This window comes from Chelonia mydas, chromosome 5, assembly GCF_015237465.2.
Source record: "Chelonia mydas isolate rCheMyd1 chromosome 5, rCheMyd1.pri.v2, whole genome shotgun sequence".
Lineage (NCBI taxonomy): Eukaryota > Metazoa > Chordata > Testudines > Cheloniidae > Chelonia > Chelonia mydas.
Window position 1 is genome coordinate 29,558,961 of NC_051245.2, and position 53,983 is coordinate 29,612,943.

A 53,983-nucleotide genomic window follows, 5' to 3' on the forward strand; every position below is an offset into this window, starting at 1 on the left:
GTTGTTATTTAGTGCCCCCACTAAACACAGCAGTTTTTATTTTGTTTTGGGGAGACTTGCTTGCTTCTTGTATCTACCATCCTACATGCTTTATCATGTGTTTGCTGTTATTATTTATACAAACAACTAAAACTACTTTGTACTTTACACAGTCCCTACCCTCAAAGAACTAACAGTCTAATTTTAGATGTGCTGCAGTGAGAACAGAAACAACTGGAGAAGAGAGAAAAGAGTTACAACACATTATGGTACTTTAGGCTTCTTGTAGGTATATCTTGATCAACATTGCACTCTTATGTGATTTTAAATCTCTACCTTCCTTCATTCATTACTTCTTCTCTCACATTTTGTTGGGGCAGAAAGTGTGTGTGACTGACATAGCTTAGTATTTGTAGGTTGTAAGTAGTAGTAAGTCTTCATGAGGGTTTTGAATGAGGAGGGAGAGGACCTGGTGATCTGAGTCTGGAAGGCTGCTCCACGCATCAGGAGGCAGCATGGAAGATGGCAGTGGGAGGAAGGACATGTAGCGTGTAGCAAGGCTGGTATCGCTGGCAATACTAAAATGATGAGGTGGGACAAAAGGAACAAGATCAAAGGTGTAGGCTGGGGCAAAGAGGTGCAGGCCTGTGATGGCAAGGATGAGAAGTTTGGTACAGTAGGTAGGAAGGGGCTGAGGGAAGCATTTAAAGAGGGGAGTAACATGATCCAAACAAAGAGTAATGAGACTGGACGTGATCTTTGCAGCAGAATCTTGGACCCCATAATTTTGAGCCTGAGAAGCAGGGAGGAAAATGGTTTTACCAGCAATAATGAAGAAAGTTTAGAAGCAAAGAGAGCTTGAAATGGGGGGAGAGAGGTCATTTTTGGTCATCTTGAACTTGAAGTGGTGGCAGGCCATCCTGAATATGTCATGTCAGAAAAACTGTCAGATAGAATCATAGAATATCAGGGTTAGAAGGGACCTCAGAAGGTCATCTAGTCCAACCCCCCTGCTCAAAGCAGCACCAATCCCCAATTTTTGCCCCAGATCCCTAAATGGCCCCCTCAAGGATTGAACTCCCAACCCTGGGTTTAGCAGACCAATGCTCAAACCACTGAGCTATCCCTCCCCCAACTGGGAAGGAGAAGGCAGGTCACATGAGAAGAAGTCAATTTGTGAGCCAGCAGCACAAAGATGGAGCTGAATCTGTGCAAGCAGAGGAGAATAAGGTGTAGAGAAGAGGAGAGTACCAAAGACAGGACCCTGAGATAAGCAGAGGAGGGGGAGAAACTGCCTAAGGAGATGTTGAAGCAGCAGTCAGAGATTGAGAAGGATGACTGTGAAAGCCAAGGCAGGAGAGGGGGTCGGAAATTAGAAGTATTGAAGAATACAGAGATATCAGAGGATGAAGTGGAGTGGAAAGCACAAGATGTGGCCAGGAAGATATTATCATTCCTAATGCATCAACTTTTGCCTTTATCGGGCCAGGATGATTCCCAAAGTACAAGATCTTTTCATTATGCATATTAAAGGTGGTAAAGGATATGTATAACTGACATCTGTCACTGCTTGCTCTGGGAATTTAGACATTTGAAAAGCTATTTTTAAGCTGTAATTGCAAAATGTTGAGCAGTCGTATGTGAATTCCTAACCAAACATTTGTCTATTGCAGAGAACACAATGCAGCATTCACAGGTAACTCCATCCTGGGTGTTGTTTCAGCAGACTACTGCTTCACCACAATTTGATTTTTCCTTGTGGTGTTCCTTTTCTTCCCAGAATGAAGATTTCCATTTCTTCTACGATTTTTGATTCTGTTCCTTTTCATCCATTTCTTAATGGTTTTATTATGTGAGCTTACGCATAACTTCTTGTGCTTTACATGAAGGCTGCCAGAAGAAAAAGAAGTTACTTTGTCTATTGCAAAACTCAATTTTTAAAAAAAAAGAAGTAACTCTTAAAAGGTAACTAGCCATATTTGAAAGCAACAAAACTACTCTGATCTCAGGTTTTGGGAGACCAACTTTTGATCACCATGATTTCTTACTTCTAAACAGAGCTACGCAAATATCTGATTTTTTTTTTTTCTGTTGGTTTGTTTGCTGTCAGTTCTGCAAAAATAAAAAATGTTCAGTTTGGTTTGAACCATACTCAGACATTTTTGGCTAATAGAAGTACTCCATTTCGGGTCAAATGCAACACTCCATTAGAGCTGAAATATTTTCTTTCTGGGCATTTGTAAAGGACTACATTTCAGGAGAATAAAGTGGTGGTGATGCCACCCTCCCATTCTAGCCCAGTAGTTAGGGTCCTCATCTGGGATGTGAGAGGCTGAGGTTCAAATCTTTGCTCTAAAACTGCTATTTGAACCAGGTCTCCCCCATCCCAGGTGATTGACCTAACTACCAGCCTACAGAGCCATTCTCACTTCTCTCTGGTCCAATACTATTCAAGTATTTTATCACAAGTAGGACATCTTCAATGGAGAGATTGAAAGACATCCATGCTGGAATACCCTGTATCCGGTGGGTAGGGCACTCAGCTGGGAGAGGGAGACCCAAATTCAAGTCCTTGCTTCAATGACTAGTAAATTCTTTATAAGAGGTAGAACAGCTTCAACAGCACAGATTGACATCTACCCCAAAATAACCTGGTGGTTAGGGCAGTCACCTGGGAGAGGGGAGTCCTGGGTTCAAATCCCTGTTCCAGAGCACAGATTCAAAGCTGGGTCTCCCACATCCCAGGTGAGCGGACTAAAGGGATGGCGGGGGGTGCAAACACCCCATTTTGTGAACTGTGCCTAAGTCCCCTTGTGAATCTAGCCCCTCCCTACCTTTTCTGGCCAAAACTATTCAATGAATTCATATCAAATTAACTAGTTTTGGGTCAACCAAAACTGCATTTTTCAGTGAACAAACCATTCATCCAAAAAGTTTTGCCCAGCTTTACCTTCCAGTAATTGCATAATTACTCAGTAACTCCTGACCTGAAAAAGTACAGAACAGGAGGGAAGTATCTTTGCTGTGGCTGAAGATAAACACAGTGCAAATTAGTGCATTGGGAATGAAGTGACGCAGTCAGGTCTGTTCAAGTGTTATAAAAACAAAAGACTTACAAAGCCTAAGATGAACAGGAATGTTTCCACGATTTTTAACTTAATTTATTTGGATTTTAAGCACTCCCTTGGGATATTACTAACCAAACATTGTTATTTTGCTAGTACATGACAGCAAAAAGTGAAACTGAGTAGGAATGACTATAAAAAAGAAGAAAATCTGATTTGATAAGTTTATGCTCATTTTCCATGCTGAGTGAAGTGCAAAAGCAACAAAACATTAATGGTGAAATATAAATTAGATTTTAAAAAAATAATCCAGTTTTGACAATCAAAGTTGTAATGCAGGGAAGGAAAGTTTTTAAAATATACAGGGTCTGTTTCTCCACAGTTACATCAGTTTTTATGCCAAAGTAATCAATGGAGTGATATTGGTATAAAATTGGAATACTCACTAGAAAACCAGGCCCAATAATTTTTAACTTTTGACAAGGTCTCTTTAATATATCATCACGCAGAACATCACTTACATCACAGCTGGTATGTTGCACACTCCATCATCTTTCTGGATTTCAAATTTTAGAACTTTTCTTAGAAGTCTTCTGGGCACAAGGTGCGATACTTCCGTGCAACAGTTAAAGGATACCGGAAAGAGAGTTGCTGAAAGAATCAAAGGGAAAAAAGGTCTTCAATATTGAAATGAATGGGACATTGTGCTGCCTATCTTGTCAAAGATTAGTGAAAGATTGCAGTCTTTGTGATCAGTCAGTATTTCTTCCTCCTGGGTCTCATCACCACCTCCACCACCACTCCTGCAGCTATAGTGTTTCTTCCAACTATCCCTGTGGATTTGTATTTAAATACTATCATCGGGAGATTTAATAAATAGCTTACTTCTGGAGGGAGAACTCTGAAAGCAATTGTGATGCTGGTAAACCAAGTGTCAGTTCTGGCCAAGGCTATAGGTGTTAGCTAAGAACTGACAAATTCATTACTGGAAACCAAACCAGCTCACCTATATGTTAGTTTTGTTCAAAATAGGTATTAATCTTATAAGAATGTATTTAGTGTTTAGATTCTATGAAATGCTTGTAAATTGCTTGCATGCACTAATCTCACTTGTTATGTCTGTATTCCATGCTACAAGGAAATACGTACATTTTGCTTTGTAACTTTGAAAATATTTGCTCTGGACTTGTGAACCCAGTCACAGGAATCATCCCCCTGCCCATAGAGAAGGAAGAACAAAATCAGATGGGCCATAAAGGAACATCACAATGCAAATGATTGGTTAATGGCCCTGTCACACTTTAGAAACGCTATGTGCCAGGGTGGCAAGAGCCTGAGGACGGTCCAGGAGTTCATTTTTGTTACTGGGTAGGTGAAATCTAATTATAGACCATACCACCTGTTTGGATGTCCGCCCTGCTCTAGACAGTCTGACCTGAGGTAGGCACTGACTGTTGTGAGCCACTCCAGACAGTGTGACAGCAATCACTAATGACCGTTTGGGTCTGATTTTAAAACTGGTCTTGCAGAGGCAAATCAGGATCAATACTTTCAGTCTTTGAGGCTGCCCACTGCTAGTACAACTTCTTTCGAGGGCTTGAAGCCCCAGGAATGAAGCTTGGCTCTCAGCTCTGGAGCCACCTTCTGCAGCTACTCTCCTTATCTCTCTGCCAACAGCTTCCCTTGCTGACAAACCATCTAAAGAGTCAGAAGAGGCTTGTTGATGGGAAGGTGAAGCATGCGTTCTTCCCCCAAGAAGATATATCCTGGAGTTATGACTGAGAGGGTGCAGTACTGGGGTAAGCCTGTATGCCCCCCCCCCCCACATCCTCCCCAGTATTTCCCTCTAATGCGGAGATTGAAGGGAGAAGGGGCACTGAAAAGTGTTCAGGGGAATAAGAGGAGATTGGGAAACATAGAGAGGACATGTAAAACGCCCCATTATGGCCTGCTTGGACTTGGGGAATATACTTCCCTTCCCTTCTCCTGGGGTCCCGTTTATTCAATATCATTCAGCTCCCCTCAAGATTTCTTTCTGCTCACTCACAAGGTTTAGGGTCCCACAGTCCTCCTTGGAACCATGGCTTTGAATTCTGGCCTCCCTGGCTCATAATTCACCCTTCCAGTTTAGAGGTTGCACAGCCCTCCTTCCTGGGCTGCATTGGTTGACTTCTTTCCTCCAGCCACTGTCTCTGACTGGGCTTGGAGCTTCCTTTTGATTCCCCTGCACAGTCATCTAGTCAGTCTCTTAATCCTTCCCAGGAGGGTCTACTATCTCCAAACAGCAGTCTGTGCTGGCTGGCAGAGTGGAGCCTTGCCCTACCAGGCCTTTAAGGAACACCGATCAGGGATGGCTTTATATCTTCTATCTCCCACACATTGTCTGCTCCCCAGGGCCATCTACTTCTCTCCCAATTACTGCTTCAGTTATTTTCTGGCCTGCATCTGCCTCCCTGGACACATGGAACGGGGTATCTGGCTTCTCACATGACTGCCTCTTACCTTAAAGGGACTATACCCATTACACGGGAACATAGATGGCCTTCTAGCCTCCTTCACTCCATTCTCTCCACTAGATGATCACATATCTCCCCATACCTCTACCTGCCTACCACTCCACAACATCATCACTTACCTGGTCTGCCATAACATCCACCCCTGTATTGCACTTCCCTATACTATGCAGCCCCTATTTAAAATCCAATAAATTCTTCTGTGAAAAGAACTTTATTATGCACCAGTTACAGTTGTTGAGGGCAAAACACACCCACATAAAAATAAGGCGATAACAAGCTGAGGGAAACTTCATCACCACTTTTGCAAGGAACTTCCACCTCCAATAGGTAAAAACACGTTAAAAACAACATACGTCTAATTTATGTTACAATGCCAAACCTTAACTCTGCCCCTGTGCTTTTCCCATGAGCACACAAGAGATCAAACATGAACTAGTACAGTATGTAAATATGTTAATGTTGCTGAGGTCAGAGTTAAGGTTTTACATTAGAATGTGATTCAGTTGAAAGTGTTGTATATTTATCTGTTGGGGATATAATGGGAATTTCTTATGGACGTGTAGAATCTGTCAGTAAAAGTGCTCATTGAATCTTTGTTAAAATACAATAAAAAATGTCCTCAATCATTTTCTTGCTCTTTGGATGTGTTGGTGTATTTTGCCCTAAAGCAAGGATAATGATAATATAGGTCAGATTATACCATACACTTGTATTGAGCATGCTACTGCACTGAGCAGAGACTTGGCCAATGACAATGGCTAACAAAAAGACAGTGGAGGCTGCCCATCACAGATGGCTGAGGAAGATATTACACAGTTCATGAAAAGACAAAAACAACAAATATAAAAATAAGGGAGCTGACAGCAGCGGCACTATTTCAGGGTTTTCGGGGGAGGAAGCCACGGGGGGGAGGAGGGCCAACTTTAACCATGATTCCAGAAGTTACTTAGACACCTGAAAACTCTATCGTGTTTTTGTTTGTTTGGTTGGTTGGTTTTTTTGAGTATAACAACTTAGAAGTTAGCTGACAGGTGCACTGTATCTAATTCCTCTAGTAAGAGAGCAAAATATATACAAACACCAAATAAAGCCGCATTTTAAGTTTATATGTAAGTCTGGAAAAATCAGGAGATAATACAGCAAAACATTCCCAATTCCAAGCCTTGAGGTATCCGTTTTGGAGCCTTAACACAGAATCAGAAACACAAGTTTGGTACTTTGTACACTATCTTTAGTAGAGATAAATAAATAAAATCTGCTTCCCCCGGCAATTACTGTTGTGTATTAAATGTCTTATGTTCCAAATTGTGAAGAGGAGAATGAGACAGCTGTCCTTGAAGCTGCAACCATTAGTGGACATGATGGCTCTGGACCAGAAGGGTCTGTCTAAGACCCACTTAGCTGCACCTAGCTCCCCACCCTTCTTCAGCTCCCCCGCCCTCAGGATCCTTGCCCCAGGGACTGTTCCCCCTCAGCTGCTCCTCTCTTATGCACTGCCCCTTCCCTCAGGGGACAACCCTATGCCCTTACCTCTCCCTTCTCCTGGTGATTAGCTTCCCCTTCCCAACCCACTGCCCCTCCCCCAGGCTCCAACACACACCTCCGCTAGTGCTCCCCCTCTCCTTCCCACCGTCACCACGGGGAACCCTGTCCTCCTTCTGCTTCTCCTACCACCTGTGGGGACCCTCTGCTTCTTCCCCCAACTACCACCACTGGGGACCCTGTACTCTCCCCCATTCACTCCCACCACAGGGTATCATATGTTCCTCCCACCACCACTGGGGACCCTGTGTTCCCCCCTCCCACCCTGACTGACCCCTTTCTTGTCTGCCCCACCCTCAGAGGCCCTGCTCACTACCCCTCCCAGGGGCTGACCCCCTTTTCTTTGCCCCAGACTGGTTAAGTCATCTCAGCTGCTGATTGGTAGAGCCAGACAAGGGGGCGGGATGGTTGAGCTAGCACAGCAGAGGAAGCTGACCGTGGGAGCCATAGCTGGAGAACCCAGCTCCTGGAGGAGGGGAGCTGGCTGCACGGCGCTGCAGGTAGGAGCGCCATCTGGGGCTGGGGTGTGTGCCGTGAGCAGACCTCTGGTACGAAACTCAGAGGGGGCAGATACTCACCCTCCACCCACCCTAAATAGCACCCTAGGCTAGCAGAACAGGACATGTTAGAAAATATCAAAGAAAGAAGGCTCAAGTGGTTGGGCCATGTACACTGTATAGAAGATGGAAGACATGCTAAGCAAGCATTGCATTGGGTGCTCGAGGGAGGAAAGAGAAAGTGAGGAAGGCCAAGGAAGAACTTGCAGAAGACAGTGACAGAGGAGATTGAATGCACTGGCGTCACCTGGGAAGGAATACCACAATTAGTAAGTACCACAATAATCAAAGGAGGAACTGGACCAATGTGACAGTGGTACAGGAAGAACTAAGGTCTAAAGTAAGGTAATGGTAATTAGTGCTTACATTGGGGGGGCGGGGGAGTGGGGGGCAGAAATTGAAAGTAATCTGTCACTTTCACACAAAACTTTATTTTGTTCCATACAAAGATGATGTTATTCCCATAACAGTTTGAAACTGATCACAAATAAAGAACAGAATTGGGATTCCCTCTACTTCAGAAAATGAGGCTATGACTTTCACAATCTGAATTGGCAAAGGCAAATTTGGTAACTAGTATCTTCCAATGTGCAACTGAGTGCTGAAAGAAAAGGAGTGCTTGTGGCACCTTAGAGACTAACAAATTTATTTGAGCATAAGCTTTCGTGAGCTACAGCTCACTTCATCGGATGCATGAATGATGCATCCGATGAAGTGAGCTGTAGCTCACAAAAGCTTATGCTCAAATAAATTTGTTAGCCTCTAAGGTGCCACGAGTACTCCTTTTCTTTTTGCGAATACAGACTAACACGGCTGCTACTCTGAAACCTGAGTGCTGAAACTGTTTTTCCTAAACGGGGTCAGTAAATTCTCATATTTTCCCATGTTCCTTGTCCTACTCAAGTCATTTGTTTTCCAAGCTGAGTTTCCGTTGCTATTTCCATTCAAATGCTGCATTTGTTTTCAGGACAATACTAGATCTTCTTGAAGAGGGATCCACTTGCAGCATTCATTCAGAACTCCTCCGAGTCCTTCAGGATTAAAGAGGATCATCTTCTGCAGTTAATCTGAGTGGGAATGCTGAATTGAAGATTTAGGGTTAGATCCTCTGCTTCATCAGTGGAGCTATACTGACTTACACCAGCTAAGGATCTGGCCCTTGAACTATTGGGGTCACACTGTGCTTTCTGCACCCCATGGTCCACACTGGTTCAGAAGAAGCCCTAGGAGGAATTCTGATGGATTCCTCCTGATGTGGTGGGGAGGAGCATAGTGGTGCAGTAGCAACACCCCCTTGAAAGGATGCAATGCACACTTCTTCCCTTCCAAGGTTTGTTGGACTGCGAGAGTAAGGAGTAAGGCCAAGACGTTGTCCTCATCCCACCCCTATAGGATGGCTAGTGCCCGTGGCTGCACTAGCAGAGAGACTTGTACCCTCTTCTTCATGCACCCAGGCAGGACCTGCCACAGACTTGACCTTAAGTGTGATTTTTGGCTCAGTCTAGTCCAATTGTTGCTAAAAGAAAACTGCAGTTTGGCCTGGCCTTTTTCATTCCGACAGGCATTTCTCCCTCCTCCCCCTACCATGTTTTGCCTGCCTTGGTTGCTGTCAGCAGCACAGACAGCAATCCATTCCATTACTGCTTCATCCAGGCCAGGATTTAGACTCAGTGTGGTAACACTGCCACACGCTGCATTCCTCAGCCAGCAAGCTAGAGCTAGTGGATGTGTGGGACTAGCAGCTGCAGTGGCAAATCCCCAGCTTCTTGCCTCCTCTCTGTCACAAGAGACATCGCCCTGTTGGTGTCATTATTTCTACAGATATTATCTATGTTGATCCTTCCTTCTGCCTGGGGACTTTCACCAAGGAGACCTCAGTTGTTTGTTAGAGGCTTTGTTCCCTTTATTTATAAAGAGCTGAATCATCCAGTCATGCAGAAGACTCCACCAGAGGGCTATATGAGAAATTCTATGCAGTTCCCCACCATACAGAGCTCCTGACTTAGGATGCCAGCCCCATGGAGGAGCAAGGAGCCCTTCAACCACATCTACATCCCAAAATTTGCTGGAAAATCACAGGGATTTTGCACCATCCGGTTCCAAAGCAATATTTCCTGGCCTTTCCCATGGCAGCAAAACCCACTGAGATGCTGGGCCATTGGCTTCAAGCCCATCAGTACCTGTGGTCAATCTTCACCCATCTCTGACAGACGCTGAAAGCCACTGAGGGAGGATTTCTTGTTCTGAAGTCTTGCTGGAATTACCAACTGGAATTCAGCACATTTTCCAGGGGATAACAACAAAGGAAGAAGCAATAGCTTCCCAGCTCTGGCCACCCTCCAGCTGCTGTCAAGAAGCCACGTTTCTGGGTGGGTCATGTGATGAAGGAGGAGAAAGATAAGTACCACCGAAGGGGTGAGGGTAAAGAAGGAGGAAGAGAAAAGCATGGAGGAAACTAAACAGTAGGTCAAAATATAGAAGCAAAAGAGGAGAAAAAAACCCACATCTCCTTCAAAACTCTGGTTGGACCGTGGCAGATCTCCCTGTGCGACCCCAGTAAAGCCATAGCAGTGGGAACCAACCCGCCCCCCAATTTTATCTTTAAATACATAACCCCTGATCTACCTCTTTTTGCAGATCCCACTTCTTTATGTGATTGAGCTACTTTTTGCCCGGGCAAGCATTTTCACATGTGATATGTTTTTGTTCAGAGGTTGCTTCTAAATTTTTGCTTTAGAAAAGTGATTTAATTTTTGCGGTGCCCCAAATGTGCTAAAGTTCTTGCAAACACATATGGAGACCCATCCCTACCCTGGGGAGGTTACAATCTGATCCTGCAAACACTGACTACTGAATATGACTTACTATGGGACAATGAGACTATAAACAGCACATTTGGTACAAGTAGGTGTTTGCGTGATCTACTTGCATTACAATTAACTCAGTTGATTAAGTGTTTTCAGGATCTGGCCCTAATTAAAAACATACAGGGTCCCTTAAGTAATTTCTAGTTTGAAATATAATTCTCCTCCCTTGCCCTTTTTTATACTGCCCATTCATGTTTATTACCATTTGCTTAACTTTACTTGCTTAACTCACTCACATTGCTTTATGACTGGCAGTTTGGTAGTAAACCCTTACCACTTATTTTTAACCCTTTCCTATTTTCAATATATTTGAGGGGGTGGAGAGGTAGTTCTCATTTACACGATTTTTTAAACTTTTTTCTTTTTTGTATCTTAATTAAAAATTAGTTATTGTTCCAAGCCTTTACCATTCATCATGCATTTCCTAATCCTTAGCAAGTAATAGTCCCCCAAATGTCTCTTCCTTTGGCTGGGGCAATACAACCAGTGTCCTAAATTGCACCCCAGAATACCCAAAAGACACAACGAGCACTTCTTCAACCTGAAATTAAATAAACCAAATCTTAATCCACTACCTTTGAAATACTTTGGAGATTCCTTATCCATTAGGCTACCTTGGTTCATGAGAATTCACAGGTATAATTTTGGCCACCAGAGGGCTCTCGTATATGCCATTAAACAGAGGTCAAATATACAGAAAACCACAACGAAAAGAAACCCACATAAAATTGAATATTAAGAACCAGGTCTTATTCTTACATTTCTGCCACACCTCTAAAGTAAATGGGGTGTAGCAGAGGCAGAATTTGGCCAAAGCCCATAAAACTCCTACTGTATTCTCTAGTTCCAAAATGGGCTAGTATGTTTGCTAGACTTCATGACAATCTGCCTTTAATTATTGTTTTGCTGTTAAATGCAGTGTGTTTGTCTTAGTCACCTAATTATTTGTCTCATACATACTGATCCATCTGGTATACAGAATAAAAGAATAAATTTAAGAAAACTCTCTCGATGCCTTATTTGAACACCCTACCCCCTAGCGTGCAAGCACATGCATGCCCAGCAAGTACACCCAGATTACAGCTCACACAAGCCTGTACCGTCCAACAGGTGCAGAGGCCATTTTGGTAGGGTAGAATTTAAGGCACATTTTACCCACTTGTGGCATGATCCTGCAAGGTGCTGAGGGCTTGTCTATACACAGTTAGTGCACAGCAAACCAGGGTATAAATCTGCAATGCCCTAGCTTGCTGGGCACTAACTGGCTGTGTGAGCCTGCTACCACACACTAAAAGTTCTGTAGTGTGATTTGATGGACTGCTGTTTGAAACTCTACTCTCGCTGAAGTCAATGGGAGTTGAAAACACTCAGTATTTCACAGGATCAGGTTCTTGGATCTCCTCCTGAATTTGGTAAAGATTTTAACATCACAGTTTAACAAGATTATTTTGTAATATAAAATTACAAGGAAAACAATAAAATATTGACTATAAGGACGAGAAATTCAAACAAAGTATGTGGACCCAACTCATGTATGCACCTAGCACAGCTGTCAGTAAGCATGATGCAAAAATGGGAGATTTAATCTGTTGTGCAATTTGCTACAGTTAAAATGTGAGAAGGTGTAAATAAGTTTTTCTACATTTTAGCTATAAAATCCTACATAAACATGGCACCAACCATGCACAGTATACATGACTTTAGAGAGTGCTAGTGAAGTCTGCAGGTAAAGTGTCCTAGAGACCCTCCTGCATGTGAGTAACTTCATTCAGATGAATTGTCCCAATTGCTCCAAAGTGCAGTTAAAATGGTAACATTTATTGTGGCAAATACCTTGTTGTACTGATCCTTTCTAAAGACCTGGCATTTCCTTGTTTAAACCATTTTACAAAAAGTTTCCCAGTCTAAATATCCAACTGCCCTTGATTTGACAAATAGTAATTAGCTAAAACATTTAGAGTGAAATCCTACCCCCAATGAAGTCAAGGGGAGTTTTGTATCAGGGGGTAGCCGTGTTAGTCTGTATCCACAAAAAAAACAAGGAGTCCGGTGGCACCTTAAAGACTAACAGATTTATTTGAGCATAAGCTTTCGTGGGTAAAAACCTCACTTCTTCAGATGCATGAAGGGGAGTTTTGCCACTGATGGCAGTGGAGTCAGGATGTCACACTTAAAGTTCTCCCAGTTTTCTGTACAGAAATAAAAACCAAAAGTGATAATCTCCAATTACTCACAGTGTTATGGATCTAAAACAGCTCAAATTCCACACAGAGACGCTTTGCCTTATGGTTGATTTTTTTTTGTTTTTTTTTTTTAAGAGAAACCTATTATAAATGTAGCAAATAAATAATGTACAGGACGACTTACCCTCAGATGTTTGGACAACCACAAATGCAAGAGCAGCAAAGAGAGTGACTAGCTTCAAATCCATTCCTTCTGACTGCTGCAGCACTTACTGTAACAGACCAGGTTGTAAATTACAGGAAACAAAGGTGATCCTACCTCCTGGACTGCAGTAAAAGAAACTAACTTTAAAGCCCCACCCTTCACAGATGCTGTAAGTGGGCTTGAGCCTGCAAGGTACTAAGCACTCTGGCCCGATCTAGCAAAACACTTCAACACATGCTCAATGTTTTATTGACTTTAATAGGACTACACACATACTTAACTTCAAGCATAGGCTTAAATACTTTACTGGATCAGGCCAGAGTATTCAGAATTTTGCAGGATCAAAGCCACTTCTGTGTTCTTACTTCTCTGTCTCTGCGATGGACCTGGCAGCTGCCAGTGCTTTGGCATTAAAGGTGCTAAATAGATGTGCTAAATGTGGGTTAAGAAGAACCAAACAATTAGAGTTTATCATTGCTTTATATAATTCACATATGAGAGCCAAATTTTGTTATCAGTAACAAACATGCAACTCCATTAAAGTAAATGGGCCAAATTCAGCTATGACATAAACAGGCACAACTCCAGAGAAGTCAGTGGAGTTGCACCTGTGCTGAATTTGGCCCACTGACTTCCAAGAGGTTGTATGGCCATGTTAGGTGAGAAAAATTAAATATGAAGCAGTTATGCCAACCGAACCAAAGTCAGGCCAATAAAGGTTGCTGGGAAAGTCCCTGAATGAGATAAATAGAATGAAAGAATACTTGTTTAAGTTGCAGGGAGTAAGAAAAAAGGGGAGGCCTGCATTCCTGCATTTTTGTACCAAATGTTCTGGGAACAGTTTGTTGAGATACGGAGGCACTGTTTTCCACTCCCTGTTCTTGTGTTATGTCTGTTCTTAACTCCTCATCTCCTGGTTGACACCCATACCGATAAGAAAGTTAGTGAAGCATTACAATTTGCTAAAAGTTATCTACAATAAGGGGGTAGAAGTGCATGCATAATAGAGAAAGAGGATTTTAACTAATATAGGGGAGCGGTGGGCTGCTTTATGAATAAATCTGTGACGCGATGGGACTGTCTATAAAAACCTATTAGTTTTACTTAGAGGCTGCTGGTTCTCTTTGGAGACGGGCTGCTCTCTATTGTTGTGTGCACTCTTCAGTAAAGAGCTTTGTGTTCGGTCCTTGCTGGTGTTGCTGGTCTCTCTCCAGTCAGACAACGAACCATGCCATCTGGGGTTCGAGTCCTCGACAGCCATAAGTGAGAGCAGAATTGGACCGCCCCATTTCACCCTACCTCTTGCTGCCTTTCTGAACTGTTAATAACAGCAGTAACTGAACTGGAGACCAAAGTTATACTGTAGGAGCACGTCTTTTCTGCCACCATAGAACCAGAGTATCCTGGGGGAAATTATACCTCTGACATCACTCTGTTCACATTCCCTGCATTCATAGAATCATAGAATATCAGGGTTGGAAGGGACCTCAGGAGGTCATCTAGTCCAACCCCCTGCTCAAAGCAGGACCAATCCCCAAGTAAATCATCCCAGCCAGGGCTTTGTCAAGCCTGACCTTAAAAATATCTAAGGAAGGAGATTCCACCACCTCCCTAGGTAACGCATTCCAGTGTTTCACCACCCTCCTAGTGAAAAAGTTTTTTCTAATATCCAACCTAAACCTCCCACACTGCAACTTGAGACCATTACTGCTTGTTCTGTCATCCGCTACCACTGAGAACAGTCTAGATCCATCCTCTTTGGAACCCCCTTTCAGGTAGCTGAAAGCAGCTATCAAATCCCCCCTCATTCTTCTCTTCCGCAGACTAAACAATCCCAGTTCCCTCAGCCTCTCCTCATAAGTCATGTATTCCAGTCCCCTAATCATTTTTGTTGCCCTCCGCTGGACGTTTTCCAATTTTTCCACATCCTTCTTGTAGTGTGGGGCCCAAAACTGGACACAGTACTCCAGATGAGGCCTCACCAATGTCGAATAGAGGGGAACGATCACGTCCCTCGATCTGCTGGCAATGCCCCTACTTATACATCCCAAAATGCCATTGGCCTTCTTGGCAACAAGGGCACACTGTTGATTCATATCCAGCGTCTCGTCCACTGTAACCCCTTGGTCCTTTACTGCAGAACTGCTGCCGAGCCATTCGGTCCCTAGTCTGTAGCGGTGCATGGGGTTCTTCCGTCTTAAGTGCAGACTCTGCACTTGTCCTTGATGAACCTCATCAGATTTCTTTTGGCCCAATCCTCCAATTTGTTTAGGTCCCTCTGTATCCTATCCCTACCCTCCAGCGTATCTACCTCTCTTCCCCGTTTAGTGTCATCTGCAAACTTGCTGAGGGTGCAATCCACACCATCCTCCAGATCATTTATGAAGATATTGAACAAAACCGGCCCGAGGACCAACCGTTGGGGCACTCCACTTGATACCGGCTGCCAACTAGACATGGAGCCATTGATCACTACCCGTTGAGCCCAACAATCTAGCCAACTGTCTATCCACCTTATAGTCCATTCATCCAGCCCATACTTCTTTAACTTGCTGGCAAGAATACTGTGGGAGACCATGTCAAAAGCTTTGCTAAAGTCAAGGAACAACATGTCCACCACTCTCCCCTTGTCCACAGAGCCAGTTATCTCATCATAGAAGGCAATTAGATTAGTCAGGCACGACTTGCCCTTGGTGAATCCATGTTGACTGTTCCTGATCCCTTTCCTCTCCTCTAAGTGCTTCAGAATTAATTCCTTGAGGACCTGCTCCATGATTTTTCCGGGGACCGAGGTGAGGCTGACTGGCCTGTAGTTCCCAGGATCCTCCTTCTTCCCTTTTTTAAAGATGGGCACTACATTAGCCTTTTTCCAGTCGTCTGGGACTTCCCCGGATCGCCATCAGTTTTCAAAGATAATGGCCAATGGCTCTGCAGTCACATATTCATATATTTCTGAACCAAATATAGAATTTCCATTTGGTGAGGCAACTAGGGCGGCGGAGGAGAATATTTTGTGGCAGCAATAGAACATTCAATCTGAATAGAACAAAAAGTGGGGTTTGTTTGTTTGTTTGTTTTTTGGTGAATCACTTCAAGCTAAATTGGGAGGCTAGTTGCATTCCATATTTCTGTGGGTTGCATGAAAGAAGGCCCTTTCCTGATGCTTGCACATAGAGAAAGTATTTGCCTCAGCAAACGTGTCCTGATCTAACCTTCTAGTATTTCTGGTGCACAAAATGTTCGGAAAATAATTTGAAACAGTTCATGCTTAATCACCACTTGGGCAGAATGATATTACTGCACAAGGAGAGCAGTGCTGCACCTGCTCAAGAAAAATGCTTCCTTTCCCCCTTGCAATTAGAAGTTGCCTACTTACCCTTCCCTCTCAGGTCTTTCCTGAAACTTAAATTGAACAAGAACAACTAAATTTAACAAGATTCTTATATGGTGCCTGTCACTGGTCTACAAAAACAGGCAATCTGTGAAAAAACTGAAGAGGAAGTCTTTCCTACCTCCCTGTTAGTGCCTCTCCTCTGCTAAAATGTACCCACTTGCCAGTCTCTGTCCAGTCTTGTAATACCACCATTCTCACCTCCCTGTGCCTCTACACCCTTGTTACAATAAACACATCTAGCTTCTTAGGCTCTTCCTCTCATCAAAGTGCTGCCATCTGCTTCCCAGCATCTCTTCTCCCCCCTGTGTTCCCACAGACTTCTTTCTTCCTCCTACACTCCCCAATCCCTTGCACTACAGTGGCTCCAGGTTTACTTCTTCCTTCAAATTAAAAGACTGAGGTCACGAGAGCTGGTTGGAAGTTTCCCAAAAGAACGTTACTCCTGTCAGAAACGGACAATTAATTGAAAGCAAAAAGTTTCAGGTATAAGGGGACTCTTGCCCCCTTACTAACATTCAGTGGGGGTTTTTTAGTTCTAACTCCCAGTACTAACAGGGGGAAGGGTCGATGGGAAACCAGGACCCTGAGACTGACAGTCTCCAAGAACAATTGGGAGAGGCCAATTTTCCAGGTCAGCCTGAATGACAGGGCAGGCAGGCTAATCAGGGAGTCAGGAGGCCAGGGAGGTCCCGTCCTCCTCTGTGTGAGCTGGATTTGCTTGGGTCAGACAGAGTGGGGCCGAGCTAAGGGAAAGCAGGGGCCCAAGCTGAGCTGGGGAGCAGAGCTGTGCCAGATCAAGAGGGACCAGAAAAGCAGCCCAGAAAGAGCAGACCCTGTGCTGGGAGCAGAGCTGCAGCCCCAAAGCCAGAGGCACAGCCCAGAGAGAGCAGACTTGCCCTGGGAGGCAAGCTGGGAGCAGAGTCAAAGAAGCAGCCTGCAGAGCAAACCGGTCCTGGGAGGAGAGCTGTGTTATACCAATAAAATAAAAACTAGTAGGATCTTATTAAAGGGACAAGGCAAAATGCCACATTTATTATAAATATAATAATAAAAAGAAATATATATAAAACTCACACTGTTGTATTGTTACTTATTCCTTACTTAACTATATATATATATATATATATATATATATATATATATATATATATATATATATATATATATATATATATATATATTCATTCATTCATTCATTCCAGTTCTGCATAGGGGTTATAGTTACCAGCCTAGAAGTTGCTCGTGACAGAGTACTGGCCAGGTAGCCTGTACACGAGAGTGGAGCCAAGTCCGTGTCAGATGCACATCTGATGCTCCTGGAAGTTGGTTTGCAGAATCAGACCCCTAAGCTCTCACTTCCTAGAGTCCATTTTTATAGGAATTTCTTCCTATGCCAGTCTATGGGAATTGCTTCATCATGCTGTTGCTGAATCAATCAGCAGATGGCACATTCCTGACAGCTCCGTGCTGCCAGATGTTATCTTGTTCTTTGGTTCTCCCATTCTTGAGGCTGTTGGGTGGATTCCAGTCTGCCCTTCGGGGGTCCTCTGGTTATTTCCACTTGACGCCTTCTTCAGCCGATGGACACTGGATTCTTAGGCTGGCACCTCCCTGATCATTCAGTTATTATCCACACCAAGCATCCATCCACATACATCCTCTATCTCTATTTTAATCACAATTGTTAACAAATAATAAGAAAAAATTGTTAACAAAGCGAGATGAATACAACAAAAGGGCAGGGAGTCTCTGGGCACTGTTTCCATTGTTACAGAGTATTGCTTTGAGTCTCTCTCTGTGTAAGTAGTTGTTGTTACAAAGAATTGCTTTGAGAGCAGACTCTGTCTTAGAATGTACTAACACAATTAGCAGCTTGCAAGTTTCACACATAGAGGGAGAGAAACAGTACCAAAATCCAAGAGACCTCTTAATTAGTGGAATTTAAACTATGGGGAATCAAACTCATTTGTGATTTTAATACAGAACTTCTTTAATATGATCCAACATAATCCCCCTTTTGACACTAATATTTATAATCGTCAGTGTCACTTTCTATGTAGCCTCTTCAAGAGAAGGTACTGTGAGGCAATTTGAGTTTGTGATTCCAATTCATCCCACATACATGGTCCTAGTGATGTATCTTTACTGCAGGGTTCTGGGGCAACAGGCAAGGTGAGGCACACCCACTTTTGAGGAGTCCATTCGGTAGAACCTCTAGTGTCCAATAGCTTCCCTCCCTCCCCAGCCCACTGGCTTTAGGTCCAGGGTAGCCAGAAGGATCCCATGTGTATTATGGGGAGTGGGCTAACCTTCAATACCTTTGCCTCCAGGGACTGTTGGTGTGCAATTTTGACAACAATTTCTCCCATTAACAAGTCTGGTTTTACAATACTGGAAACGTATTGCATCCATTCATATTGATAAGTGTCAAACAATGATCTCTTTCTTTGTTTTAACAAATGCCTCAAACCCTTAATATTTCCCAATATGACCCAAAACATTTTGTGTTCCAAAGTAGCTAGTGCAAGTATCTGCATTTCAGTGCATCCCATAGCTATGGCTGTGTAGTTTCCTATTTCTAAATTTTTTCTTATGCATAAGCTATGTGGTAGTATTAAGCCATTTCCAAAGATTCCATCGGGCTTTTAGGTTACCCAGACCAATTTGAACCAAGTCTACATTGGCATGTACTTGTTTTTGTATCAGGCTGTCCTGTACCTGGGACAGAGAGCTTAATTTATTTTTAAGTACCTGCAGGTCTTCAGTATTTTTTTTTTTAAACACACAACAGTGCTAGCAACAAGACAAGACAAAACAGAACACAAAACACAATTTCTATTGTGACAGTAGATTCATGGTATTGGGTTGCTCTTCAGCTGGCATCAGCTTTTCCTGATTTTCTGAAAGACAAAAAGAACATGTTTCTACCCCTTTTGGGGTGGCAGATTATTGCTTAAAATATTTCTTTTACAAATACCCTTGCTGATTGCAGGCAAAACAGAGGAATTTCCCCCACATTTTCCTGTTTTGTTCTATAGGCAGGCCAGGTTCCAATGGCTTGTCTTTTAAGGGTTATGGGGAAATTATCCCACCGTTTAGTCATTAAATTCATGAGGGGGGGAAGTACCTCAGTTTTCCTTCTTATACAGCAGACCAAGTTTATAACGTTTTTCCTGCTGTGTTAAGCTTTAAGTTTATTTACAGGTAATAGATGAGAAGCATCATTACCATATGACCTTAAAGGATTTTTCCAAAAATCATACACACTATACGTTGTTACAGGGGTACTTATTATCATTAAATTTATTAAAATTATCTTGTTATACTGTGCCTTTTATTTAGACAATTTGTTTGCTGACCAGGTATGTCCTTTAGCTGCAGCTCCTTTGTGCTGCTAATTCTTTCCTTCCTTTATCATTTAGGTAATTTGCATTTTCACAGACACTTCCTGCTTTTGGATTTAAAGCCATCAGCAGCTCAGAGACTCTATCTTAAAAGGGACACAATCAACTTTCACCAGAGTTTTGATTACTTTTAACTTCTGCTTCCAAAACACACAGCAATCTGAAAAAGAAAACCCAACCTATTGTGGCTCCCTTTGGAGCCCTAATAGCATTTTAATTAAGTAGCATGGTATGTTTGCATTTCTTTTGCCCCTTCTACAATATACCCTGCACATGTTCTGGGGCAAATGCACATTCCTTCCATAGTTTAACTTCTATAACATTATCCATATCAATTTTTACATAAGGTGTAACTATTTTTTTTTTTTTTTTTTGCTTACAGAGTTTTCATGTACCTTTATCAAAGTGACAGTCTGATTACTCAGAGCCATTTTAAGACTCGGTGTTTCTGACATTGCTTCTTTTTGTTTTGTGCACCTCACCCCTGCTGTTGCTTCAGAGGGGCACTGTCTTTTTTTAAAATTTCTTATTTATTTATTTTTTTACTACAGCTCCCATCTGCTATTTTGTTACAAAAACAAACAAACAAAAACCAACCAAACAAACAAAAAGAATCCAAATTTTTTTTTTCTATTCTCCTGACTTTGACTGCCCTGCTGCAGCCACAACTTAAAAACATTTTAAATTTTGTAAAGCTTTAATCTTTTAAAGGTTAAATGCCAAATCCCAAAGCCAGACAACACTAATTACCTGTGTCTAGCAAAAATTACCTCTGTCAGTTTTGCAACTTTGAATTAAAAAGTCAAATGAATTTTTAGTGGCATTATTTAAAACAAAAACAAAACCAATTGGTCCTTAGAACTTTACATATTTACACACACACAGATAGATACATACACATTTTCTTTTCCTTAACATCCCTTCCACACTGCTCTGTTTTTTACATCTTATATTCCCTTTATACATTTGAGGCAGTTAAGTTCCAATAGAACCCCCTTATGTTCTTTTAGCAAATTTGACTAAATTGTCCAGTCAAATGATTTTAATCAGATAATTTATTTTTGCCTGGCTAATTTACAGACATTCCTTTGGAAAAGGGCCCATTTTTCCTTCAGAATGGCTGCAAAGAAACCAAGAATGCTCTTTCTCTAACACTTTTCCTTTTTAACATTTTCACAAACTTTAGCTGCTTAATTCCCTCCAGCCTCTGCAGAGTTAACTTTTTTACTCTCTTTTCTCTTTGTAATTATGCCTGGGGGTGCCTTACATAGGACCTTCTCCCCCTTCACTTGCATCCCTCCAGCCTCTGCAGAGCTAACTTTTTCACTCTTTTTGTATTCCTGGAGGGCCTCTTTCACTATTTTCAGCTGGCTTTGGGTATTTGTAGCCAGCACCTTCCAATTGTCTGCTCCCTTTTCCGTTTGTGCCTTTTCCTCTTTACATGAGGACAAGCAGAGGTAAGCATCCTTACATGCCTCCCACAACAACCAAATTGCTGCTGCATCTCTTTTGGCAGCACTAGAAGGTTTGTACATGAGGATGTATTGAGCCAATCTATCCTCTAGGTCTGATATAGTACAGACATCTACAAGGGCTTGTTCAGTCCATGGATTATGCCCATATCTTTGGAGAACTTGTTTGAAAGGTGTAATTTCTCTAATGAAAGGCGAGGCTGGAGCTCCTTTTGGCTTCATGCCTCCCTCTACACCTGCTTTACCCTGTTTTTTCTTTAACATTCTAACAAATTTTTAACTTTTCGGTCACTCCTGATTTTATTCAGCGGGGGCTTCTTTGTCTCCCCTGGTTTTACTCAGTGGGTGACACAGCCTAGATTCCCTGAACCTGCTATTCCTTATTTCACTGAGTAGCCTAGCCTGGTCCGTGGACCTTCTTGCTGTCCCTGATACCTTAGTGAGCAATAGGGCTTAGGTTTAGTAATCGTAGCTTAATCTATGCGTTTCTCCCCTGCTACCTTCCCAGAGGCCAGCAGGTCTGGTTAACTTGTTTTTCCCTGCTACCTTCTCGGAGGCCAGCAGGTCTGGTTAACCTAATAGAAATGCCTAGCTCAATAGAGTTGGCGATGTGCACACCAATATTTACAATAACTGAGGTTTTTTACCAATATTCCCCCTTTCGCAATTCTCCACCAAAATGTTATACCAATAAAATAAAAACCAGCAGGATCTTATTAAAGGGGAAAAGGTAAAATGCCACATTTATTGTGAATACAGAAAGAATCATAGTAAGCAGTTAGTTATAGCTATAACATTCCATTCAATCTCATATTTATTCACACATTCATTCATACAAACACACACACACACACACAGGTTCTGCAAGGTTGTTATCATAGTTAGCAGCCTTAGAGTTGCTTGTGCCAAGCCACTGGCCAGGTGGCCTGGACACGAGGCAGGAGCAGGGCCTTGTCAGATGCTCATCTGATGCTCCTGGAAATTGGTTTGCAGAATCAGACCCCAAAGTTCTCAGTTTCTAGAATCCATTTTTATAGGAATTTCTTCCTATGCCAGTCTATGGGAATTGCTTCATCATGCTGTTGCTGAATCAATCAGCAGATGTCACATTCCTGACAGCTCCGTGCTGCCAGATGTTATCTTGTTCTTTGGTTCTCCCATCCTTGAGGCTGTTGGGTGGATTCCAGTCTGCCCTCCGGGGGTCCTCTGGTTATTTCCACTTGACGCCTTCTTCGGCCGATGGACACTGCATTCTTAGGCTGGCACCTCCCTGATCATTCAGTTATTATCCACACCAAGCATCCATCCACATACATCCTCTATTTCTATTTTAATCACAATTGTTAACAAAGCGAGATGAATACAACAAAAGGGCGGGGAGTCTCTGGGTGCTGTTTCTATTGTTACAGAGTATTGCTTTGAGCCTCTCTCTGTGTGAGTAGTTGTTGTTACAAAGAATTGCTTTGAAAACAGACTCTTAGAATGTACTAACACAATTAGCAGCTTGCAAGTTTCACACATAGAGGGAGAGAAACAGTACCAAAAACCAAGAGACCTCTTAATTAGTAATACCCTGGAATTTAAACTATGGGGAATCAAACTCATTTGTGATTTTAATACAGAACTTCTTTAATGTGATCCAACAGCTGCAGCAACCAGAACCAGAGGGGCCAGAGAAGCAGCCCAGGGAGCTGGAGGCAGAGCAGCAGCCGTGCTGAGGCAGAGTGGGGCGGGAACTGGGGCTGGAGCAGTCTGGAGCCGGGTGTGGTGAGCATCTTGGGGATAGCGAGGGGAACCCTGGGCAGCAGGCCCAGCACAGGGAGACGCCTCAGCCAGGAGGCTCTGCAGGCCAGACTTGGGGGGAGGGGCGCGGGATTGGTAACCCTGACAGGGCAGGGGCAATGCTGGGAAGAAGGGCCCTGTCACCTAGAGCCTGAAAGCATGTGGCCACCACCGGAGCGAGTGTCCAACCCACAGCATCCCTGCAGCACAGCCAGGGCCTGAGAAGAAGTCCTGGGACTTACAAGGAACAGACTGAACTGCCTGGACATTCCAGAGACACTGTTTGTGATGTTCCCTGCCACAGAGCGGGTTGATGTGTTTCCTTTAACCTTTCCCATTTTTCCGTATTCTTTTTAAAGTTACTTGTTGACTAAATAACTTGCATTTGCTTTAAATTGTATGTAATGGTCAGTGGGTAAGAGAAGTGCCCAGTGCAGAGAGAGTACCCCAGAGTGGGGACACCCTAGCCCCTGTCCTAGGTGACCACAGCAGGGTTGGGGGTCGAGCCCCCCAGGAATCCTGGGCCAGCCTTGTTGGGGTTACGAGGACTCCGCCAGACAGGAGAGTGGAAGGGGAGTCTTCAAGGGCAGGGAGGCCTCTGGGTAAAGGAAGTGGGAGCGAGGACTCAGATCCTTTTGCTAGCCCACTTCACCGGGGTAGTGCAGAAGCCAGGAAAATTCCCCACAATAGCGGGACTATTCCCCCGCTTACACATGGGAACTGATCAATTTGATGACATTTCATTTTGGAAAGAGAACACATTTGATTTTTCATTTTGAAATGACATTTTATATTATGAAAAAAATGTAAAATGTCAAAATTGGAAAAATATTTTGATTTTTTATTAAAACAATTTGATCTGAATTTTTTTTTCCTTTAGAATTTAATTTTTCAGGACATTAAAGAATTGTTATTGTTCTGTTTCAGAACAAAGAACAGTCATATTCAGAGAATTTCTTATAGAACGGAAAATCCGGTTCCTGCCCAGTTCCAGGTGCTGATTTAGTAGGCAACCCCTATTGAGCAAGGCACTTAAGCACGTGCTGAAGTCCTACTGATCTAGTGGGACCGTCACCATATTTTACGTCTATAATATTAGGAGTGTCTTTCTAAAAGTTCTACTCTAGCTCAACCAGAAATTATTAATTTGATGCAGGAATCACTTGATGAATTTCTATGGCCTGTGTTATGCAGGGGGTCAAGGAGTGGCTCCCAGTCTTTTCAGACTACTGTACCCCTTCCAGGAGTCTGATTTGTCTTGTATACCCCCAAGTTTCACCTTACTTAAAAACTACTTGCTTACAAAATCAGACATAAAAATACAAAAGTGTCACAGCACACTATTCCTGAAAAATTGCTTATTTTCTCATTTTCACCATATAAGTATAAAATAAATCAACTGGAATATAAATATCATACTTACATTTCAGCATATAGAGCAGTATAAGATGAATCATTGTATGAAATTTTAGTTTGTACTAACTTCACTAGTGCTTTCTATGAAGCCTGTTGTGAAACTAGACAAATATCTAGATGCGTTGATGTACCCCTGGAAGACCTCTGTGTACCCCTGGTTGAGAACCACTGGACTAGATGATCATAATGGCCCCTTCTGACCTTAAAATCTGAGAGTCCTGCCAGCCTGTTACTGTGAGTATGGACACAGTCATTACATTTCCAGTAAAATTTCCAGAAGCACGGAATCATACTTTACTAAACTCTAGAGACTTTGTAGTATATCTACTATGTTCCTTTCCAACACTAATTTTGCAATTAAATACTAATAAAAATGTAGGTCTGGTGCTATGGATTTGTTTGTCATAATTCCCTAACCCTACTTATCATCACTCTTGGGTCATTAATTTTCCAGAACACGTCTGAGACACCAGAAGCACGCAAAACCTATGTGGAAATTTGTGTGTGTGTGTTTTTTCTTAAGAAGAGAGATACAATAGAGTGAGTGTTCATTTACTCTTGGCATGAAAGAAGTTACTTATGTGTTACTCAGCAAGTGGATATGCACAGGTCATGCAGCGAGCACCTGCTCTGTAATACTGTTTGTGCAATAGTAAAGCCAGAAAGGGACTTAAAACATCTAGAAACCTTTGCCAATATGCATCTGCACCAAGATAAGGAGTTGCAGCAGTGTTGTATACATGTTAGCTGTTCTTCACCCTGACACACAGAGAAACAAATGACTGAATAAGAAAAAGAAATCTGATAAAAGTAAATGTTACAGCAGTATTCCCCAGGTTAGGAACTTGGTTGTAATAGATTTAAAAGAGGTTCTGTTTGCCAGCTGCTGGTCACAAACAGGACCCTGCGGTGCTCTCTAGCTCACACAATAACTAAACTGCCATGTCCTTACATAGGGTCGCCCATCTTGGATCAGGATCTGAACTTTGTGGTTCAGGCCCATCTTTAACGTTAATGCTAAGGATCTGCCCCAGCTCCTGTTGAAATCAATAGCAAAAGTCTGAGATCAGTGGGAGTGAAAACAGATACCTGCACAGGGGGTTGCAATGGAAGAAAGACAGTGGAGGACCATGTTCTGAACCACACAGTTCCACATAGCATGAGATCAACAGTGTTTTCTGCTCATTACTCAGATATATGCACATCTCCACTGTGTTTTCAAGAAAACAATTAACTGGTTTTACTTCTCTGCAGGGATACATTTTATTTCTGCTAACAGACATAACTACTGCATGCAGAATAAAACCAACTGCTTCAAAAGTGTTTCTATGATTTTGCACAAATTTTACAGTATTCATGTTCTTGCAGAGTTTGCAAAGCCATTTTTCTATATTTCCGGGAGCCAAAGCAAACAAAATGAGGTCCCTTCCAACTCTGATATTCTATGATTCTATGAAAACGTTTACTTGCTTCAACAGAAACATACAGGAAGGGAGACAGGGCTGGTTCAAACACAGTACTTTTTTTAATCCTCTTTATAGATACTATGTTAAGGAGCTTATATTAGCAATTTTAAGTAGCATAAAACATTTATAGGTGGATACTAACTAGCAGATTTAACGCCAACACAACCCATTCTTATGTCACTGAGAAATTTAAAAACAAAATCAGAACCAAGAAACAATATAATGAATGTGCAATAACACATTCTAACAACCAACTGTCACAGAAGAACATGTAACCAACACAACCTCTTTCCAGAATTGTGCTAACCTGGTATAGTGTTGGACATTTGATCGGTCCAAAAATAACTGGTCAACTGACTGGTCAAATATTTTAAAGCACTAGTTTATTAGAGTAGTAACCACCATAAAAACAACAACAAAAGAGAGTCAGAGTTATGGTTTCCAATAGGTTTAGCCTTTATATAGATACGGATGCCTAATTACAAAAACCAAGTTACTTAACTGAGCTATTATAACTCAGAAAAATGTGAAACAATGAAATGAAGCTCTAAAAAAAAAAAAAAAAAAAAGAGAGAGAGAGAAAGAATAATTATGACCTTTTCAGCAGTTACATTAGTTTTTAAACGTGAACATTATTAAAGACTGAACAGTTACAAATGAAAATAAATTAAATTACACTGAACTAAAACAAGCACTTAGTAACTATGAAAGAAAAACACAATTTTAAAATGCATTTATGCTCTGTTAGGCAGCAGGCGAACTCTTCAAGCAGCTTCTTGGCCATGCATATTTTGTTTTTGTGTTGGGTGAGGAGGTTAAATGGCTGTGACCCTGTGACATACCAGGGTATAATCCAGATTAATGAGTAGCTGTGTCACCCTTAGTCTGTAACCTTGGGTGCCCTTTACAATGCCTTGCTGCTGTAGCCTCCAGCCTGGACTGCTCCCAAACAGCTATGTCAGTGTGTGTGTGCTACAGCAAGCCAGCCACACCTTGGCTCTTACCAGCCTTGGTTATGCTGCAGGGTGATCCCAACAAACATGGATTTTCCTCCAGAAACGTATGTCCCATACTGCCCAGCCCTTTCCTAGAAAGTACAAGTATACTGAGTACATTATCTCTTTAAAGGAATGATATGCACACAACTTGTTACCCCAAACAGAGTTACCCAGACACTTCAACTTGAACATGCTGCATTAGATAAAACAATAAAACAAGTTTATTAATTACAAAGAGAGATTTTAAGTGAATACAAGTAATGAGGCACAAAAGTCAGAAATGGTTACAAGAAAAATAAAGATAAAATGCTTACTGGTGCCTAACTTAACTCTAGTAGATTCAAAGCTAAGTTTTCTCACCACATGCTTTCAGAAGTCTTACTGAACAAACTCTTTAGGTCAGGACCCTTCCCCCAGAGTCCAATGGATGCTTCCTTTGTCTCTTCAGGTGGAGTGAATGTGATGGCTCAGGAAAAGAAAGAGGGGTTCCTTGGGGTGTCTGTCCCTCCTTTTTATAGATTCAGTCCCCCTCTTGAAAAACATTTCCAGCTGAGACCCAGGAGACAAGAGTCTATGTGGAAGGATGTTCCACAGCTGTTTTTTTCACCTGTTTGAACTTCCTTTCTTGTCCCTTCCTGTTTGATGACTCTCTTTCCTGCTTAAATGCAAATTAAGGCAAGCACACATTCCTTTGTTTAGGACAGACCTGTCTGCCAACTTCTGTTTGGGCAGAGCTGTGGGGTTTGGAACATGTGTTAATAACACCATACAGGGGAATCTTATTTCACAATGCTACCACACATATTTTACTGCGACAATACAGATCAGCAAATTATGAGTTTTCAAATGATACCTTACAAGGCATACTATGTACAAAGATTATTACAATATGTACAGGGTGTGAATTCTGGGATATATCTGTAACAGAACCCTCCTCTCCTTCCACCACTCTCTTCTGAGTTAAGTTCTGTATGTTTGTCTGGTCAATTTAGATTGTAAGCTCTTCAGGACAGGGGCCATGTGTTTTAGCTTGTTTAATGTGCTTTGTAAACTGCTATGTACATTGATGGCCTGTCTACATACATACAGTTTGTTCTGCAAGATCCTTGCCAGTCAAGATGATCAGTTTTCAATGTATTCACCTTTTTCCCAACACTTGGCATTAGCTTATAGCAAAGTGAGTGATCAAGACATTTTAGTAGGCTTGCTAAACAGAAGGTACCATAAGGCAATCAAAAAGGTAGGCCACTGCCTACATCAGGGCATTCTTGTTAGAATATTTAACAATAATTGACTGTGCTCAAATACTAGGTGGTTAGTTGACATTATTTGAGTGGTCAGTTGACCAGCTTGCCAAGCCTAGGCTGGCAATGCTTTAGTTACAATTTTGACTAAGGGGATGTAAATAATCTGTTGGTATGTTGGCTTGTGCGCCATACGAGGCTAAAAAAAAACAACAACACTGAATGGCAGACAAAAAAAAAAATCCAGCAATTGGCTTCTAACCTAGTATTCATAACAATTGCCATGAGGGTGGGGTGTGGGGGGAATGAAAAGCAAACATTTAAACTCTACATCAGTCCTTTTTGAAACTTTTAATATTGTGTGTGTGTAAATGGAGTGCTGGTGAGAAGGGCCAGATTCACAGCTCTTTGGGTCTGAAGCCTTTTCTCTTTTGCGCAAAAGATATAGCACAGGGAAAAGCAGCACAGACTTTCCCACGCTGCCACGGGCAATGTGCCTCAACTTGGAACTGCAAGAGTGAGATAGAATTATTAGCTGTGGAGCTGAACTATCTGTGGTCTCAGGCTTCCAACAAGGATGCTAATTAGTGCCAAACAGGATGTGGACTCTTGTGTACTGGGTACAAAACTGAAACTACCAGCTCATTTTAATGAGGCCATGAACAGCTGTCAAACAGTTTTTGGTCACTGCTAAATCAGGTAGGATTTGAACCAGTGACTATGAGAAGAAAGGTCCCAGATCCCATTGCCAGTCACTATTATTTCACTACTTTACTGTCGTATTACAGCTAATGTTAATCAGCTAACTGCTCTCTTCATTTATGTTCCTAAAATTACTTAAAAGCAATGAGCAGACAGAGTTGTATAGCTTACAGCTGTGTCCTGCATTTCCCAGACAGTCCTACACTCGTTATCCCTCAACATGGGAGGGTTGTTTATTGTGTTCCAATGCAGCAAGACACCTCCTGCAATCCCTTTGAGCTGTGCTGCCTCACCACCAATACCTACAGCACCTGGCGGAGTAGAGAGCTGACTGGAGGAGCATCACCAGCAATGCATGACAACAGGGAGAGTTCCCCTGCTCAGCGCTCCACTCTGCTCAGATGTTTCAGGAGTGTAGTTCTGGGTAGATGCCCTGCAGGAGCAGGATCCTAATGGCAAAGCATAATGTTTGGACACTGACGGAGACCAGAACTGGGGTGGCAGGAGCAGCGGAGGGAGGCTGTGGAAGTGATCACGGTAAAAGCAATTGGGGATTAAGCCAGGAGGAAGGTAGAGAGGGAAAAACAGGTGGGACTGGAAAGGCAAGGGATAAGAAAAAAGGGATGTGTAAAGAGTACAGAGAACAATGGTGGGGGGAAGGAAGGATTGGAAGGGGGCTAAGAGCATGTGGGATAGGAGAGCAGAGACAAGAATGGAGGATAAAGAAATAGCCTGTTCATAGAGGATTTTCATTGCATATCTACTCAAACATAAGCCCAAAATGATACAACCTGCCTCTCTAGTATCTATTCAATTCAAAGTCCGTAAGGAGTTGATATCTGGACTTTGATTAAATTTCAGTTCCTCAGACATGCTGGCAGCCTCACCAGCTCCCAAAACTCTAACCATGTTTCATCTCAAGGATTTTCTCAATGTTTATAGGGAATATATAAGCATCTGCGAACTGGGACCTGTGGCTATTCACGTGAAGCAAAAAGAGTAATACTGGTGTTAGCTAAAAATGGGCACATCTCCAATCTGACATTTAAAAGCAACTCAGGCTGAGCTACTACCAAGCAGATTTGGAACAGCAGCTTCACTCACTGCATAAAAGTGAAGCAAGATGAAAACTGGAGATTAAAATAGCTTCTCAGTCCAAGCAAAGAAAACTCTCCAGGGTTACACAAAATGGCTGACGGAAACTAGATGAGAAAAAAGGCTTTGTCTCTGGTTCTAGAATCTGGAAAACTTACAGCTGAGACTGGATCCCAGTGATATTGTTTCCCAGCTCCAACTATTTGAAGAACAATCACAAATTAAAAATGGGATGGTGGAGAGTGCTGTTTCCTGAAAGACAAAGGATTTGTGGGGCAGCAGAAGGAGACCTTGGTGATATCCTCTAAGAGTAACCTTGTCAATAGACTCCAGAGCCATACAGCTGGCCTTGGAAAGAACCCAGTGCCTGGATACAGGTCCTCACTATTCACAGGCAGAACCAAGAACACTGTAACTTATATTTCATAGTCACAAAAATGGGCTATGAAAATGGAATAAAATTCAATAATAGCTACAAACTTTCCTATGATTTAAGGCAAATTTTTCTTGGTACCATACCTGACAGATTCTTTTTAACAAAGAATGTAAAAAGCCCTGCCTGCATGAGTTTGGGTTTTGTTTCAGTAATCTGGACTATTTCTCTGAACTCTCCAAAAAGTGCTTTTGATAAGAATACATAATAAATAAATAAATAAAATAAAATAAAATAAAATGAAATAAAGCCGCAAGCAGCTGGGAAAAGAGACTGGACAAGGGACCAGGAGGGAGAGAGATATTGGATGAGAAGATAGGAAATTAAACATAAACAAACCTATGTTGAAAGAACATTACTAAGTTGCAACATCAAGCACTCAAAAAGGCATGGAATGGATGGTGCTCATTTAACAATCAGCTGTTCGATATTTTGTTTTCTCGTCATTGTTCAATGTGTGGCCTCCATGCCTTATTTAGAGCACATGATTCAGACTCTGCTCCGAGACAGAATCATTCATTTCTTCATGGGCTTTTCTAAGGTGTTCAACACTATAATATTTGAGTGCTTCACAAACAATCTATCTTCACAATACCTTTGTGAAGTGAGGATGATGGGAGCAGAGGCACAAGAAGATTACAGTAAAAAATATCCACTAACTTTGGGTCCCCCATTTGAGATGACTAGGACCTAATTTTTCAGAGTACTTAGCATTATATAGCACTACATATGTTCAAAGCACAGATCCTATTGACTTCATTAGGCATGGAGTGTGCTCAGCCCTTCTGCAAATCAGACTCCAGTGTATGAAGTTGGGCACCCAGAAAATGAGAAACACATAACCAGTAGATCTCCTGTGAAAAACTTGGTTTAAGTGACTTGCCTAGCATCACACAGGAAGCCTGTGGTAGAAGCAGGGATAGCATCTAATTCTCCTGGGCAGCATTCAGCTGCCTTTGTTAGAGGGCTTTCCCTTCACCCCCTTCCCTGGTTCTTGTCACGCAGACAGAAAGCAGAAGACCAGAAGTCCTAAGCACAGGCAATGCGATGTTTGCCTTGAACTAAAAACCCCAATAAATATATTCCAAAGCCCTTCACACCAGTTGGGCTTATCTTTATAGGCTGATAGAGTTTTCCCCTTTCCTTCCCCCTCCCCCAACTACAGTTCTATACATTAATAGAACCCCTTCTTCTTCTAACACCTAGCTCCGCATGGATGGAGCTCCCTCATCCCAGTGTTCTGTTTCCAGCTCTGATGCCACAGAGCATTTACCCTGTGTCCTCCCTTCCCAGCTCTGACACTGCAGAGCCTTGCCTGTGTCCCTGTTCCTTACCACCCGATTCCCAGTCCCTCTCCCATTACCATTATCATTCTCCTTCCCACTCCCACTCCCATTCCCCCTCCCCCTTCTTCTTCTTAGCAGGCCCAAATATACCTGCAATGCATGCCCCTAGTCACACCCCTTATAACTTATGGTCATGTTCCATTCTGGAGGGTCAGGAGTTGGGGTCTTCATCCCACCCCTTTTGTACCCCATGGGAGGGGTAAGGAGTGAGGTTGTGCTCCGGTCAGGGGCAGGTATTTCTCTGGTCTTTTAGTGTTTTACCTCCCTCCCACCCAAAAAAACCCCTCCTTGCCCCTCCCAACTGGTTGCCTGACCTTGCTTTGAGATAAGGAGTTGAGGCAGTCAAGTGTGCGCTCATTTTTAAAAATTTTATTACAGCTAATGTTAAAAAAATTATATAATACATAGGTTGAGAAAAGACTGTCTGTACATCTGGGCATAGTGCTTAGATTATCCACAAATACAAAGTTTGTTTTTAAAAGTCATATGATACATAGAGCACATAATTAGCAATAACCCACATTTAGGTGAATAGATTTAACAATACAGTTTAGATATTAGAATCTGAATACTCGGGTACATCACTCATGAAAAGTTGTACAGAGATTTGGTTGTGGAAAGCAAAATATAAATCAGTGGAAATTGTGCCTCAGTAATTGAGAATTAGGTAGGTTGTCCATTTAGAGGAAAAAAACAGTCCATCAGGAAAGTATCTGAGTTACTTTCCAGACTGCGCTTCTCATTGGCACTCCAACTCATCCCTCCTGGTATTGCTGATGTCCACTGATGCATTCTGTGTAGATGTCCCTCGACTTCCTGATGGCGTCCAACACCATGAGTTGCTGCATCAGCCGAACGTAGCATTGACCAACTCCACATTCTTTCAGCACTCGCTTGTTACCGGGGTCCCATGCGCCCAGGGCTCCAACAATCAGCGCATGAGTTTGGACCTTGTAGTCCCTAGCTCTCAGGGTGTTGGCCAGAGGGGCGTATTTCTCCAGGTTTCAAGCTTGGGTGTCATGGAAGGCTGGAGTCCTGTTTTGAAAGGCACTGTGATGTCCACCATGATGATGATCTTCCGGTCCTTGCTGGTGATGACGATATCCGGTTGCAGTTGACTGTCGGTTCTAGGGATGGCGGAGTTTACGGCAACCTTCCCCATGTTATATCAATAAAATAAAAACCAGCAGGATCTTATTAAAGGGGAAAAGGCAAAATGCCACATTTATTGTGAATACAGAAAGAATCATAGTAAGCAGTTAGTTATAGCTAAAACATTCCATTCAATTTCATATTTATTCACGCATTCATTCATACACACACACACACACACACACACAGGTTCTGCAAGGTTGTTATCATAGTTAGCAGCCTTAGAGTTGCTTGTGCCAAGCCACTGGCCAGGTGGCCTGGACACGAGGTGGGAGCAGGGCCTTCTCAGATGCTCATCTGATGCTCCTGGAAATTGGTTTGCAGAATCAGACCCCAAAGTTCTCAGTTTCTAGAATCCATTTTTATAGGAATTTCTTCCTATGCCAGTCTATGGGAATTGCTTCATCATGCTGTTGCTGAATCAATCAGCAGATGGCACATTCCTGACAGCTCCGTGCTGCCAGATGTTATCTTGTTCTTCGGTTCTCCCATCCTTGAGGCTGTTGGGTGGATTCCAGTCTGCCCTCCGGGGGTCCTCTGATTGTTTCCACTTGACGCCTTCTTTGGCCGATGGACACTGGATTCTTAGGCTGGCACCTTCCTGATCATTCAGTTATTATCCACACCAAGCATCCATCCACGTATACCTCTATCTCCGTTTTAATCACAATTGTTAACAAAGCGAGATAAATACAACAAAAGGGCGGGGGAGTCTCTGTGTGCTGTTTCTGTTGTTACACAGTATTGCTTTGAGAACAGACTCTGTCTTAGGATGTACTAACACAATTAGCCGCCAAAACCAAGAGACCTCCCTCTTAATTAGTAATACCCTGGAATTTAAACTATGGGGAATCAAACTCATTTGTGATTTTAATACAGAACTTCTTTAATATGATCCAACACCCACAGGTGACGGTATGGCTCTGGCCAGGCGATCCTGGGTGGTGTTGTGTCACAGCTGCCAAGCTCTCAAATGGGGCTTGCAGCTACACAGGACATGGGGTAGCGTCTCGCTGGTGTAGCTGCACTTCCTGTATCACTTGTCCTGATTACCGTGGTGGATGGCTCCGTTCAGCAGGATGCAGCTGAGCTGGGCCCAGTGAATGAACCTCCAGTCGGCAAATCGAGTGCAGCTGCCCCTGGGGAGGAAGTGGTTGCTGGCGTCCCACTTGAATGTCACCTCAAAGGCCTTGCCCTGGTCTGGCTTCCATTTCAGGTTTTCCACATATTGGCAGCGGATAGCATCCTTCAGGGTCCTCTCCAGCATTGTTCTAGCTCCTGGAGTGATGATGATATGCTCTGTGTTTTTCACCTTTGGCACCAGGACTCCCAGCTCCTGGCATTCCTCGCACCACATCCAGTGGCAGCCGATACGCTTCTCCAGTTGTCGCGTAGCATTGTGGGCATGAGTTCAGAGCGAAGCAAAGTCTCGCCTGTCTCTTCCAAATTTGCCTTCCAGTGAGCCGCTCAGGTAGGTGGCAACATCTTGGTTGGAGGGGGTCCTCGCAATTTGCTTCTTGACAGCATCATGCAGAGCACTTTCTGCGATGTTTCTCACCATGGCGTCCGGGCACGTCGGAAGGCGTGAGTGATCACTGCAATGTTGCAGAGATCACCCATACGAGGGACTTTGGCACCGCCCTGCCTGTGCAAGATGTACACCAATTTATTGCTGGCCCTCTGGGGAAGAAACATCCACTTCTTCACCAGGTGCCCAGTGGTGTTGTCTGCCTTGTTCAGAGGTACCTTCGCCATGGCAGATCCCCTCAGAACAAATGAGATACAGGGGATCAGGAAGGTTTTCAAGGCATTGATCTTCTGCCATGGTGTCAGTAGGGAGAAGTCGATCCTGGCCACATCTCGTAGGAGCTCCGTGATGGTATCCTCAGGTGTCTGCTGGACATGGAAACCCGTTGGTGTGCCGAGATGTTGGTACGCTTGCCTGTCCTCAAGGAAGATCATAGGTTCACCCTGGATCGGAAATGGTGTTGCCTGGACCAAATCCCTTCTACTGCCATCGATATGCAGGGATGCATACTTCCTGGCATTGAAGTGGAGTCCCATCCAGTTGGCAGCCTGGCTGGTGATGTCAAGCATTTGTTGGAGACTCTTGCGGTTGTCTGCGATCAGGACCAGATTGTCTGCATAGGCCAGGATATTCACTCTGTTCTACGCTCCCACCATACCCTGTAACACTTTTAGTTCCATCCCTTATCTGTCCCATTGTACTAAAAGCCCCATCTGATTGTGGGAAATGCAACACACAGCATCTTTGTCCTTCATACATATTAGTAAGGATGTAAGAGTATTAAAAGTCAAACACAAAATACTATCTCAGGCTAACAAACAGGCTTATATGCTAACAGCCTTAACCATGAATCCATCCTATCTCTTTTTGCCATCCCCTGCCTCTTTCATGACACATCTTCCAACTTTTGCATAGAATCATAGAATATCAGGGTTGGAAGGGACCTCAGGAGGTCATCTAGTCCAACCCCCTGCTCAAAGCAGGACCAATCCCCAACTAAATCATCCCAGCCAGGGCTTTGTCAAGCCTGACCTTAAAAATATCCAAGGAAGGAGATTCCACCACCTCCCTAGGTAACGCATTCCAGTGTTTCACCACCCTCCTAGTGAAAAAGTTTTTCCTAATATCCAACCTAAACCTCCCCCACTGCAACTTGAGACCATTACTGCTTGTTCTGTCATCAGCTACCACTGAGAACAGTCTAGATCCAGACAAATCTGCAACAAATAAAGAGGGGTTCAACAGACAACAGACTGCTTTACCTCACAACCTTGATTCATCCCCAGTGTAAGTCCATCCTGTGCACTGAATGAAGCAAGGGACCTGTGGAAAAACTAGTATGTGATCATGCAGTTAAAGACTATCATAATGCATATGCACAAAAGGCTAAATTAAAGTTGCACAGCCAATTTTGATTCTGGCATTTTCTAACATTTGAGTGCTTGATGTTACAATCTTAATAATGCTCTTTTAACATAGCTTTTGGGGGTGTGTATATAGCATTTTACAAGCATTAATCAATTATTTCTCAGAGGTCTACTGAGAGCTAGGTAAGTATTATTACCCACCTTTTACAGTGAGAAGCTGAAGCAGAAAGAGCAGGTAACTTGGCTGCGACTACGACTACATAGGGAGTTGGTATAAGAGCTGGGATTGGAGCACTGGCTCCCAGTGCCGTACCTCAGAGCACTGGACCATGGTTTCCTATTAATTTGTAGCCAGTGTAATAGACTTCAATAGGAATAGAATCAAGTGGTATGGCTGCTGTTGCTGCTTCACTGGAATGTGATGTTTCTCACATAGCACTTGCAAAACAACTTATTTATGAACATCAAGCTGATTTTCATTCATTCATTTTGCCACACACCTTCCCAGGTTATACGGCTCTATGTGGTACAAAGGACTGGCTTTTTCACAATCATTTATTATACCTGTCAGAGTTCTGGAATAGATACATACCTCTTTGTATTATTTTCTTTCCAGTCTCTCTCTGAAGTGTTGCAAATCCATATCATACAAATTGGAATATGAATTTGCTACTGTCTCTCAACAATTCTTTACTCCATAGTTTTATCCAAATCTATCATATCAGCTGGTGAGAAGATGAGAACTTCTGTTCAGGATACACTGGGAGATTGAAGGGATGCAAAAGGTCCTAACATTTGCTAGCAATTTACCTGAAGCTAAACAAAAACTAGCATTGCTTCCTTTGTTTTCAGATATATATACAACACATTTTCTTTTTAAACAGGTACATAGCCCAAGACCAACCAAATATATTACCATTCTCTTCCAGAGAATTACATGTACCTAGATACAGTTATCCACTTTAAAATGTTATTTATAACATGTAAATATTACACTGTATAACATGTAAATTTTTCTCTTCGAAACGTAAGTGGGCTTTTTGATGGACCTTGGCACCGGGACTAATATTATCTCTTTATATATAAATGTACTGATAATTAATTGCACATTATTTATGTTCAGTATGATAAGGTATCTCCCCAGCTGTAAAAGTTTACACAACTACCAGTTTACATGTTTTACAACCTTAAGCAAAGAATGTCAGACAAGAGGTGAAATGCAAAATTGGTTTGACGTTAATGTGTAGGAAAGTAAATAAGCTTTATGCAAGTTGGTTTTTATTGGTACTTCCAGGGAAACAAAAGTAAAACAGCACTGTAAATACTAAACACCTCAGATCTATACAGCCATGAAAGAATATATCACCTGATGGTCCTGGGGTGAGGGAGGCTGCAAAATAGACCATTAGGAGTGCTAATAATGCCTCAATAGCTCTAGAGTTCACACTTTGGTAGAATATTAACATAAATGACAGTTCACTCTGGTTTATATCAGGAATTACTCAGATATTCTGTGCATCGATTGGAAAGCGACCAGAACCACGTGAGCACTAAACTTGCTCCATCTGAGCACTAAAAACAGTCTGCAGACCACAACTATGGCAGCTTGTCAAAGGGGGTGGAGACTGATCCGAAACCCATTAAAAATGAATGGAACGAGTCCCATTAATTTATCTGGGCTTTAGATCAGACCATGAAGTGGTCTCTCATGTAGGCAGGTCACTGAGCAACAGGGAGTCTTTGATTTCTTGTCTAAAGCTGGTATCTTCAATGACATCAATAAAGTAATTCTTAGCAGGGAAACTTCAGAGCTGTCCAGAATGAGGAAATGTCACCAGGGAAATAACCTACTCTCTCCCTAAAGTATAAAAACACTCCCCATTTTGAGATACTTCCTTGTTTACCTTGCAGCAGTGGGTATCAAGTGCCAGCCAGCAGCTCATTAACAGAGCTTGCCTATAAGAATTCTGTAACTGTTCTGTGCTTTTGCACTTGATCATCTGAAACCTTTAATCTTTAGTGTAAGCAATTTACACTATGTGGTAAAGCAAGCAATCTAACTAAGAAGCCCTTCAGCAAATTGGGAATGTAGAACAAATGGACAAAGAAAAAAGAGAGATGAATCTCTGTTCTTAATACCGGATTGGATGAAACCCCTCTTTATATTTTCATTTGTCTTTTCCTAGACAAGGTATACCTATAGCCTACTGCATATGCTTTTTAAACGGATACTGACGTGCTACCCAGTATCTGCTTAGTGTGATATTTAAATAATAACCGTGTCACCCTATTGTGAGAATGGTTTCAAGAACGTGTCAGAAATTTTTCTTCTTTGCAAAAGAGTGCCCCAAAATCATCCAGCATACGCACAGAGTGAGATACACTATAACTGCTGACTACACAAGAATTCTGGGGAAAATGCACTCACAGGAGACAGTCTTGGTGACTAAGTTTATTAGATGGATATGAAACCAAACCAAGAACTAATTAAAAGAAAAAAAGATCCTGCTGCATTTATCAGAATACATTTGAGACATAAACAGGTAGAACCTGCTTCCTCTTAATCCAGCCACAGCAGGATTGATCTATACATATTAGAATCAGTTTTTCATAGTAATTGACCACTCATCTTACTCCATCCAGGCATTGCTTCAGCTGCAGAAAAAAGTCACAGGGGAAAAAAAAACCACTGACCTTTGGGTTAAAATCCTTTTCACAGGATTTATTGTCAATACAGCATCTTTTAATACTCCAAAGACCTTTCTTAGGTTCATAGACTCAAAGGCCAGAAGGTTCCATGGTAATCACAAAAGTGGGTGACTGGGTGGCAAAATGGCTGATAAAAATCAGGTAAGTGCAAAGTAATGCGTACTGGAAAACATAATCCCAACTATATATACAGAATGATGGGGTCTAAATTAGCTGTTAGCACTCAAGAAAGAGACCTTTGAGTCATTGTGGCTAGTTTTCTCAAAACATCTGCTCAGTATGCAGTGGCAGTCAAAAAAGCTAAGTGTTAGGAATCATTAGGAAAGGGATATATAATAAGACAGTAGGAATCATAATACCACAGTATAAATCCATGGTATGCCCACATCTTGAATATCATGTGCAGTTCTGGTCACTCCATCTCAAAAAAGATATATTAGAATTGGAAAAAGTCCAAAGCTGGGGATGCCGCTAACCGTGTCACAGGTGGGGTTGGACCTATCTCCCCTTAAAGGGTCAATCACCCAGTGACAATTAGGAAAAAATGGTAACCTATCTTTCGTAACTGTTGTTCTTCGAAATGTGTTGCTCATGTTAGGTGTGTGTATGCCCACGTGCACAGCTGCTGGAGATTTTTCCCTTAGAAGTATCCATAGGGCCAGCTCTAGTGCCCCCTGGAGCTCTGTGCTCATGCGCCAGTATATGGGGCACCACTGGTCCCATGCCCTCTCAGTTCCTTCTTGCTGTCAACTCTGACAGAGGGATAGGAGGGTGGGTAATGGAATGGACATGATCAACTCATCTCAAAGAACAACAGCTATAAAAGGTAGGTAACTGTTTTTTCTTCTTCGACTGCTTGCTCATGTCAATTCCATGTTAGGTGACTCACAAGCAGTATCCCTGGAGGTGGGCTTGGAGCTCAAGGACATGCTGTTTGCAATACTGCTCTACCGAAGCTGGTGCCATCTTGCGCCTGCTGAATGATGGTGTAATGGGGTGCAAAGGTATGGACTGAAGACCAAATGGCAGCTCTGCAGATGTCCTGGATCGGTACCTGCGCAAGGAAGACCACTGGCGAAGCTTGCGCTCTGGTGGAATGGGCAGTCACGGTGGTGACACCCCTGCTTGTTCATAGCAGAACTTGATGCAGGCAATTATCCACGAGGAGATTCTCTGAGAAGACACTGGCAGATCTTATCCGCCACTGTGACGAAGAGCTACGTCGACTTACAGAAGGATTTGGTCCTCTCGATGTAGAAGGACAAGGCCCGCAAAACATCCAGAGACTGTAACTGACACTCCTCATTAGTCTTGTGAGGCTTTGGAAAAAAGACCGGCAGGAAGATGTCCTGATTATTGTGGAACTGACACCACCTTAGGTAAGGAAGCTGAACCTGGTCCTTGTAAAACACTGTATAACGGGGTTCAGACATCAAAACTCTGATCTCGGAGACCTGTCGGGCTGAAGTGATTGCCTCCAGGAAGGAGACCTTCCATGAGAGGAGCAGCAGAGAACAAGATGACAGCAGCTCAAAGGGGGGACGTGCGAGCCTTGACAGCACCAGGTTTAGGTCCCAAGCAGGGATAGGGTCACAAACTTGCAAGTATAGCCTTTCCAGACCTTTCAGGAGCCTGATCATCATGTCATGAGAGAAGACTGATCTACCTTGGACTGGAGGGTGGAAGACCGAGCTGCCAAGTGAACTTGATTGACAAAAGGGCCAGGCTTTGGTGCTTGAGATGAAGCAGGTAGTCTATGATGGATTATAGCGAGAACCATGAGGGAGAAAGACTGTGGCCTGAGGCTCAACAGGTGAAGCGTTTCCAGCTAGGTAGCTCGCCCTGATGGAGGGCTTCCTGCTACCCAACAGGATGTGCTGGGCTTACACTGAGCAGATCTTCCTCCCATTCCTCTGCATTCAGCCACACAGATGCCACAGAGTCAGGTGCAGGGACGCTAGGTTTGGGTGAAGAAGACAGCCTTGCTTGGTTCTGCGAGAGCAAGTCTGGTAGGAGCAGGAATGCTAACAGGATCATTATCGAAAGTTCCAGCAGCATGTGGAACCAGAGTTGGTGCAGCCACACCGCAGCTGTCAGGATGATCTTTGCCTTGTTCTGCTTGACCTTCAGGAGGACCTTGTGAACCAGGGGTATCGGCAGGACGGCATATAGTAGTCGGACAGGAAACATCTGGCGAGCCCACAGATCGAGCAAAATAGCTTACATTTTCTGTTCTGTCTGAATACAAACAGGTCCTCCTGGGGAGTCCCCCACCTCTCAAAATCACATTGACAACCTCTGGGTGGCGTGACCACTCGTGGAAAGAAGAGAAGGATCTGCTGAGGAGATCTGCCAGCACATTCTGGGCACCTGGGAGGTGCAACGCCACGAGATGAATGGCATGCTGCACACAGAAGTCCTATAACTGGAGAGTCTCTTGACACAGGACCGACGAACAAACTCCGCCTTGCTTGTTGGTGTAGAACATGAGGCAGTATTGTCCATTAAGATCTGCACCACTCTGCCCATCAGGTAGGGAAGAAACGCCTGGGAGGCCCAGAGTATTGCTCTGAGTCCCCTGACATTTATATAGAGGGAGAGATCCTATTGGGACCAGAGACCCTGCATACTGAGGTTGCCAAGGTGGGCTCCCCACCCCAGATCCAAAGTGTCTGAGACCAACGTCACTGATGGGGATGGGGCTACAAAGGGAACCCCTTCCATCATCGATTGTGAGTCCGCCCACCAAGTCAGGGATGACAGGTCCTATAAACTCTATTCTCTGAACTAGGGTTAGAGTTGATTTCTGTTAGTTTATAAGCAGGCCCAGCTCTTAACAGGTGGCTTGTACTAAGGTGAGGCTGTACTGGACCTGGGCTCGTGATCTGTCTCTGACAAGCCAGTCATCAAAGTATGGACAGATCTGCATGCTTTGACATCTCAGGTAAGCGGCCACCACCCCCATGCACTTTGTGAAGACTCTCCGAGCGGACGATAGGCTGAAGGGCAGTGCCGTGAATTGGTAATGGCGCTGACCCATCATGAATTAGAGGAATCTTCCGTGTCCATGAAAAATAGAAACATGGAAATAGGCATCCTTTAAGTCGAAGGTGGCATACCAGTCTCCTGGATCCAGGGAGACCATGCGAAATTTCCACTTCTTGAGATATTAGTTGAGGTGATGCAGATCTAGGATGAGCCTGAGGCCCCCTTTGGCCTTCGGGATTAGGAAATATCGGAAGTAAAACCCCTTCCCCCTCAGTTCTTGAGGAACTTCCTCTACAACTCCTACCTGTAGGAGGGTTTCCACCTCCTGGATGAGGAGTTGTTCATGAGAGGGGTCCCTGAAGAGGGATGGGGAAAGGGGGTGGGAGGAAGGGATGGAGGAAAACTGCAGGGTGTAACCAGCTGTTATGCTGTTGAGCACCCAATGGGTTGAGGTAACCTGGGCCCATGCAGTGAGGGAAGAAGATAAACAGTTCAGAAATAAATGGGGGGAGGGATCCTGAGGCAAGTCCAGTACACTGTCCTCGGGTGCACCCTCCAAATGTCTGCTGTGGACCACCTGGGTGTCATGTGGAGCCCAACTGGGAGGTTGAGGAGGATGGAGCAGGTCAGCAGAATTTAAAGCCTCTGTCTCTTTTCTTCTACGGTCCTTACCGAGGTGGACCTGAGAATCTAGGCAGTGGTGGTGGATGGAAATGTCTCCTAGTGTCCAGGCCTAAGGAGCCCTGGTGTACTTCAGGACATGCAGCTCGGTATCTGTCGACTCTGAAAACAGAACACTGCCCTCAAAAGGGTAGGTCCTGAATAGATTGCTGCACCTCGTAAGAAAGCCCAGAGGACTGCAGCCACAAACTGTGCCACATAGACACAGCTGAGGCCATTGACCTGGACCCCAAATCAACTGCATCCAGTGTTGACTGGTGCCGATATGATGATAACTGGTGCCGAGGAGATGGAGATCAACGTTGTGAAGCCAGGAAAAAGGCTCTGGCTACTGTCTGGAACTCCTCCATAATGGTCAGAAATTCTTGTCTTGAATCCTGAGGCAAGGAATCCTAAAATTTGGCCACATAGTCCCCAATATTATAAATATGTCTCCCCAGCAATGTCTGCTAGTTGGAGATCCTGAGTTGGAGGCTGGCTGTCGAAGAAATTTTTTGACCAAACAAGTCCAGCTTCTTTGAATCCTTATTTTTGTGTGTGGTGCTCTGCCTGTCTCGCTCATTCGCGGCAGACACCAACAGAGACCCAGGGGTGGGTGAGAGTACAAGCAGTCATAACCTTTGGCTGGGACATAATGCTTCTTTTCTGCCCTTTTCGATTTGGAGACAGAGAAGATGGGGTCTGCCAGAGGGTCTTGACCAATTTCAGCACCCCTTCGTGGACTGGCAGCACAATCTTAGAAGTGGCCCCAGCCGCCAGCATGTCAAAGAAGCTAACTGTAGACTCCTTCAGCTCCTCTGCCTCTAATCCTAAATTTGAGGCAACTCTTTTAAGGAACTCCTGGTGAGCCCAAAAGTTGTCTGGTGGGAGCGGGTGGGCAGGACCAGCGACCACTTTGTCTGGGGATGATGAGGACAATGGTAATGCCAGGGGCGTGACTGGAACCCCCTCTTCAATCAGGGTAATTTCCCCCGTAGCCGAGGTATGCACCTTGGTACCGGCATCGGAGTCAGGCTCCTGCATCTGGGCAGGCGGGCGGTGCCGTGATCCGCTTCTCAGATGTGGCTGCTGATGACCTATGGGAGTAATTAGAGGAATCCCCCACAGGTTCCAATATTGCCAAATGTGCTAGTCGTTGCCCTGGTGGCCAGACTCCCACCGCAGGGCCAGCACCGAAGTCCAGTGCATACAGCGACCAATGCTTCCATGGTTGGGGAGGAGTCCTCCCTTGGAGACCGCTGTGGGGCTGTGGGTGCCTCCCTCTGCTGGCTATGATGGGAGTGGTGCCAGGGTGGGGTGGGGACCTGCGATGTGGCTTTGTGGATTGATACCACGGAGGCAGGGATCGGTGCTGAGATGGTGGAGAGCATTGAGGAGTCAGGGATTGAGGAGTCGGGACCAGTGCTGGAGTCGGTGACCCATGCCAAGAGGTTGGCAACCAGTGCCAATATGCCAGAAATCAACATTGTGAGGCCAGCAATACGTGTCGTGGAGCCAGATGACTGGGAACGAGGATTTGGGGATGGGGGCCACAGAGTTGAAGACCGAGGTCATGGTGTAGGAGACCAGTGCCAGAATGCTGGGGACCGCTGCCAGGTGAGTGAGCATTGCGACAGGCCCATGGGGGGTTTCCCCTTGGAGGGGGCTGCGTTTGCTGACTCCGAAGTCGAAGAGAGGTCTTGTGATGTGGGCAGCACCAATAGGGCTATCAGGTCCCTGGCCACCTGAAATGCCTCCGGTGTTGAAGGAGATAACAGGCGCAAGGGCCTCCAGGCACTCCCAGGAGTTGGTGGTGGTTCCCTTTTTGGGCTTGGAGCCTTAGGTGGGGATTGTGTCTCTTGAGCTCAGCAGATGGCAAGTGGCCCGGCTCGGGTCCTTCACCTGCCACCCCTTTCTTATCTTTCTTTGGCGTGGGGGAGCACTCTCGTTCAGCACGCTGCCTCCTGTGTCTCGGCATCGGCGATGGTGAATGGTGTCGTTGTGAGCCCAGTGCTGGTGGAGCACTCTGTATCAAGGTCGAAGTGCTCAGCACTGAATTGGAGTGGGATGGCTCCAAGGCCAGTCTAAGGGCCACCTCTATTAACAGGGCTTTCAGGCAAATACCCCGTCCTTCTGTATGCACTGCCTGAAGCGCTTGTTGACTTGCGCTTGTTGTTGCGCTTGCACTTGTTGACTTGCGTTTCCCACCAGGCACTTTAAGTAACTTGTGGGGCGGGGGGTTGCTCACTGGCATGGGCTTGTGACAGACAGCACACAATTTGAAATCCGGGGACTGGGGCACACCCCATCCCTGAACAACATCCCTGATGGAACCACTATCTATCCTAACTTATCTAACTACTCACACTAACATATAACTATATACATGAATTGTATAATGAAAAACCACTAGGAGCTCTTGCAAGTCGCAAGAGAGAGAGGCGTTCCAGCAACCATCATGGGCGGTCAGAAGGAACTGAGAGGGTGTGGGCCCGGCGGCACCCCATATACTGGCGAATGAGTACAGGGTTCTAGGGGGTGCCAGAGCCGGCCCTAAGGATACCACTAAGAGAAAAATCTCCAGCAGCCATGTACATGGACACACACACCTAACATGGAATCGACATGAGCAAGCACTCTAAGAACAACTATTTTTAGACAGAAAAATGAGTTTTCAGAAAAACAAAAATTTTCCATGAAAAGCAGACACTTCTTGTGAAAACTTTCATTTATTATTTATTTTAAATAAAAAGATCACTCAAAAAATAAAATATTTTGGCCAAAAACTGAAATATTTTGCTTTAGAAATGCTGCCATGGTGCCTCATGAGAGTTGTAGTTCAGTGATGTTACATCTCCATTCTCTATGGGCCACGCTTCCTGGCTGAACTGCATCTACCACTTTCCTTTTCCAAAACGGGACATGCAGTCTGTTCTGGGAGACTGGCCTGTAGAGGAGAATAGCAGCTTGAGGCATCCAAACTACAGCTCCCATGAGGCACCGTTTTCAAGTTGAAATATTTCAGTATTTGGATTTCTGCTCAAAAAGTTAAACTTCTTGTGGAAAAAACCCTCTAACTTTTCAACCATTCTAATCACTATGTATTCATCTCCAAACAAAATCAAAGTGTCTAATAAGTACTCCCAGAAAATAATCTGTGCAAGTTAGTGCAAAAGAAGACCATCAGAATTTTCTAGGTGCACTACAAAAACACCAATGAACGTTTATTAAAAAAAATATGCTGACTGAAAAGAAAATTCAATATTTTGATTCTCCACTACTGTTAATGGAAGAGCTGAAATATTAAATGAGAAGAAAAATATTTATTGACTGAGCCTTGGCATTTTTGGGATCTGCGTAGGGAGTCTTTATGTCTATTCTTGACCATTAACCATTTTTGTAGATGCGAGTGCTGTGTAACGAAATAGATTAAGTCTCCTCTCAGTTTTGCATGTCACAAATGAACTACTGGTCTCAACCTAACTCCTGCTGGACATGTCCACCTCATATAAGCAACTGACAATCTATAGTTATTTGGCAGTTACTGCTCACAGTTTTGCCCTGCTAAGAGCAGAAAAAGCAGAGTTGCTCAAGATTGAGACAAAGAGCAGTCTCCCTCGATTGGGAGAATTTGCAGATCTACTGTAGTTGCACTGTGGGCCTGATCCAAAGCCCAGAGAAGTCTGTGGGAATTTTTCCATTGACTTCAGCGAGCTTTGGATCATGCCCTACAATCTAGCTTTAGCCAGTGTTGTCACTTCTCATTTTGACGAGTGCTACTCGCACGTCTTCACAGGTAAAAAAAGAAACACTCATGCAAGCAAACTGACTCTTGTTGAATTTGCATTCACTTTAAAGCACCACAGAGTACATAACCCTTATTCCTTATATTTGAATTTAGTGTTCAGGCTTATAATGCAAACTATAATAATAGGTACAAGGTTATGCGAATGAATCTACATCAATAAAATAGCCTTTTAAAAAGCGTTGCATTCTAACTGCAAATTAGCACAGGTAATCACCATTTTCAAGAAATATATTCCACCTGCTCCTGTGGGAGCACCAGTACCTACTACCAACAAAGTAAAACCACAGCATTTTGCAGAGAATAACATTAAGTATCAGTACCACATACGCACTGTTGGCCCCATATTGATACAACTTAATATAGAAAAAAGCTGTATCTAAAACTTTGGAGTAATGAGATTGTCACGTTGTCTTGGCTGGCTCACAAGCATGAGTGCAAACCTTGGGGCAGACTGTTGAGAAATAGGCAGGGGCATGTGCAAGGAAGCTACCCAATCAGTGGTGGCATAGAACTCCTCTGCGCTGGGGTGGAGAAAGCGAGCTTGTCCAGCCCCAGGCTGGGGGGCATAACAGCTCCACCAGCCCTGGACTAAATCAGCTCCTCTGGCCACGAGGGGGTGGGAGGGGAGGAGAGGGGAGCCAGCTCCTCCAGCTGCAGTGGGGGATGGGGGGAAGAGAGGCAGCTCCTCCGGCATGGATGGGAGGGGAAGGCAGTTCCTCTGGCTGCGGGGGACACAGAAAGTGCCACTCCAAAAGTAGTCAAGTTTTTATTCCTGTCCATGCCCCTGGAAGTAGGGCACAAACCCCAAATTGGTTGCAAGTCCTATACTTAGATTTCACCAACCAAGTAGCAAGTATGAACATCTCATGCACTCATTTTTATTTCCTACCCCCAGAGTTTAAACTTATGGGAGTGTTCACCCGGAGGTCTCTCTTCATAGCTGTGTGGGTGAGGAGCAATCAAAAGTTCATGTTTCACAATGGCTCATTTGCTTTCAATGGGGCCTTCTTGTGTGCAAGACCAGCACTTTACATTAATTAATGCTTCTTTCTTGCTGGTGTTACACAGTGGTTTAAACTGCAAACGCTCAATATAACTTTATACTATGAGATACAGATAATATAAGTGAGATTATTATATGCAGTGTCCTGCAATCATTTCATAAACACTAACCACATTCTTATAAACACAACATCTATTTTAACAATGCTAACACATGAGAGCCAAACTGTTTTCCAGCTATGCATTTGTCAATGTTCAGTGAGGCCCAGTGGCCTTGGCATGAGCTGCCACCTGGTACGCCAGTGTCACAGAGGTCAATAGACAGTTTCACATTACCAATCGTAATGCACTATAATCCCAGCCTATAGCAGGTCTTACCTTAGTATCATTCATTCATTTTATCAAATAGTAATCTAGCAGCTTTACATGAATACTTTACAGATCTACCTTGTGCCACATACAAATATGTCTCCTTTCATCTAATCCCACATTTCAATTTGTCTCTCCAGTATCTTCATCTGGATGTTTTTGCCATTAAAATAGAAGTTTAACAAGGCCAAAACTGAAACTCTTACCTTTCTTCTGAAGCCATGTCCACTCTTCTCATTCTTTGTCACTTTTGAATGAGTCACCATCATCCCAATCACTCAAGTCAAAACATAAAATCTATCTTTCACTCTTTCCTCTCCCTGGACACAGACAAGCTGTGTTCAAACTTTGATGTTCCTTCCTGCATAAAATTTGTAAGAACAAATGTTTTCTCTATTCACACAACCAGAATGCTTACTCATTATCTGCTGTCTTGATTAGTGTGATTGTCTCCTCTATATCTACAGCCTCCCTATCTCTCACATTGCACCCACTCTCTTCCCAGACTATACAAAATGTAAATACCAAATTAATCTTTCTTCCTTGTTGTTCTGACCATGTCTACCCCCTTGCTGAATCCCTCCACTTTCTACCCAACCTACCCTTAAAGCTTTTTGTCCCGACTTCCAAGGCCCTTTGTAGCTTTGCCCTTCCCTGAATCTCCATTCTTGTCTCTTCTTGCATTGCTTCTCTGCTCCACCACCAATGCCAGTTTCAACTGCCACTTATCCACACCTCATACAAACATTTTTGTATTACCACTTATGCTTGAAATGCCTCCACCACAATTTGTAAGAGGGTCTCAAAAATCTCCTTAAGACTCATTAATAATTTCTTGTAAGCATTGTAAAAAGAAAACTAATAGTTTGCGGAGGAGTGTCACAAGGTGTCCTGGCCCTGTGAGGAGAAACCGTGACATCAGATGAGCCCAGGTCTGACAAGTTAATCCACACCCCGAAAGTACATGTAGTGTAGTTGATGTGTACATAGTCAATTAAAAATATAATGTATATATGCACATTATTGTCGGGGACTCGAACCCCAGACGGCACGATTCGTTGTCTGACCGCAGAGAGACAGGCAACACCAGCAAAGTCCAAGTATAAGCTCTTTATTGAAGAGTGCACACAACAATAGAGAGCAGCCCGTCTCCAAAGAGAACCAGCTACCTCTTAGGTAAAACTAATAGGTTTTTATAGACAGGTCCGTCGTGTCACAGATTATTCATGAAATAGCCCAAACTCCCTCCCCTTTGTTAGTTAAAAGTTCTTTATCATGCATGCATACCTATCCCCTATTGTATATAGCTTTTTGTAAGTCGTTATGCCTCCCCAACTTTCTTATCAATCCAGTTGTCAAACAGGAGATGAGGAGTTAAGAACATACATGAAACAGAAACAGGGAGCGGAGACAGTGTGTCTCCTTCTCATTCTCAGAACATCTGGTACGATAATGCAGGAATGCAGGTCTCCTCCTTAATTCACTCCTTGCAACTTAACAAGCATTCTTTCATCCTACCTATCTCATTCAGGAACTTTCCGAGCATTCCTGCATTGGCCTAACTCTGGTTCAGTTGACATAACTGTTTCATGTTAAAATTTTCCTAACAGTCCCCCCTTTGTCCCCAGAGTGCCATGCGGAACTCTTGGGACACACTGGCCACTGTAAGTGGTGAGTTGGAAATATCCACTAGTTGGTAGGACACAGCTTAGTACCCATCCAACAGCCACATCTTAGCATAACATACAAAACTATTAAACCACAAATAATTACCACAGCACTGAGAAGCAGGTTATGTAGCCAGCCACCTATATCTGGAATTCAGTTGAAAAATTGCTTCACTACGAGTCAACCCGCTCTCCTCCATGGTCTTTTGCAACTTGTATAAGGTGGTTTGCTCTTTTCCAGGTGGCGTTATAAACATCTGGAACATATACACAGCATTCCTGCCCGATTAACGCACATGTTCCTCCCTGAGAGGCCAGCAAAATATCTAACGTCAAGCGGTTCTGGAGAACCATCTGCCTTAGTTTTTTTTGCTCAGTTGCTAAATCTATCAAGGCCTCAGCAGTAGTATGTGCCATTACCTCCAACACTCCCTGAAGTCTTATGACTCCTTCTCCAATGCGCCAAGTGGCAGCTCCACAGGCGACGACGAATCCCGCACAAGCACCTGTCCAATCGTTTAGGGCACGCCAAGTAAGGGGATGAGAGTCATTAATGTCTTCCTCAGCCCCTCTCACATTTCTGATTTTCCCTTTAGGAAGTCGTGCGCGATATACTACAGGTGGTTGTAACCAAGCCAAATAGCAAGAGCCACTCCATGAAGGAGGGAGGGCTAGGTATGCCTTGTTACCACACACCCAGTATACTTCAAAGAGAGTAAGAGTGACTTTAGACCAGGTATTATTAATACGTCTGTACCATCCTGTCCAAGATGGGAAGAGGGAGAATTTAGTCACAGAGGCATTGGAAGAACATAAGCACATAGTATGAGTTGTCAGGTTATACTCAAGCGTGCAATATATAACGTAGTGTTCCACCAATTTGTGACCTTGATACAGGAAATGTTCTTCCCCATGTAAGCTGCACTTGTTACCTGTGAAACTGTGCCATGCAGAGGTACTAGAAGTTGCCCCATCCAGGAGAGGGATATTAGGACCTCTCTTACTCCCAAAATGAGTGCCATTAAAGTAAGCTTTGCACTCACTATTACCTAATGCTATTTTCCCTTCTTTTAAGAAGCACCATTGACCAACTTGTTTCCAAACTATTAGATACTTGCTTTTAGAGATGCCGGTATCAGCCCAGGTAATATTTAAATTGCCTGAGGAATCCTTTCAGGAAGGGGTCCAGGTCATATTCATTGCACTAAGGGGAATAGGGACCATGGGAAGACCCTTTTGGCTATTGGCTGGCATTAATGAGCACACCCAGCATGAAGTATTTTGTAGGGCTGGCATACGAGCTTTCATTTCATGGGCAAGGCGTATAAATGTGTTAGCAGATAAACTTTTTCCATTGGGAAACGAAGGGAAATGCTTTTAGGAGTACAGGATATTTGGGCATGCAATTTACATAACAAGTCCCTTCCCAGTAGGTTCACCAGACCATTCATTAATAAGAAGGAGTGCTGAACAGAAAAGGGACCTAGAGTGGCCATACAATTTTTGGTCATATAATGTCGTTCAGGTTTTCCAGTGACTCCCACTACATATTTTTCCACTTCACTCTTTGGTGTCGCCCCCTCAGGTATAGCCGAATGTGTGGCCTCCGTGTCCATCAATAATTCATAAGTTTCTTGTCCTATTTTTAGGGGGACCACTGGAAATAGAGCATCACATTTAAATTGTATCATTCTGGCCTCATAAACCTCAGGGCCCCAGGGGAGCGGCGCCTCCCTTCATTTATGGTCTACAAAGAATTGACCTACTATCTCAGGCCTACAGTCAGCCTTTTGCCTATGGGGACATTCTTGTTTCCAGTGTCCTTCCTCATCACAGTAATGGCATCCATCACATTCCGTATCCATACCACCTCCGCACCCCGCTTGTCCTCGAATGAATCCACCCCTTTCCCTTCCAGTGAGTCCTCCCTGGGAACTGTGATTCCACCTGCGGCCCCTTTCTCTGCCTCCCGACATGGCCACTGCCAACAGCGACACTTGATCCTTCATCTCTTTTAGTTTTTCCTTCCTTTTCTCCTTTTTCCTCTTTTCTTCCCTCCCATTATAGATTCGGGTTGCGATACTAATTACTTTAGGTAGGCTTTTTCCTTGCATTCCATTCGGGTGTTCCCTAAACCTTTTTGCAATGTCCTTTGCACACTGTGCCATAAACACTATCTTGATCATTTCCTTTTCAGAGTCTGATTCTAAATCTAGGTTGCTATGTTTCCTCACCTTGTTGGTTAATCGGGTACAAAAATCGGAGGGGTGTTCATTAGGGAGTTGTACGCATACCGTAACCTTACTCCAATTCGGGGTAGCCTTCCCCGCTGCCCTTAGCCCATGCAAAATAGCTTGTCGGTATTGACTCAATCCTTCTCTTCCCCCAGCTGGGTTTGGATCCCAATTAGGCTCAGCGGTGGGCATAGCTCCCCAAGCTTGCCGAGTTTGGTGAAATGCTGCAGCTTTTTCTTTGACTTTTTGACGTTCATCCTCGGTTAGGAAGGTGTCCATCAGTTGATTTACATCTGCCCATGTCGGTAAGTGGATAGAGAAAATAGTTTGGAACATTCTCTCTACCGCTTCGGGGTTATCCTGAAGATGCGGCATAGAATGCTGCCAATTTAATAAATCTGCAGTTGTAAACGGAGTGTGGGTAAGCACCATTTGAGTCTGCCCGCTAACTTGTGGAACAGGGTAAGCCCGCAAAGGAGCTTGGAGGAGTTTTGCACTTGCAGGGGACCCAGAACCAAAGGGTCCCCTGAAAGTTCCAACAATTTCTCCCAATGTATCAGAAGGGCCCGCTCCTTGGGCATAGCCCTTCTTCTCCCCTTTCTTCCCATCCTCCCCCTTTGTTCGTTTGCTCCGCCTCTGTGGTACCCCCATCGGGATATACTCATCTTCTTCTATCCGAGTTTCTGGGGCGCAGGGCGGGGAAGATTTAGATTCTTCCATACAAACAGCTTCAAAGGCCATGCATCCTTCTTTTGGCTTATAATTATACCATACAAACAGATAATCCATTTGTCCCAGTCTAAGATCGACCAAAATGTCTCTTAAGGAATCCATCCCGTCTGCGAAAAAGGTTCCGCAGGCTGGCCAATCTTTAGTCGGGACAAATGAGTGGTGAAGGCTGGCCATTGAACCTGACACAGATTTTTCATTTTGATTTCTCATTAGTTAAACCAGTGGTTTCAGAGATTCCCTTCCAATCTCTGAGTATTAGAGACAATGGGGCGTCCCCCGGGCATTTACTGCCAAATTGTCCCATCCTAGGTATAAAGGGGACTCAAACCGACAATCCCCAACTCTTATTATCAAGCGATCGCTTACCTCTCCAGGGACTCGAACCCAAAAGACCTGGATCTGGAGCCTACTCAACAGGTAGGTGGACGTTGCTGGATTTCTACGGGCTTCAGCTGGTTCGCAGAACACGCCTTATTGCCGATGCAGGAATCAGATCATCGGCAAGGCTCCTCAAAGCCGGAGGATGCGCTCTGCGTTGCTTTTAGAGTCTGATCCTACGCTGGAGAGTCAGACGGGTCCCGGCGGAGTAGCCAATTTGTTGGGGACTCGAACCCCAGACGGCACGATTCGTTGTCTGACTGCAGAGAGACAGGCAACACCAGCAAAGTCCAAGTATAAGCTCTTTATTGAAGAGTGCACACAACAATAGAGAGCAGCCCGTCTCCAAAGAGAACCAGCTACCTCTTAGGTAAAACTAATAGGTTTTTATAGACAGGTCCGTCGTGTCACAGATTATTCACGAAATAGCCCAAACCCCCCTCCCCTTTGTTAGTTAAAAGTTCTTTATCATGCATGCATACCTATCCCCTATTGTATATAGCTTTTTGAAGTCGTTATGCCTCCCCAACTTTCTTATCAATCCAGTTGTCAAACAGGAGACGAGGAGTTAAGAACATACATGAAACAGAAACAGGGAGTGGAGACAGTGTGTCTCCTTCTCATTCTCAGAATATCTGGTAAGATAATGCAGGAATGCAGGTCTCCTCCTTAATTCACTCCTTGCAACTTAACAAGCATTCTTTCATCCTACCTATCTCATTCAGGAACTTTCCGAGCATTCCTGCATTGGCCTAACTTTGGTTCAGTTGACATAACTGCTTCATGTTAAAATTTTCCTAACATTATTAAAGTGCTACTTGGTTAAAGCTTGCATGTGTCTAGTACAGCAATGGTATTTTAGTTCATTTTAAGTCACTTTTAGGATTAGGAATAAAATGTAAGTATAGCTAAGAATATATACAGAAATCCATGACAATAACTTCTCTAAACTCCTTTGCTGGCTTCAAATTTGGCCACTGACTACAAAATATACAAGAAAGTCACTGTCAGGCTTTTACAAATTAGGAATCAAACATCCTCTCAAAAATGTCAATTGAATGGAAGCCTGCCTCTAGGAAATATGTCTCTCCAGCGACTACAGATGTACAAACACTGAAAGTTTTTGCTACCAATAGCACCCTATATCAAAGCCATCAAGAAATCCAGTCATATATTTCAGTCTTGCAGGAAGGATAAGAGTGGGAGATAACTGAATTCCATCTTGTATGACTTACTCTGTGATCTGAATATTTTGTACAAATAGAAGAAAAATATAATCAGCTAGAAAAATATATTGGGAAACTTTTGTATGAATTGTTACATGGATATTTTACTAGAATCTTACAATAAACAATTTAGTGTCTCCCCCATCACCTTCCTTTCTGTTTCTGGAATAATCTTCATATCATTTACTTCCAAATCATTAGTTCTGTGGGAGCAAATAAATTACAAATTAGAAATGAGGCAGAACGTATTCTTTTCTATTTAGTTTTTTGTACCATGTCTTTCACCTTGGTACCTGAATACATTAAATTCATGGGTGGAGGGTGTGTGTGTCCGTGTCCATCCAGAACCACTGTTTTGATTTAGGACAACATTTTCAAAAGTGATCAGTAATTTTGGGTTTCTCAGTTTTTGGGTGCTCAAGTTTATACGCTTTGAGGGAATCTGATTTTCAGAGCGTGAGTGCTCAGCACTTTCTAAAAATCCAGTTCCTCTAGGA

General features: G+C 43.5%; 1 protein-coding gene and 1 non-coding gene across 3 annotated transcripts; both read right to left on the reverse strand.

Moving 5' to 3' along the window:
• Window positions 1-3,631: 3,631 nt before the first annotated feature.
• LOC102939621 lies at window positions 3,632-13,378 on the reverse strand. Its single transcript, XR_006291163.1, has 3 exons — window positions 12,894-13,378; window positions 4,194-4,259; window positions 3,632-3,695 (listed from the first exon to the last, which is right to left on the reverse strand). It is a non-coding gene; the product is annotated as an uncharacterized LOC102939621 (transcript).
• Window positions 13,379-24,910: 11,532 nt separating this feature from the next.
• On the reverse strand, window positions 24,911-53,058 carry LOC122465789. 2 transcript variants are annotated; one of them, XR_006290839.1, is made up of 5 exons: window positions 52,249-53,058; window positions 47,852-51,531; window positions 47,456-47,610; window positions 35,609-35,669; window positions 24,911-25,141 (listed from the first exon to the last, which is right to left on the reverse strand). XR_006290839.1 is itself a non-coding variant. In XM_043546386.1 (4 exons), exon 1 carries the CDS (start codon window positions 51,580-51,582, stop codon window positions 50,653-50,655), a length of 930 nt encoding a protein of 309 aa, XP_043402321.1. In that variant the 5' UTR covers window positions 51,583-51,595; the 3' UTR covers window positions 24,911-25,141; window positions 35,609-35,669; window positions 47,456-47,610; window positions 47,852-50,652. The 2 variants fall into 2 exon arrangements, 1 of the variants encoding a protein (XP_043402321.1); XM_043546386.1 differs by lacking the exon at window positions 52,249-53,058 and having other exon boundaries at window positions 47,852-51,595.
• Window positions 53,059-53,983: the final 925 nt, after the last annotated feature.

What these genes read in the sequence shown, in the direction of transcription:
- LOC122465789 (XM_043546386.1), bottom strand. Translation starts at nt 51,582, where the DNA reads ATGGTGCTTACCCACACTCCGTTTACAACTGCAGATTTATTAAATTGG.